The sequence below is a fragment of the Malania oleifera genome, chromosome 5, assembly GCF_029873635.1.
Source record: "Malania oleifera isolate guangnan ecotype guangnan chromosome 5, ASM2987363v1, whole genome shotgun sequence".
NCBI lineage: Eukaryota > Viridiplantae > Streptophyta > Magnoliopsida > Santalales > Ximeniaceae > Malania > Malania oleifera.
The window spans coordinates 67,516,329-67,588,417 of NC_080421.1; the positions used below are offsets into that span (position 1 = coordinate 67,516,329).

General features: G+C 37.2%; 1 protein-coding gene and 1 pseudogene across 1 annotated transcript; one reads left to right on the plus strand and one right to left on the minus strand.

The window, feature by feature from the left end:
- Positions 1–19,293: 19,293 nt before the first annotated feature.
- On the minus strand, positions 19,294–22,186 carry LOC131155453 (galacturonosyltransferase 8). The gene is made up of 3 exons (XM_058108606.1): positions 21,782–22,186; positions 20,283–21,530; positions 19,294–19,936 (listed from the first exon to the last, which is right to left on the minus strand). The coding sequence occupies exons 1-3, from the start codon at positions 21,953–21,955 to the stop codon at positions 19,661–19,663; spliced, it is 1,698 nt and encodes a 565-aa protein (XP_057964589.1). The 5' UTR covers positions 21,956–22,186; the 3' UTR covers positions 19,294–19,660.
- Positions 22,066–54,795, plus strand: LOC131155998 (uncharacterized; annotated as a pseudogene).
- Positions 54,796–72,089: the final 17,294 nt, after the last annotated feature.

Sequence of the window (72,089 nt, forward strand, 5' to 3'; positions counted from 1 at the left end):
CATTTTTTCAATCTTTTGCATCCAGTTTTCAGGGCTGGCACGATTAGTTCCTCCTAAGAAAGTCGGCAGATTCATCTTAATAAACTTCTCAATTGAACTATCATGGCCTACATACGACCCACCCTGCTCTCTAGAGTTCCTAACAATTTCAGCCATAACTTGCTGAGCCATGCTACGTAGTACTGCGTATGAATCGTCACCCGCAACGCCCGAGGGCCCAGCACCCTCATTACCACTAGCATGGGCGCTACTACCTCCAGGGTCCATCATGAAAAGACAATAAACTTAGCTTAGGACCCTATTACTATATCATATCATCTAACTAGTATATTATATCCTTAACTGATTCATCATCCCTGATCTTAATTCAAGGTTCAATCCTACAACCTAGATACCCTATAGACACCCCATTTTTACCCAGGCCCAATATTATTATTTTCACTATTATAATCATTATTAATTATTTTCCTATATTGACATAAGTAATTTATTATTATTACTATTATTTTATTATTATTATTATTATTTTTGTTATCATTATTATTTTTAGTATTTTTTATTATTATTTACATTATTATTTTTATTATGATCATTATCATTATTTTAGATATTATTTTATTATTATGGTATTATTTTTATTATTATTACTTTACTATTATTTTGCTTATTTTTATTTTTCTTGATTATTATTATTATTATTATTTATTTATTATTATTATTATTAGTATTTTTATCTTTATTATTATTATTATTAGTATTATTACTATTTTGTTATTATTATTATTATTATTATTATTATTATTTTGCTATTATTATTATTATTATTATTGTTATTACCATTATTATTATTATTGTCATTAATATTTATTTTTGTTATTATTATTATTATTATTATTATTATTATTATTATTATTATTATTATTATTATTATTATTGTTATTTTCATATATTATCATTATTTCTTTTATTATTATTATTAAGTGGGCTTAGGGTTTTGGGGAGCCTATTTATAGGCTTTCTCACAGCAGGCCAAGGGGGGGCGCTGCGCACAGGAGCAGCAGCGGAGACACACCAAACACACCAAAAAAAAAACCATCTTCTTCTTCTCTAGCCGTGCTCTCCTCCTTCCGGCCACCTTCCAGACCCTTTTTCCATCTTGCTCAGCCCCTCTGCCTCTCCATCACTGCACCATCCTCGAGCTCCTCTGCTGTAGCTACGCCACCTGAGGGTCCTACAACCCTCACAGCCCTTCCACGAACCCGTAGCACCAGCCACAACACAGCTCCGCCTTGGCCAGCCTCAGCACTTCTCTGCTCCAGCTGAGGAGGCCAACGACTCCACAACATAGCAAGCCAGCAGCCGAACCAAGAAGCACCGGCGGTTCTTCCAGCCGAGAGCCACCAAGATCCTCCGGCACCACTACAGCAAAAAAAAAAAAAAAAAAAAATTTTTTTTTTTTATTCTTCATCTTCTTCTTCTTCGCCGACACCACAGTCGTCAGAGCACTCTGCAAGCCTGCTGCCAGCCCGCTGTTCTCTCAACTGCTCTCCTCTGCTCTACCACTCTGCAACACCCACGAGCAGCCTCCCTCAACGCCACATCCCCATTGTCTCCGGCCAACATCAGACAGCGGCTACACCTTCCTGTTGCAGAAAAGCCCACGCCCCCCGCTGTAAGTCCCTCTGCCAGTATATCTGCAGGCAGACCACAAACACACACATACACTCTGTATACATATAATCATTTATTAGGTTACATTTTGTATATATGCGGGATTGTATATTTATTTTTGCAGGTATTAAATCACTGGTGTATATTCATGTTATTTTTGTATTATTATTATTATTATTTTGTATGTTATTGTTATTGCAGTGTATGTTCATGTTATGGTATATTCAGAATGTTTTTATTATAGTGTTCTATATTTATATTGCATGTTTATTTTATTCACTAGGTTGAGATCATGATGGTGTTCTACATTTATGTTATTTTATTTCGTATATTTATGTTATTATGAAAGTATGGTGTATTTATGCTATTGGTACATTTGTATATATTTAAACATATTTGTGTTATTATTAATGTGCGATGTATTTATGTTATTGGTATTTTATTGTATATTTAATTTGCATATGTATTATTTTCATTGCCTTAATTGTTTAGTGGAATATTTATATTATCATTTAATTGCACGAGTAGTTTGCTTATTTATTATAGTAATTGCCTCATATAATTATTTGCATATTTATATTATTTTTGACCGCACATTTAATTGTGTTTCTATTTTAGATGTTTGCTATGTTTCCTAAATATCACATTGTTTCCATATTGTATATGTATACACTTGCATAATAGATTTGTAGTTTGAATTATTTCCATAATTTTGTTTGCATGTTCATATATTGTATACTATTTATGGGATTTAATTTGTATTGTCATATTTATATATAATATTCGATATTATTATTAGTATCATAATAATAATAATAATAATAATAATAATAATTATTATTATTATTATTATTATTATTATTAGTATGCTAGGAAGCATTATTATAGTATTTTTAGTATATATGGTATATATTATGGTATTATTACTATGTTTGTGGTTAGTATTACTTATTAGTGTATATTCTTTTCGTATTCTAATATGTGTGGTATTATTTTTTTTTTATATAGTATTTTAACATATATTATATTATGGTATTTTGTAACTTACTTTAATATTCGTAATATTTCAGTAGATATGTGTTATTAGTATTATCATATATATTATGGTAGTTTAATTTCTTAGCTTATTTTCCTATTAATATATATTAAAACCTCCCAACTAGTATTTTAATACTTAGAAATACTCTAGAAGATTTCCAAAATTTTGGGAGTGTATTTTGTAAATTATTTTCGATTTTAATCCCTATGATTTTAATGCGGGGGGTATGAGCCTTCGGGCTTCACGTACCTTAAAGCTCTGAGGGAATATATGTATATATTTATTCATTTATTTATTTATTTTTCATAGGTATTTATAAATTCATTAAAAGGAGTATTTTAAAGACTTATTAGATTAACTTAGGGATAATTTCAAATTAATTAGGTACCGTTCGTAAGAACGGGCGCGTAGGGGGTGCTCGTACCTTCCCCTCGCGTAACCGAACTCCTGACCCCAACTCTGGTAATGTAGACCGATTCTTCCCCTAACGGGGTAGTAATCATGTGTTCTAACCGCACTAAAGGTTAGTGGCGACTCTGACACTTTCATCTTTTTAATTGAAAATTCAAATTGATTTCTAATTTCGCCGCCCGGGGCACACGCGCTCCCGGGACGTCGCGACATACCCAACTCGACAATAGTTTACCATGGCTTTCCTGAAATCGTCACCCCAGGAAAGACACACAAACCATCACAGAAGTCCTGCATCTAGACTACAAAACTAGACTTCAAATTCCCTTATCCTATACTTTGGTATTGTTACCGCTGAATTTTAGAGTCTACAAAACCTAGCATCCTAGGCTCTGATACCAAACTGTAACGACCTACTTAGTTTACTACATAATCAATCACATTAAATGCCCTGATACCAATAACTAATGATACAACAAAGTCGACCCGAACCCGTGGGTAATGGGGACACACTTGTCACATATAGCGGACACCTAAGTAGTAGTAAATATAAATTTAATTCACCTAACCATAGAATACAATACTAGAGTTACTTACATTCCACTATATTTCTGTAGATGTATATATACAACCCTAAAAAACACCAAAATATAAAACTGGGATCTTACATAAAAAATATACTAACAATACTTCAAAAACTCACCCTTCTAGCGGGGTAGTAAAACTGCCTTTAATAGCGTAGAGCTTGGTCCGCCTGTCTGTCTGGGTTTCCTAAAATAATTTTAAGTTGGGGTGAGACACCTCTCAGTAAGGGAAATAAACTAAATACAGTTGAGTGGCAACATTAATATTTGCGTGTTATAATAAATATACAGTACATATTACATGCCTGAAAACACTGATAATATCATAACGGAATAATCATACATTTTCATAGTTATACTGAATCATACTGTAACTCAATGTTCATAAAATCATCATCTATAAATAGTAGTACTGAAATATACCCAGGATGAATAGCTAGCTGGTGTCATGTATTACCTCTCATGACGGGTTGTGCAGCCCGAAGGCGGGACCCGACAATGGCTGGCTAACCACTACCGAGTAAAAAATGTCTGTAAGTACAATGGGCCCACCACACCCTGGTGCGGACTGCTAGGTGGACGTCTACAAATCTACACTGAAAGCCATATCGACTATCCATCTCCCACCCTCTCTACTGGCAGGGGTTGTTAGCACAAGTCTGATCTAAACTGAACTATATAGCTACGGTACCGTGCTCCTGAAAACTAATCTGAACTATCATCCAGATTCTGATAACATATAGTACATGATCATATATTGTTTTAACATAAATAGATTGATAGCATTTTCTAAATTCTTTCATAATGTAATTAATCACGGCCTTGCGCTAGATACATACATAACTATGGCCTTGCGCCGGATAACATACATAATTGCAGCTTTGTGCCGGCTATCAATCACGACCTTGCGCCAAATATATCATAAATATTGAACTGAGCATATGTACTGTTTATCATATATTCTGAAACCATAGTTTCCTGTGTTATCCGTGTTATTTCTAGAAAAAAATGTAAACATGCCTTTTTTATAAATCTGACTTAACATAATACAATATATATGAAATAATATTCATGCCACAAAAACTGAATAAAATCATGAATCTGTTCTAGAATTACATTTTCTGACATTTTACACTAAAAACATATTCTTGGGTAACAGCAATAGTTTCCCAAATATACTCATACATAATACATGCATTCAAAAAATTAATCTGCTATTAAATAATAATAATTTTTATAACAAATTACTGTTTTAGTTTACTTCCTTACCTGATTACTGGAAAGCCACTAAAATAACTAGTCCTGCACCCGCAGGGTTCCTCGTTCAACACCCTGAAAACAACATTACCCTGAACAAAACTTTAGTATTTCTTCAAATGCTAGCTTTTCTACAATTGTAGGAATGCCAAATACTCAATAAAAAGCCTTACCCTGAACTTGGGTTGGAGTCCAAGTTAGCCCCACCAACGGTCTACTCCAGTAGACTTGAAGAGAACTTCCCTAGGAATAGTGTGGTGGATTCAGATCGTCGATTCGGTGAAGAACGAACCCAAAATCTTAGAGAGAAGGCAAAGGGGACGAACAAGAGAGAGAAAATATGATTTGCTTGAAAAATTTGCGCTGAAATCCGAGTTTAGGGCTATTCATACACTTGCTCTCGTCAACAAAGACATGAAGGGAGTTTGTTGACGAATGCTTATTCCTCTTCGAATAAATTCAGAGCTGAAAATAGCCCCTCGATAACTTCTCGTCAACGAGATGCGTGTCCATGTCGACGATCCCATCAAGCATGTTCGTTGATGAATGCGCTGCGTTCGTTGATGAATGCGCTGCGTTCGTCGATGAGACCCTGTTGAATTCCAGTTACAATTTATTTTTTTTTCTCCTCCTATTATTTAATTAATATAATTCATTGGGTCTCTACAGTATCAAAGCGGGGTTATAAAAAATCCTAACAAGTAGTTATATAAAGATCTAGATGGCACACCTAGGAGTAGATCCCTTTGGAGAGGGTCAATCCTCAACTAGGCCTCCTATATTTTGTGGTTTAAATTATACAATTTGGAAATAAAGGATGAGAATTTATATTCAAACAATGGATTGGAAGGCTTGGAAGGTTGTTACACATGGTGACCTAATCCCTACCAAACTTGTGGATGGAAAATAAGTCCCTAAAGATGAAAAAGAGATGAATGATTCAGATCATAAAATGCTGCAAGTTAACTCTAGTGCAATAAACGCCCTATATTGTGCACTTGATATTAATGAATTCAATAGAGTTATGGCATGTAAAAACAACAAAGGAAATTTGGGATAAACTAGAAGTAACCTACAAAGGAACCATAGATGTTAGAGATAGTAGAATAGACATACTCACAAGCGAGTATGAAGCTTTCAAGATGAACTTGGATGAAACTATAACAAAAATGTATACAAGGTTCACACATATTATAAACTCTCTCAATGCTTTAGGAAAAAATTATTCAACCTATGAGATGATCCGGAAAATACTTAGAGGACTTCCTCCAATATGGGAACCTAAAGCTACAACAATTACGAAAGGAAGAAATCTCAAAAATACATCCCTAGATGAACTCATAGGATCCCTTCTTACATATGAAATGTCTACGAATGAAAGAAGTGGAAAATATAAAGCCCAAGAATCAATTGCTTTTAAAGCTTCAAACAAAAACTCTAGTGATGAAGATGAAGATGAACTAGCCTTTATATACAAGAAACTTGCAAGAATACTAAGAAGGAAAAATAAGTTCAAAAGAAAAATCCAAAACTCAAGTTCAAATAAGGAAGAAACTAGGAAGAAAAAAACAAAAAAAAGGACTACCTACATGCTATAATTGCAAGAAAGTTGGACATCTAAAACTGGATTGTCCAAAACTTAAGCAAGATTCTAAAAGGAAAAAGAAAAAGGCAATGAAGGCCACTACATGGGATAATCTAAGTACTAGTAGTTCAGATAATGAATCAAGTGACTAAGAGGTTGCTTATACTTGCTATATGGCATGGGATGATGATGATAAAGAACAAAGCTCTTCATCTAAATCAGTTAATGAATATAGTAGTGATTCATCTAATGAATCCAACGATGAGAGCATGCCATCTTATGAAGAGTTACAAAATGAATTATTGAAAGTTCATAAGATCCTAGTCAAAGTAACTAAACAATATACTTTATTGAAAAATAAGAATGAAGGTACAATAAAGGAGTTGGAATCCCTTAAACTTGCTGAAAGAGAGAAAGATTTGAAAATCAAGAGATTAGAAAGTAAGAATGAAAAGATGATGAAAGAAATAGAAGATCTAAGATTCCAAACTTCTATGGAAATTGAGAAAGACATATATATTTCTTAAATAGAAAGTAAAATCAATAACTTGTCTCAAGAAATAGTGAAATCACAAGTGAATATTGATGGCAAGAAAGATATAGAGATTAATGATCTCAAAAGTCAAATTGAAGATAAAGAAAAGATCATTTACAATTTTATCAGAGGAAAATAAAATTTTGACAAAATGATTGGATCACAAAGAATGTCTTTAAATAAAGAAGGCATAGGATTCAATAGAATTGAAAATAAAAGGAAAAAGAATCTCTACATGGGATATCTTACAAAAGTCTCAAAAGATTATGCTAGCACCTCTTCAAATGCTTATACTCACACCACATGCTTCCTATGTAAGAAGAAGGGACATATAAAGTTTGAATGTCCATTAAAGAGAAAGGGGGTGAAAACTAAACCAGTTTGGAAAGTAAAAGAAACTTCTCTTGTTAAACTGTATGGACCCAAGAAAATATGGATACCAAGATAAAAGTCTAGTTCATAAATCAAGGACTCTATAGATGTTAGGTATTCCTTTTAGAAATTATGAAAGAAACTTAATCACATCTTCTACAAGGATATTGAACTAGTTGAAATGAAAAGATGAGTTTTAAGAAGCTTACTGATGCTTATCATATTAAAACTAATGAAAATTGTTGGCATCAATCAATGAATGAATCATATAAGGCTTAACTTAGAAAATATTAAGATTTGGAAAGCAATATTGATTTTGGGTATTCATATGAAATCAAAAGAAAAGAAAATTTGAAACATATTGAGCTTATTACATGAGTACCTTAATATAAGAAGAGAACTTGGTTTGATACACAGTAGAAAGGTTGTGTAAAGAAACATATTTAAAAAGAAAACAAAGGTTAGTCGATTGACCATAGTCCTAGTCGACTGACTGAACAAAAATTTAAAAAGAAAGCAAAGGTCAGCTAACTGACCATAAGTCCAGTTGACTGACTGAAGGAAACAAGTTTTAACAGACAACAAAGAGTCCAATCGACTGACTGACAAAAATTACATTTAAAATGAGAAATATTTGAGAATAAGAGTTACTTGAGCAACATGAGAACAATTTAAGCAAAAATATAGGTCAATGCACATGATAATGATATGCTCCATACTTATATGTTATGCTGATATGCGACATGCTTACATGATGATAGTGCCAAAGATATGAAAATGATTTGACTTATATTGATGATTTATGGCTCACTATATATTGAAAGTTTGAGCATGAAGTTATTGAGCATGATTTTGAAGCATGAATTTTGATATGATATTGATATATGAATTTAAAATAATTCTTGACCATAAATGCTAATGATGGATCACATGGATAAACTTATTTTTCTTGTGCTGCTCCTTGTACTAGACTACATATGCGTATTGATAATCTTCTTTATGTTACTAATATAAAAAAGGAGAGAAAGTTGAATTGAAAAATTGGCATCTAAATAATTTGGTATCCATGAGCAGTGCATGATGTGACATTAGCATTGGTATCTATATTAGTACCCATGAATATATCAATTGGTATTTGAGCATGACAACATAATTATATCTATGAGCATGTTATGATAATGACATGATATTGGTATTATTCTTGATATTAGTATCCATGAGCACATACATGATATAAATCAATATTTGAAGCATGAGATGATAAATTTAAAAAGCACACTTGGTATTTTCCTGAATACATAGTTCATTTCACGAATGAAAATCTGAATGTATTAAATTCAGGGGGAGTGTTATGACTTATTGCTTGTATTATGTTTTTTTTTTAATATTTTCAATTGGTATCATTAAATAAACAATTGGTATCATGAATTAATGTCAAAGAAGGAGAGATTGTTGTAAGCAAAGATAAATTAATATGCATGATGAATTTTGAGCAAATATGAACCTTCACTAAGATCTATACTTTTGCTTATGGTTGCTCATAGCCTTAGTATTTATACGTTTTTCTTGATATCTTACTCTTTTTGATTGATGTCAAAAGGGGAAGAAGTTTTGGGCAAAAATTGAGCATGAGCATGATATTGAATATGAGAGTATTTGATCTTGAACTTGGATGATGATCTTGAACTTGAATGATGTGATGAGCATGATAGTAAAAGAGTTTTTGAAATTGATCTTAATATGATTAAGTTTGTTAAGATAATGCTCATTTTAAGGGGGAGTCTTTTAAGACTCACTCAAATTTTTGCTCCTTGTTTGTCATCATCAAAAAGAGGGAGATTATTGGCCTTACAAGACTTAAAATCTTGTTTTGATGATAACAAACAAGAGAAACTTAACATATTTGGTTAAGTGATGACATTTCTGGACTCAACTATGAGAAAGCAAGGTCAAGTATTCACAAGGATCCATTGAAGTCTTAAAAATATATATATGATCAAAAGAAGCTTGAAGGCATGGATTGATAATCTATTAAAGCTTGAAGATTATAAGAGCATGGATATTAAATAGAAAGCTCAAAGTATATCAAAACTTGAAGACAATATGGAGCCAAAGCAAGCAGAGACTTAAGTGTTTATAATGTCAAAGTTTTAAGAAGTCTTTACGTAAGTACTTCATATTTGAATATCTCTTGAAATACTTTAAAACTCTTTAGGATGCCATATAGACTTAAAGACCAAATTTTTGAAAACCCTAGAAAATGCTTTTTAAAAGTCACATTTGAGTCTTTTCAAACAACAAGGATCAAAGTCTTAAAAAAGAAAGTTTTCGAAAATTTGAAAGAGTTCAGCCAACTGACCTAATTGAACTGTACTTGCTCAGCCACGGACAATTAAAACTGTTAATTAAACTGTTTAGCCAACTGAACTGAATGAATTATGTTCACTCAGCTGACTGACTGTCCCGCCGACAGACCTGAATGAACTATGTTCACTCAGCCAACTGACTGTCCAACCGACTGACCAATTTGAACTGTGTTCACTCAGCCGACTGACAATTAATTCTTAAAATTCCTAGACAAACAGAATGGTCTCAGTCGATTGTCCAGCTGATTAACCTATACAAAAACGGGTCCAGTCGAGTGACTCGGCCGACTGACCCACGGAGATTTTAAAATTTGAACTTCAATGGGAAAATTATGAAAAATTAGGTTTCAAATTCAAATGTAAGGGAATATTCCAAGTATCTAGAGAAACAAGGAAACTCACTCTAAAAACTCTATAAATACTCCTTTAACCCAATGAATTAGAGTACCAAGCATAATAATCGACATTCAAGCCTTCAAGTTGAAATCCCTTTTAAATGCTCTCTCTTGCTTATCTATTTTGCTGAGAAATTGAAGTGTTGATCATCCATCCTAATCTATTTCTACTACTGATCCTAAGAAGGATATTGGTGAAATCTGTACTTGCGCTTTAATTCTATTTCATCTTGATATTTAAATATTGAAGTATATAATGTTGAATTTGTACTAATCTGCTGTTTGTGAGAGTATTCTTGTACACAACTATTATTTTGTATTCTTGCAGTGTTTTTGATGATTCTAGGTTGTTGGATCGTTGACCAAGCATGGGTATCACTTGGAGAGGTGATTACTCTAGCCTAATGAAGGAGTGCCCAAGCATGGGGGATCGCTTGGAGAGGTATCTCTACCTGAAAAAGAGGGATTTGTAAACGGTTTTGTTCCACCTTGAAAGGAATAGGTATAGTGGAATCCTTTGGTGGTATTGACCAAAGGTGATGACGTAGGCTAGGGATAAGCCGAACCTCGTAAAAATCGTGATCTCACTCTCTCTTTCCCTTACACTTTTTAATTTTCAGCATATATTAACTGCGTGGATGATTTAAGTTTCTTAATCATAAAAACTATGTGGATTGGATTTTAAATAAACTAAAGATTAATTTGGTTTTGGGATTGTAGAAACCGAAAGGGAGTATGTTGGTTGATTAATATCTTTGCAAAAAACTCAAAGGGAGTACGTTGGTTGGTTAACACCCAAAGAAAAATTAACTATAAGTTTATATAAATTCCGAGTTAATTGGGGATTTGACTTGTGGTTTGCATTGAATCAAATTTCATTATTTACAGGGCTTACAAACATACATAGGGCTGTAAAAGCTAAAACTTGTATAAGAATTGAATCTCATATATTGGTTGAATATATTGTGGTTGATTGGTTTGGTTGATTGATTGGATAATTAATTTTTTGTTTAATTGTGTGGCTGTGGATTGAATAAAAAAGACCAAGTTTTTTTTTTTTTGTGATTGCTAAATCTACTAAAAGTTAAGAATTCATTGAAAGAATTAAAAGATTTTAAGAATTCATAAAAAGATTTAAAAGAAAAATTTTAAACCCAATTCACCCCCCCTTTTGGGACTACTCCTTGGTTTTCATTAATATCTAGTATCCATGTTTATATTTCTTTTATTGTGGTATATTATTTTTAGGAATTATTTGTTTCAGTGTTATTGTCATATTCGTTATATATTAATTTTAGGATTTCCCAAATTATCACATGTTGATTTTTAGGGTTCCATTAATTTTTAGGGTTTCCATATTAGTGCATTTTGATTTTTAGGGTTTCCATGTTATTACGTATTGATTTCCATAGTTCAATTTGTTTCCATATTATTATTGCATATTTGTTTCTATTGTTTCCATAATGCTACACAATTATTTCTTTTTAGGGTTTGATTACCTCCATATTATTGTATATTATGGTTTATGATCGGATTGATGTTGTGTAGGGTTTGTATTGTTATTAATATTATGATGTATATGTGTTATTATTCTAGTAGCATTATTATTAGTAATTATGTGCTATGATATGTATATACATATTGTTAATGCTATTACTATAGTGATATTATAAAATATTATTAGTATTATATTATTTTATTTATTTATTTTTTTCATATTATTTTAATTATTTTTGTGGGAAAACTATAAAAAAGAATCATAAAAAAAGAGAAAATTAGGGGAAAATTCAAAAAATATTTTGACTTGATTTTCATTATTTTTTTAAATTTTATTTTCATTATTTAATTGTTCAAATTTCAGGAAATATGGAAAAATGACAAAAAAAGAATTTTAAAAAATAGAAAAAATTAGGAAAAATATTTTTGAGACATGAAAATCATTTTTGTTAACTTTTCATCTCGAATAAGATTCAAAACCTCCTGAAATAGTATTTTCATACTTAGCACACCCTATGAAATTTCAAAATGCCAGGAGTGTATTTTGTAACATATTTACTCGATTTTTCGATCCCGATGATTTCAAAGGGAGGCATGAGCCCTTTGGAGTTCGGTATCCCTCGGTTTTGAGGGAATACTTATATAGTATTTTTATTATGCATTTCTTCACAATTTTTAAAATGGAGTAATTTCAAAAGCTTATTAAATTTAATTGACGAGATAATTTTTGATTGATTAGGTACCGTTCATAAGAACGAGTGTGTAGGGCGTGCTCATACATTCCTCTCGCGTAACTAAACTCCTGATCCCTACTTTGGTAATGTAGACCGATTCTACCCTTGATTGGGTAGTAATCAAGTGTTCTAATCACACTAAAAGGTTAGTGGCAACTCCATCACACCATTTTACCTGAAAATTAAACATACTTTTCATTCACCTCATTCCGTTTGGGACGTCGCGATACTTAAAAATGTCATAAGAAGTCCCATTGACATTTAATAGGTCTTCATAACTTATAGACCCCTTACATGATTTAGTAGTAGGTGAGCAAAAGTTTCCCTCACAATTAGTGAAATTGTATGCATCCTTCTAATAATTTTTTTACTTGATCTTCTTTGACACCATTGTTTATGTATATTATATCCCAGTAATAACGCTATGAGAATTCTCTATATAGATAACACCTTGCCCTTATGTCTTAACGACTCTTTGTGAAAAGTTCAGTAAGCATTGTTTTACAATTTGTTTCATTGTGTAGAACTTCTAAAAATCTCTAGTGCCTATTATAATGAACTTGATACCTATCAGGAAGATAGATTTGAAGTTGCTCTACAAAATAAATATGTTATAAATAAAATTTGATAATTTTCCAAAATGCCTCAGGAGGTCAAACCCACCCTCCATCAAGAAAGTGTTGTATCTTATCATAATTAGTAGTTGCTCGTACTTCGAGACATACTTGATTTGGACCTTTGTAGACATACTTGTATAGATACTTAGCACTTTTTATGCTATTACAAATCTTAACATTTATGTGACAATCATACTTTAATAAAAACCAATGAATATATGGTACTACCAAACCGTCGTTGATAATTATGTTGGAATGCTCATTTAAAGGGACTAGTTCAAAAGTATCTTTTTGTTTGTAAATAGGGTACGAGTCATTATCCTTGATATTTATCAGATGCAAATGGTTTTGGATAACCTCTTTTACACTTTCCATTTCTTATGCATAGTGATCGCGGATTATGATTTCCATATGATCCATGTATCATGTGCTTAAGTGCATCTGTATAATTCATATTCTTCCTCTTTGTTAGGAATTTCAACTCAAACAATCTAATCATACTCTGATCGACATTGTAACTTATCATTTTCATCCAAAATAAGATGCATATAAACATGAGGAAGACCCTGTTTCTGAAACTCAATCACATAGACATATGCAGTAACCTTTCCAAGCACCCCTTGTTAACTACATCATTTTTTTTTTTTTTCAGTTCTTCAAATTTCGATCGAAAAAGTCTTGATAGCAAATTTGGTCAATCATGTGGTTCTTGCTAGGGAAGAATTTCATTTTTCATTTTTGGCCATTTCGGATTACATGTCTTCACAATGAACAATTCTAGTTTTCCAAACTTTTGAACTACAGTCATTGCATCTTGGAATGATTGGAACATATCAGGTGGATTTCCAAAAAATGAAGCTGACAGAAATTTTTGAATATGTTAAAATAGAATATGTATTAGTAAATAGTAAGTAAATAATTATGTAGGACAACTTAAAAACATCATATGAAAAAAGAATCTTGAAGACCTTGACATATTTCTTCTTTAAGGTTATCTTAATTATTGCGTATCCATCTTAGTCTTTGCATCTCGATTTTGACATAATTGTCAACAATGTATTGCTACAATAAACACCCTCCTCGAAGTAATAATGATTGATCATTGGGTCAGATCTATAATTTTTTTTGAAGATGTTACTATTGATTCTAATGAACAATAAACACTAATAAAGTTATAGATGTGTAGAGAATGAACCTGTAACTTGTAGGCATAAAAACTCGCAAGTTGAAATTTTTCTTCAATTGACATCACAATTGTTGTGATCCCGTCCATATCTATCATATAAGAATAACAATAGATATTGTAAAGGATCATAGTAGCCCACAATATCTTGGATATTTTGAAGTTGTCTAGTTACACTTTCAACCATAATATTTCTTCCACTTAAAATCCCAACTTCTTCGCCTTAAACAATAATCATTGCCATTTGAGATGAAGTTAGAAGAATATATTGACGCTCATTTGAAAGTCACCCTTTAATAATGAGTCTACAACTTCGCACGTCATGACGATTACCAAAGCGAAAAAACATGTGTGTTGACTTTTTAAGTCCGATCCCTGTTTTGATAATGACAAACCACAAGATCTCACTTGTGTACTTACTGCATGAACGGGTTGATGTGTCTGTAAGCACAAGTGACAGATGTAGAATGGAAGCCATTAATACACTTAAAACTCACACCAACCAGTGTATTCCATGGAGTATTGAAGGAGCAGAAGACTTGAATGTCAAGATAGCGCTACCGATTCTTCTAAAACCAATTTGTGGTAGAAGGGGCGCAACAAATTCCTTTAAATGGCAACGCAGAGCCCTGCACTAAGTGTCAGGTGGACATGAGAGGCTGCACCAGTTCCAAGCAGGGGTGCCACGGGCTTGGCCCACCAAGCCAATGCGATCCTTGGGCTTTTGCCCTACTGTGGATAGGGTTGACTGTTAGCCCCTATAAAGCCAACAATCTCCCCCCTAGCAGCTACCTTGGGGCGCTCGAACCCATGACCTCGTTCTGATACCACTTTTTAGGATCGGCGCTATGGATTCTTCTAAAACAATTGGCGGTTGAAGGGGCGCAACCAATTCCTTTAAATGGTAGCGTAGAGCCCCGCACTAAGCGTCAGGTGTACATAAGGGGCTACACCAGTTCCAAGCAGGGTGCCGCGGGCTTGGCTTGCCAAGCCAATGCAATCCTTGGGTCCTTGCCCTATTGCGGACAGGGTTGACTGTTGGCCCCTATAAAGCCAACATTGAAGACTTTATTTATCTTTTGGGTTGTAATATTTATTTAGGTTTAATAGTGCATGCATGTCTCATGATTTGTATTGAAGCTCTCACAAAATGACCAAAACCTTAGATTGACCTTAGGGGGACCAACACTTTCATCAAAAACCTTTCTCATAAAAATTAAAATCATACAAAGGTTTTGAAATATCTTTAGGGTCATAAACAGGGCTAAACTTAAGAATCGCAATGACCTCGATCATCCGGCCCTGCCCTTTCCAATTAAAATTGCCTCAATTGACCGGCCAAATGATTTATAGAGCCACGGCCGACCGACCATCTTTAGGCATGAAAGCTTAGCCGACCGACCTTTATATTTGGCATATTTAGAAAGCCTTGGGCGACCGACCATCTTCTCTCTTGAAACGCTCAGCCAACCGACCATAGTACTTGGCCCAGATTCTTTAAAGACCAGCCGACCAACCTCAATGAACTAAATTGCCCAGGTCGACTGACTTAATGAATCGACAGACCGACTCTAGAGGCCAGCCGGCCGAACCAACAAAAGATTGGAAAATCGCCCGACGCCAGCCGACTAGGATCTTTCTCGATTGATCGAACCTCTCAAGTTGGCCACTTTTTTAGCTCAAAAATGTCATTAATTTGTAATTAAACAAATTAAATAATTCCCAGCGTGTCCCTTAATGGTCAAAATTTTGGAAAGTCTATATATAGCCCATTCATAAGTTTGATTAGCAACTTTGATTATCTTGAAAATCCTTTCAAATTTTTGGGCATTTATTTTTCAAAATCAAAGTTCCTCCACATTCATTTTATTACAAAATCTCTTTGGGGCAAAATTTTATACTCTCTCATACTGTCTTTATTTTTACAAAATCATTTGAGAGAGATCATCTAATTTCTCCTATTCCTTTATTTTTGAAAATCATTTGGAGAAATTAATTTTTGAGTTATTCAAAAAGGCTTAAGCAATATATTCAAGTTCATATATGTTTGCTTGAAAGCCTTTTTTATTTTATTTATTTCATATTTTTCAAAGATCAAATTCTCCCATACTCTTCTTTTGAAAAAAAATTTATTAGAGAATTATTTTTTGAAGTTATTCAAGTTAGGCTTGAGCATATATTTCATATCCATATTTATATTGCTTGAGAGTCAACTTGTATTTGATTTTATTAAAGGTCAATCATTTGAGAAAACCCTAATTTCTTCTATTCTTTGATTTGGAAAATATTTTTGGAGAAAAGTTTTGGCGATTCAAGTAAGTTTTGAGCATATTTTTATTGATAAATATTTGTTTGAAAAGCTTCTTAAGAAAGGCTAAAGGATATATTCAAAGTCATAAATTTTGCTTGGTAACATTTTAATTTTAATTTAAAGGTCATTTGCAACAAGAAAATCATTTTCCGTACTCTCATTGTTTTACATAAAAAAATTTTAGAGAGAAAAATCATACTCTAACGAGCTTCATTTTATAATCATATGAGAGTGCATATAGTTGTTCAATGTGTACAAATCTGCTTATTTTGAGAAGCATTTCTATTGTACAAAAAATTGTTTTATGAACTGGTTTGACTCAGCTTGGTGATTGAGTTAGGGAGACTCTGCCCTATAAGGAGGAACCAGTTTGGCTCAACTTGATAAATTAAGTTGGGGAGACTCCGTCCTGTAAGGATAATCAGTTTGACTTCACCTGTAAGTGAGTTAGGGAGACTCTGCCCTGTAAGGAGAAGTGTAAGTGGTGTCACTTCGCCCGGTTAAGTGAGCACATAGTGGAATCCTTGGGTGGTTGACCCAAGGCGGGGACGTAAATAATATTGGTCAAAACTCGATAACAAATCTTATGTGTGTCACTCTCTATCTCATTTAATTTCCGCACTTTAAATTATGTACGTATATGCTTGTTCATTTATTGTTATAATTATTTTACATACACACATTTAATTTAAATGAGATATGCTCCACACGTGTATGTCCGTATTCATTACTTAAATCATTTTACATGCACGGTGATATTTTGAACAGGATATAATTTGTGGTGAATGGTAAATTTAATTAGGCAAAAAGTTTCAAATACCCAATTCATCCCCCCTCTTGGGATTATACCATTCCTATTAATGTGGAAAATAGATTATGTTCATCCAGCATTTGTTGGATTCATTGAACTAATTCTCTATTTAAAAATTCACATTCATTTATCTGATTTTCAATTTCATGTTCTGTGTCATATATATATATATATACAATGACAACTAACGGGGCCTACTATTTTCACTTGAAAAAAAAATCCTCCAGTCTTCTGATATATTGCTTCTTGTGCTCAAAATGTGTAGTCCTCGATTGGTAGTCAGCAACATATATGCACATTGATGTTATTGCAAACAATTGATTAAAACATTGGACATATTTGAAAAATATTTCCCTTGGGGAGATTAGTCGGAGAATAACTCGAGCATTGGTAGTGGTGTTGGTATAAGAGACAAGACAACTTTTCTATTCCTACAACAGAACTTTGTTGTTAAAATCGTCGTACATTACAAAATCGATATGTTGTTGTTGTAGGTGCGTGTGTATGATTCATCATAACTCCCATTCTTTTATGATAATTTCTAACAAAATTGTGTGAACTTTGATGATTTCTTCCTCTATAGGTAATCAACCAACGTTGTAGTACAAATACCTTATTGTATTCAGAGTGAAAAAGATTAAATTATTCTAAAAAGTTGTTATTGATTTTTAAAAATATTAAATATACTTAACATTTTTTAATTAATAAAAATATTATTATTAGTTTATGTAGTCTTTTGATTCATTGTTTAAGGAAAAAAATAAAAATACAAACCTTTTCGATTTTCAGTGTTTGCATTACTTGGACCTAGTTCAAAATCATTTTCCATAACTTGACCATAATATGAGGAAGAAGAAGAAGAGTATGAAATATCATTGATCTCATTATGCATAGCTAATAAATGATCGATTGTCCCACCAGTTTTATAATGAATAACTGAATTAAAATGAGATCAAATACATTATAGAAGAAATGTTGTCATACATAATGAAAATACAAATGAGTAAACTGAAGAACACATTGAAAAAAAATATATATTAATGCAATTTTAATGAAATTCATGTAAAATAAATGTACCTACAATAATTCCCTCTTGTGTTTCTGTAACACCATATGATCCCTTGCAGTTTAAATGGTAGTCGAATATATTTAATAATAGTTTAATATATTATCATTAGCTTATACAGATTTTAAAACAAAAATCAAACTATATTCATATCAAGAACTGGTATGCAGATTTGTTGGAAAGAAACAAAAGCTGAAGTGAAAGAAGAAGAAGAGGGAGGAGGAGGAGGAAAAAGGAAAAAATTAATCTCTATGGAGAGGGTTGAAGTGGGATCTTGAAGGGTATTTTATGGGTATTTTAGTTGATCAGAGTGACGAATATCTAATACTGAGAAGGCGATTCTCCAAATCTGATCTAGTTTTTTGGATGCCCAAAACACCCCTATAACTGGACCAAAACTGCTACATAGCTACCCCCAGCACCCTTAATTAAATTAACATACCATTCAAGCAAAATTATCAATAACAAAAAATCAACTCAAGAGCATGGCTCATAAAAAAAAAAAAATTTCAAGAAGAACAAAATATAAACAGAAAGTGGCAACTCAAGGGCATGGTTTTAGAGTAAAAAGGGGGAATTTTGGGGTGCTCTACAAGGCTTGCTGTGGCACTAGGGCTCCAAAGTCCAACAACTCCAACCACTCTCGAGTCTCTAAACTTCTCATTATTTTTGGTTGGCTTTTTCTTCATAGAATTAAAAGGGGAAACAAGATGCAGCGTTTGGGGACACTAAAACTTCAGGCCATTTAAAAATTTTTTATCATGAAAAGAAGTAAACAGCAATATTGTATAATCAATCAATACAAGCACAAAATAAGGCTAATGGAATCATAAGAATCAACCGTGCAGCTGCTGCTGTATGCGCCAATAATTGCTTTATATAGGGGTAATAAATATGTAATTTAAGTTACCACATGGTGAAGTGGAAAATAATAAGTTCAACAAACCTGAATCTAGACTGTAAAACCAAACAACCTATTAAACGATTGTACCTGAGTGAGTAACTTGCATTGCAAGGCACATATGAACATTTTGAACCAGAATTCTAAATTTAAATAGCAAAGAGATTTCTACAATTGGATAGACGTGAATTTCTATGACAAGTAAGATTGATCAGTGGCTCACTGGGTTTCAGCATTCAGAACAGCGCTGGATCTTGCAAAATGGATGCTGCAGGATTTGCATCTGCAGATCCTCTAGACAAAGGCTGCAAAAATTATGCTTCTTCTAAAGACCAAAGTTGCAGGCAGCGACAAACTCCATATCATAATCAACATATTTATTCCAGAGTGGCCGAAACTGGTTCATTGCAATATCAAGCCATGGTTTCATATTCCCATTGAAGTGCACCACTGCAGCATTGCGAATTTCGTCCATGCCTATGCTTGGATTGTACCCAAGTCCCAGGACATGCCAAGATTTATGTAGCGGCTTTGTTGTAGAGTAAAATGTGATCAGACCAGGGGGCAAAGTTCCCAGTTTCCACAGGGTTCGATTCTCATTCTGCAACAAAATCAGCATCTCAAGTAAGCAAGAATGTGCACAAAGGCAAGCCTAAGACACAAAGGAAATCTAGACACTGACCCATAAGACAATATAGCTTTGATGACCATGCACTACTACGTCCACAATTAGAACTTAAGAATTTGCCACAAAGTGTAGGGATTCCATGCTATTTCATCAGTCCATACAAAATCTTAAAATCCTATCAGATGACTAAATGGCGATTGGAAAGCAACTAACTCAAGCATGTTTTACGAGGGCGTAAATCAACTAGTAAGCATCAGTGCATGGTGAATACATACTGGGTAACTTAAATATAGAGTTCACAAAACAATCAAATATTTACCAGAGTCTGCCAATAATGATACTGTTCTGTGCACTTCTCTCTCCTCCAAGCATCCAAATCAAAAAAGTTCATCCCATAAGCCCACCCACATGCATTTGGATTGAACTTCTCTTTGATCAAAGGGTGTGAGAAATTCATGTACTGTGCATACCGGTGGAATGACCCAAAACATGTCTCAACAGCCCCATTCACTTTCCCATCCATATCTATCTTCCATAAACCAGTCAAGTCCCTCTGAACCACCACATCATCATCCAAAAACAAAATCCTGTGCAATTTTGGGTACATTTCAGGCAAATAGAACCTCAAATGATTCAACATAGACAGATACTTGGGGTTCCTAAATTTCATGTTTGACGTATCCTTAGTTGCATTTTCAAGCTTATTCTCAAAGTAAAACCTCTGCAAGTTTGCGGACTCAAGCTGTCTTAATACCGGAACATATGAAGAATTTAAGAATTTGTAATCTTCAACTGCCTTCACTTCAATGTGAGCTCCATTATACTCCCTCATCTTGAACATAACTTGCATAGCCCCAAGATTCATTTTGTCTGTCACAACATGGAACACATGTTTCCATGGCTCTTTCGAGTTCTTCACCGCCGAATTAACCACAACTGAAGCAGCAATCACATTATCCGAGAAAATTGCATAGTGATACAGCTTGGGATCTTCAAATTCTGGTGGGGTTGGCTTCCCCTCGTCGGAGTACTTCTCTGGATTCGCAATTCGCTCCTCCATTAGCCGCATGGCAAGACAATGCAAGCTCTTCGGAATTGACTTTGCTGCGATCAAACTAGAGAACGCCCCTTGCTTCTTCGCCTTCGTCAATTGCTCATTAACAGCGAATATCGTATCTTTAAGCTTCTGAATCTTTAGCTGATTATCGAATGATTCCTTTGCTTCAGCAATCACTTGCCTAGTCACCTTGATCCGCTCCTTCACTTCCTTCTCAAATTGTCGCAGCATTGATTCATCGATGGAGGGTGCATCAGACTCAAAAAGAGCACGATAAGATGGTTTCGCAATCAGATCGGTGTAGTTTCGTGAGAGATCAGCAAAAACCCTCAGAAGCTTCGAGTTCTCGAGCTTGAGCTTGCGCGCATACGAAGCGTAAGCGAGAGCAAGGGACCGGTGATCGTCGGCTTGCTTCCGGATCTGATCGAGACGCGGCTTCAGCGGATCCGATTTGAGGGCGAGCACGGATCTTCTCACGGATCCACTAACGTATGGACCGGATATAAAACCCTAATTCAAGTAAAGAAAACCATAAAAATTCAGATACTATGTTAGAGAAACAGATGCAGATAGAAATTAGGGAGAACGAGAGAACAGAAACCTGCATTTAAATTTTTTTTAAAAAAATTATGGAAAATGAAAAAAAAAATGCGCTGACATTTGGATCTAGAGGGCAAGACTCAGATTCCAATTCGAACGATAAAATGCAGGCTCAGATAAATGCATTAAAATTTGGATCAAGAGAAGGGGAGAGTGCTTACGAGAGCAAGATCAGAGGGGTCGGAGTGAGAAGTGAAGAGGAGAGAAAGAGTGAAAAAGCCGAAGACAGCAACAGCAATGGCGGAGGCAAGGAGTCTGAAGGAGAAGCAGGAGACTCGAATGGGTCCAATACCGTTTCTCTCAGGGACCGCCGTGCGAGAGCTTCGATTCACCATTTTCGCCAGCTAATGAGAGAGAGAGAGAGAGAGAGAGAGTCTCCGTCTCTCACAGTGCTTGGATTGCAGAGTGGGGAGTGGAGGAGTGGTCTCTTGATGGAGAAGTCGGAATGCGTGTGACGGTGGCGGTGATCCCCGATGTTAGTTACAGTCAGCGCCTAGGTCCCACAATCATAAATGGATCATCACCAAGAGCCGCGTTCTTTGTGGATGCCAGACTGTGTTTGGTTGGTTAGAAAGAAAGAAAGGCCAAAAAAGAAAAACAACGCAAGAGTAAAATAATAATAATTCCTTAGTCTTGCGTTTTAACATATTTAAAATGCCTTTATAATTATTTATAAATATTTTAAAAATTTTTTTATAATTACTTGTAAATATTTTTAAAAATTTCAACAATTATTCAAAAATATTTTAAAAAATAACTCCTAACTATTTATAATTACCCAAAACAATATTATTCTTCAAATATAGTTACTTATTATTTTAAATTTTATTTATTGATTAATTTATTTTGTTAACATTATCATTCAAAAATAGTGTAGCACACACCATTAATAGTAATAACAATAATAATAATAATAATAATAATAAAATATTATTTTGGTCAACGGCATGTTTGAAAAGAAGTTCAGTAAAATCATGGAAGCTTGTGTAGATAATGTGCAAGTAAAGAGAAAGGAAGTCAATGACCACTCTAAAGACCTCAAAAGCAACCTTCGCAGTGTTACTTTTGATGTAGAATCCGGAAAATTTCTCAACTTTATGGTTACCCAGAGAGAAATTAAGGCGAATCTTGAAAAGATTCAAGCTTTTCATCTTAAGTAGAAGTATATTCATCATCATCAAAACTTTCCTCTTCTTGATCATTTGCCATGAGACAAAAGTGAGTCACTTCCTTTTCTACTTCATCTTCGGTGGAGAGTCCATTGAATTTGTCCCACATTGTAGCATTCATAGCATTGTTTTTCTTGTTCTCTCCTTGTTGATAATTTCCTTTGTTCTTGTTCAAGGGACAATTTGCTATCTTGTGCCCAATCTTTTTGCAATTATAGCATTTCATGCTATCACCTTTGCTTGCTTCTCCTCTTCTGATTTGTTTGCCAAACTTTTGTCTTTTTGTCAAATTTTTTTTGAACTTCCTTGTGAGTCTACATCGTCTTCACTATCTTCATCATCATCCTCAATTATTTCTTTTTGAGTTGATGATTTCAAGGCAATTCTCATTTCCTTCTTTGGCTTTTCCAGTTCTACCTTGGTGAGATCTTTAACTTCTTCAATGGTTGTTGATTTTGCATGCCATGACTCAGGTAGAGATCAAAGAACCTTTTGCACATTATATTTCATCGAATAAACCCTACGAAGTACTTTTAATTCATTTATGATGTGAGTAAAACATATATGTGATTGTCTTACCTTCATCAATTTTAAACATCTCATACTATTTTACTAACATATATATAACGACCTGCCTATTTTTCCATATCTATATATATATATATATCCCATATAATAACATACATAATAATCTTGCTAAGCTGCCATAGTCGTTGTGGCAACCTACTTAATTTTCACATTTTTTTTAAAAAAATATAATAAAATCAATATCACCGATCTCAGCAGATCATAATCAACTTGGACCCATGGGTACCAGGGATACATTAGAAATACATCATGGGAGCCTATGCAGTAGGTAACGTAAATCACAAACACCTCATTATACTATACATCACAATACCAGAGTTACTACAATCACTGTATATATATATATATATATATATATATATATATATATGTACACGATACACAACCAAAAAGATATCTAGGGCCATCCCACAAAATACATCTGACCCTATCAAAACACTTACCCTTCTGAAAGAGCAGATCTACTGTACTAGATCAGCGGGGCTTTACTCGCTCTCCTACTAGGGGCTCTTGAAAAGTTTATAAAATTTTGGGATAAGACACCTCTCAGTAAGGGAAATAAACTAATACTAGTGTGTGACAACATGAGTATTCTGTGTTATACATATACCATATAGAACATATTTAGTAACTGTTTTGTCAAATCTAGGAAAACATATATATCATCAAAACATGACAAAACATACTGCATTTTCATAAACATATTTCATCTCATAAAATATAATACAAAAACATTCCTAATAGGTTAGCTGGTTGTTGTCATGTATTACCCCCACATGACTGGGTTGTATGGCTCAAAGGCGGGACTTGACAATGGTTGGCCGACCACTGCCAAGTCAAAAGTACAGTCTGTAAGTCTGATGGGTCTGCCTGACCTGGTCTGTACACTAGGGGTGCTCACACACTTCTTAAAAATCACATCGACCATCCAATCTCACACCACTCCGTACAGCGGCATTAACACAAATATCATGATCATGATGACCATGGATACATAGCAACAGTATCGTGCAAGTGCTAGCCTAGACCAAGCAAACCAAGTTCTGATACCATATAACATATATTGAAATTGTGATACATGGATATTTCATATCATTAATTTTCAAATCAATTATATCATTTTGCATATATACGTATATCATAAAAATCATTGGCCCGTAAGCTGGTATTACACATTTTACCATAGCTCGGCTTGTACGCCAGCAAATCATAGCACAACCCGTACGCTAGCAAATCACATCCATAGCTCGGCCGTACACCGGCAAATCATATCATAGCACAACCCATACGCAGAAAAATCACATCCATAGTATGGCTTGTATGTCGGCAAAATATATCCATAACTCAGCCTGTACGCCAGCAAATCATACACATAGCATGACCCGTACGCCGAAAAAATATATAAAAATCTCGGCCCGTACGCCAATTTTCCATTATAAAAATCTGTATTATAATCACATTCCCAGAAAACAGTATTTCATAACAATTTTTACTCATGCCACACTAACAAGTTTTTCATATATTCAACATACCATCATTTTCAACAGTGTTTTCTCAAATATAAATCATATATATGAACATATTTACTTCCCTGAAATCAAATGCTATATATATATATATACATTTTCTTAAAAAGAACTAGTTTAGTTTATCCCCTTACCTGATTCTTGAAAAGCGCCTAAGAAAATTTGTCCCGCACCCGTAGGGTTCCCTGTCCAATACCTTGAAAACAACATTCCCCAAAACTAAAGCTCAGCATTTCTACGCGTACTACGCTTTCAACAATTGTCAAAAATCCAAATATTGAGTAGAAAGTCTTACCCTGGATTTGGGATGGTTTCCAACTCAGCCCCACCGACGATCTACTCCGGCAGACTATTCGGCCCGAAATCGAAGAGAGAAGGAAGAGGAACCAAAGGGTAAAGGAGAGAGAAATTCTGCGCAAGAAATTTCGGCCAAAAATGAATTTTAGACCTATTTAAACTATGGCCTTCGTCGACGAGCCATGTCACCTCGTCGACGAGGTCAAGAGAAAATTCGTCGACGAACTCTTCCCTTCGTCGATGAAATTCAGAAACCCTATAGTCATCCCCTCAGTATTTCTTTGTCGACAAGCCACATCACTTCGTCGATGAGTCTTGTAGAAAGTTCATTGATGAACTCCAACCCTCACCGATGAGCTCCTATTATACCCTCGTCGACGAGTCCCCTGTATTTGTCGACGAGGAGCTAAAAAATTCCTCGGGATTTATCCTTTCCAAAATGCAATGTCGTCGACTACCACATTCTATTTCCAGTTTCCATTTCCCTTTCTTTTATTATTTAAATATCATTATTCTTTGGGTCGTTACATTTTCCTCTCCTTATAAAATTTCGTCATCGAAATTTACTATTCACATAACTCGTCATCCTTTACAAGAAAAGAGTCTACTTTTTTTATTACTTACCCTCACTTATGGCGGAGGAATACCGTGGTTACATTCTGAGTCCTGGGAGATTACACATACAAAAGAAAAATTCTCCCAAAACTAAAATGCTACACTAATTAAACCATTACATGTACCTACAAAAGAAATACTACCTAACTACTTACATTTTATCCAATCAAACTTCTTGGAATAAATACGGATACCTCTCCTTCATCTGCTCCTTGGATTCCCAAGAAGCCTCTTCAATTGTATGATTCCTCCACAAAACTTTTACCTGAGGAATCTTCTTATTACGTAACTCTTGTACCTTCCTATCTAGGATCTGTATTGGTACCTCCTCATACACCAATGAATCATTAAGCTCTAATTCATCATAACTGATGATGTGAGAAAGATTTGAGATGTATTTCCTCAACATAGCAATATAGAATACGTCGTGGATCCTGGACAACACAAGTGGTAAAGCTAGCCTGTAAGCTACCGATCTCACTTTATCTAGAATCTCAAATGGACCGATAAACCTAGGACTAAGTTTACCCTTCTTCCCAAATGCATAACCCCTTTCATCGAAGCTATCTTAAAAACACATGATTACCCACATCAAATTCCAGATTCCTATGGCGATTATCAGCATAACTTTTCTGTCGGCTCTAAGCTGCACTGATCCTATCCCTGATAAGCTGAACTTTATCACGTGCTTGCTGTAAAAGCTCTGGCCCCACTACTCGCCGCTCACCCACTTCATCCCAAAATAAAGGAGAACGACATCTCCGACCGTATAAAGCCTCAAACGATGCCATGCGAATGCTGGACTGATAACTCTTATTATACACGAACTTTACTAGTGGCATGAACTGAGTCCAACTACCCCCAAAATCATATACGCATGCACGGAGCATATCCTCTAATGTTTGTAATGTCCTCTCAGTCTGCCCATCTGATTGCGGCTGGAATGCCATGCTAAACGATAACTAAGACCCTAGAGCTTCCTATAGACTCTTCCAAAATCGTGACATAAAACGCAGGTCTTGATTTGACACAATCGATACTGGCACCCCATGAGAACGAACTATCTTCTGAATGTAGATCTCCGCTAAATGGTTGAGGGAGTAACTGATCTTGATAGGTATAAAGTGGGCGGTCTTAGTAAAACGGTCAACAATCACCTAGATGGCATTCTGGCCATGTAATGTCGTTGGCCATGTAATCACCACGTCACTTGCCGTCTCAGCCTCAGTCGGCGTAAGAGTAACACCCTAGCTGGAGTCGTATTCCTCTGTTGGCCCCCACGTGGCACCTGATAACCTCCCCGGTATGGTCTGGGAGCTGTATTTGCATCTGGTGGGGTAGGGTAGTCTCGCACCATATGCCTCGATCTACTACAGCGATAACACACCACACCACCAGCTCGACACTCTCCCTAGTGCCTAATACCACAAGTCTAACAGACTGGAGGACCCTGCCCTGCCTGCACCTCGCATCGTCCCATCTCCTGGCTCCGACCTCTACCATAGTTTCCTATCCTCCACTGACCCAGTTTACGACCTTGCTGGTAGCCGATAGATGCAGATCTCTTCCTCTGTCCCTGTTTCTCTGTATCAAGTCGCTTACCAATCTCTGCCAAGACTGCCTTGTCAACTAACTAAGCAAAGTCCTGGATCCGAAGCACCACCACCTGTTTAAATATGCTCCGCCTTTAGCCTCTCTCAAGCTGCCTTGTCTTCTTTACTTAATCAAGAACAATATACAGGGCGAAACGAGAGAGCTCGATGAAACGTGCTGCATACTGCTGGATGGATAGCTGTCCCCGCTTCAAACTCAGGAACTCTTCTACCTTAGCCTTCCTGACAGTAGCTGGAAAATACCTATCAAAGAACAATTCTTTAAACTGGTCCCATATCATGGCTATTGGAGTGACCCTCTGCTGCTCCAATAGTCTCACCACAATTCACCACCTCTCAGCCTCTCTTGTCAGTCTATAGGTGGCAAAGAGGACCCTCTGTTCCTCAGTACACTGCAACACGGACAAAACCTTCTTAGTCTCCTGCATCCAGTTCTCGGCGGCTGCAGGATCAATCCCACTTGAAAATGTTAGAGGATTCATCTTCCTAAACTTTTCTATAGTGCACCCATGGCCTGCAGATGGACCACTCTACTCCCTCGAGCTTCTAGAGATCTTAGCCATAACCTGCTGAGCCACGCTACATAATACCGCATCAAAATCGGTTCCAGCTGCACTTGATGGTCCTGCTCCCTCACCGCCACTTGCATGGGCACTACTTCCTCTTGGATCCATCCTGGAAACAACAAACACAACTTAGAAATTCTATCCTTATAATTTACCGACCTCTCCTCACCACTTATCTCAACATTTCTAACTCATTTCTAATTCCCAATCCTACATTCTAGGAACATAACTCGACAATAGCTTACTATGATTTTCTTGAAATCGTCACCCTTGGAAAAACACAGAAACTACCACGGAAGTCCTGCCTCTAGACTATAGAACAAAACCTTAAATCATTTCCTAAACTCTGGTATTATTTCTGTTGCATTCTAAAGTTTACATAACCTAGCAACCTAGGCTCTGATACCAAACTTTGGCAACCTGCTTAATTTCTATATTTTTTTTAAATATAATAAAATCAATATCACCAATTTCAGTAAATCATAATCCACTTGCAAGTGCTAGCCTAGACCAAGCCAACCAAGTTCTGATACCATATAACATATATTAAAACTGTGATACATGGATATTTCATATCATTAATTTTCAAATCAATCATATCATTTTGCATATATACGTATATCATGAAAATCATCGGCCTGTACGCTGGTATTACACATTTTACCATAGCTCGGCCTGTATGCCAACAAATCATAGCACAACCCGTACACTGGCAAATCACATCCATAGCTCGGCTGTACACCGGTAAATCATATCATAGCATAACCCATACGCTGGAAAATCACATCCATAGTACGACCTGTACGTTGGCAAAATATATCCATAACTCAGCCTGTACGCCAGCAAATCATACACATAGCACGACCCGTACGCCGAAAAAACATATAAAAATCTCGGCCCGTACGCCGGTTTTCCACTATAAAAATCTGTATTATAATCACATTCCCAGAAAACAGTATTTCATAACAATTTTTACTTATGTCACACTAACAAGTTTTTCATATATTCAACATACCATCATTTTCAACAGTGTTTTCTCAATTATAAATCATATATATGAACATATTTACTTCCCTGAAATCAAATGCTATATATATATACATTTTCTTAAAAAGAACTAGTTTAGTTTATCCCCTTACCTGATTCTTGAAAAGCGCCTAAGAAAATCTGTCCTACACCCGCAGGGTTCCCTGTTCAACACCTTGAAAACAACATTCCCAAAAACTAAAGCTCAGTATTTCTACGCATACTACGCTTTCTACAATTGTCAAAAATCCAAATATTGAGTAGAAAGTCTTACTCTGGATTTGGGATGGTTTCCAACTCAGGTCCATCGATGATCTACTCTGGCAGACTTGCAGAGAACTTTTCCAGGAGCGTCGTGGTGGCTTTAGATCCTCGAATCGGCGAAAATTCGGCCCAAAATCAAAGAGAGAAGGAAGAGGAACCAAAGGGTAAGGGAGAGAGAAATTCTGCGCAGGAAATTTTAGCCAAAAATGAATTTTAGACCTATTTAAACTATGGCTTTCGTCGACGAGCCATGTCACCTCGTCGACGAGGTCAAGAGAAAATTCGTTGACGAACTCTTCCCTTCGTCGATGAAATTCAGAAACCCCAAAGTCATCCCCTCGGTATTTCTTTGTCGACGAGCCACATCACCTCATCGATGAGTCTTGTAGAAAGTTCATTGACGAACTCCAACCCTCGCCGATGAGCTCCTATTATACCCTCGTCGACGAGTCCCCTGTATTTGTTGATGAGGAGCTAAAAACTTCCTCGGGATTTATCCTTTCCAAAATGCAATGTTGTCGACTGCCACCTTCTATTTCTAGTTTCCATTTCCCTTTCTTTTATTATTTAAATATCATTATTCTTTGGGTCGTTACATTTTTCTCTCCTTATAAAATTTCGTACTTGAAATTTACTATTCACATAACTCGTCATCCCTTAACAAGAAAAGGATCTACTTTTTTTATTACTTACCCTCACTTATGGCGGAGGAATACCGTGGTTACATTCTGAGTCTTGGGAGATTACACATACAAAAGAAAAATTCTCCTAAAACTAAAATGCTACACTAATTAAACCATTACATGTACCTGCAAAAGAAATACTGCCTAACTACTTACATTTTACCCAATCAAACTTCTTGGAATAAATACGGTACCTCTCCTTCATCTGCTCCTTGGATTCCCAAGAAGCCTCTTCAATTGCATGATTCCTCCACAAAACTTTTACTTGAGGGATCTTCTTATTACGTAACTCCTGTACCTTCCTATCCAGAATCTGTATTGGTACCTCCTCATACACCAATGAATCATTAAGCTCTAATTCATCATAACTGATGATGTGAGAAAGATTTGGGACGTATTTCCTCAACATAGCAATATGGAATACGTCGTGGATCCTGGACAACACAAGTGGTAAAGCTAGCCTGTAAGCTACCGGTCTCACTTTATCTAGAATCTCAAATGGACCGATAAACCTAGGACTAAGTTTACCTTTCTTCCCAAATGCATAACCCTTTTCATCGAAGCTATCTTCAAAAACACATGATTACCCACATCAAATTCCAGATTCGTATGGCGATTATCAGCATAACTTTTCTGTCGGCTTTGAGCTGCACTGATCCTGTCCTTGATAAGCCGAACTTTATCACGTGCTTGTTGTACAAGCTCTAGCCCCACTACTCGCCGCTCACCCACTTCATCCCAAAATAAAGGAGAATGACATCTCCTACCGTATAAAGCCTCAAACGGTGCCATGCGAATGCTGGACTGATAACTGTTATTATACATGAACTTTACGAGTGGCATGAACTGAGTCTAACTACCCCCAAAATCCAATACGCATGCACGGAGCATATCCTCTAATGTCTGTAATGTCCTCTCAGTCTGCCCATCTGACTGCGGATGGAATGCCGTGCTAAACGATAACTAAGACCCTAGAGCTTCCTGTAAACTCTTCCAAAATCGTGACATAAAACGCAGGTCTCGATTTGACACAATCGATACTGGCACCCCATGAGAACGAACTATCTCCTGAATGTAGATCTCCGCTAAACGGTTGAGGGAGTAACTGATCTTGATAGGTATAAAGTGGGCGGTCTTAGTAAAACGGTCAACAATCACCTAGATGGCATTCTGGCCATGTAATGTCGTTGGCAGTTTTGACATGAAGTCCATAGATATCTGATCCCACTTCCACTCTGGGATATATAACGGCTGCAATTGCCTAGCAGACCTCTAGTGCTCAGCCTTTACCTGCTGGGACATCAAACACTGGGCTGCATACTCGGTGATCTCTCTCTTCATACCACTCCACCAATACAACTCTCGTAGATCTATATACATCTTCGTACTACCGGGATGAACTATATACAAAAATCAGTGAGCCTCCTCTAATATAGTCTTTCTAATCTTTATATCGGCAGGAATGCATAATCTAGAACGGAACTGCAAAGTTCCGTCATCTACAATACTAAATTTCTCCCCCTAACCATTCTACACTCTATCCATCACCTCTACTAATTCTGGATCTTCCTTTTGAGCGGCTTTAATTCTTTCTTACAGAGTAGGTTGTACTACTAGGCTGACAATACACACTGGAGGATCACTCTCTACCAACTCTATATGGAGTCTCTCCAGATCCATCATGATCGGATACTGGATCTCTATAACCGCCAGCACTGGTTCCCTGGATTTCCTACTCAATGCATCAACTACCATGTTTGCTTTCCCTAGGTGATAATTGATGGTAAAATCAAAATCCTTAATCCGCTCCAACCACCTTCTTTGCCTCATATTCAGTTCATTTTGTGTGAAAAAATACTTTAAACTCTTTTGGTTAGAGAAAATCTCACACTGCTCCTCGTACAGGTAATGCCTCCAAATTTTTAGTGCGTGTATCACTGCAGCTAATTCAAGATCATGTGTAGGGTAGTTATTTTTGTATTCTTTCAACTTTCTAGACGCATACGCTACCACCTTGCCATGCTATATCAATACACAGTCAAGTCCCTTTAAGGACGCATCATTATAAATAGTATACCCCTCACCCCCAGATGGGATTATTAATACAGGTGCTGTGACTAACCTCTGCTTCAGCTCCTGAAAACTTTGCTCACAGCTGTCATCTCATTCAAATATGGTATTCTTTCTAGTCAGTCATGTTAGAGGCCCTAATAAAGCTGAGAACCCCTTGACAAAACGACGGTAATAGCTAGCTAGCCCCAAGAAACTCCTGATCTCCTAGACATTTCTCAGTCTAGCCCAATTCACTACCACTTCAATCTTCTTAGGATCCACATAAGTACCATCTCTAGATACAACATGCCCCAAGAACACGACCTTCTCAAGCCATAATTCACATTTACTGAACTTGGCGTACAACTTCTTTTCCCGAAGTGTCTGCAAAACCTGCCTCAAGTGCATCTCATGCTCCTCATAGCTCCTCGAATAGACCAATACATCGTCAATAAAAACAATAACAAACTGGTCTAGGTATTGGTGGAAGACTCTGTTCATCAAGTCCATAAATACCACAGGAGCATTCGTCAAACCAAACAGCATAACAAGAAACTCGTAATGCCCATACCTAGTCCTGAAGGCCATCTTCGAGACGTCTTTTGCTTTCATTTTTACCTGATGGTAGCCGGATTTGAGGTCAATCTTCAAATACACCCGTGTACCCTAGAGCTAGTCAAACAAATCATCGATACGGGGTAGAGAATACTTGTTCTTGATTGTCACTTTATTAATCTCCCTATAGTCTATACACATCTTCATAGTCTCGTCTTTCTTCTTCACAAATAAAACTGGAGCTCCTTACGGAGATACACTAGGTTGTATGAAGCCCTTATCAAGGAGATCTTGCAACTGATTCTTCAATTCTGCCAATTCTATTGGCACCATCTGATAAGGTACTTTAGAAATCAGCGTTGTGCCGAAAGGTAGATCAATAGGGAAATCTACCTCAGGATCGGGTGGCAAGCCTGGTAACTCGTCTAGAAAAACATCTGTAAACTCCTTTACTACAGGTGTGCTAGCAAGTTTCAATTCATTCTCTGACATTTCCTTCACAATAGCCACAAACCCTTGACAACCACTTAGCAGTAGTCTTCTGACCTGAATAGCTAAAACTAGCTAAGGCGGGGATTGCACTCGCAACCCTACGAACTTGAATTCTGCTTCCCCCAGAGATCTGAATATCACTTCTCATGCTCGGTAATCTATGCTGGCAAAATTAGCTGCTAGCCAATCCATGCCAAATATAATATCAAACCTGTGCATTTCTAGCACTATCAGATTAGCAGACAAAGTCTTTCCTTGAATATCAACTGGACAACCTTGGAGCACCCTACTACACCTCACTACTGACCTAGTCGGTGTAGATACCAACAATTCAATATCTAATGATTGTGTTTCAGCTCCACATAATTTAACACACCCCAAAGACCAAACGAGTGTGTAGCTCCTGAATCAAACAATGCAATAACTTTAAAAGAAAGCATAATAATCATACCTGTCACCACGTCATTTGCCGTCTCAGCCTCACTCGGCGTAAGAGTAAACACCCTAGCTGGAGTCGTATTCCTTTGTTGGCCCCCACGTGGCGCCTGATAACCTCCCCGGTATGGTCTGGGAGCTGGATTTGCATCTGGTGGGGTAGGGTAGTCTCACACCATGTGCCCTGATCTACTACAGTGATAACACACCACACCACCAGCTCGACACTCTCCCCAGTGCCTCCTACCACAAGTCTAATACACTGGAGGACCCTGCCCTGCCTGCACCTCACATCGTCCCATCTCCTGGCTCCAACCTCTACCATAGTTTCCTATCCTCCACTGACCCAGTTTATGACCCTGCTGGTAGCCGATAGATGCAGATCTCTTCCTCTGTATTTGCTTCTCTACATCAAGTCGCTTACCAATCTCTGCCAAGGCTGCCCTGTCGACTAACTCAGCAAAATCCTGGATCCGAAGCTGTTTAAATATGCTCCGCCTCTAGCCTCTCTCAAACTGCCTCGTCTTCTTTACTTAATCAAGAACAATATACAGGGCGAAACGAGAGAGCTTGATGAAACGTGCTGCATACTGCTGGATGGATAGCTGTCCCCGCTTCAGGTTCATGAACTCTTCTACCTTAGCCTTCCTGACAGTAGCTAGAAAATACCTATCAAAGAACAATTCTTTAAACTGGTCCCATAGCATGGCTATTGGAGTGACCCTCTGCTGCTCCAATAGTCTCATCACAGTTCACCACCTCTCAGCCTCTCTTGTCAGTCTATAGGTGGCAAAGAGGACCCTCTGTTCCTCAGTACACTGGAACACGGCCAAAACCTTCTTAGTCTCCTGCAACCAGTTCTCGGCGGCTGCAGGATCAATCCCACTTGAAAATGTTAGAGGATTCATCTTCCTAAACTTTTCTATAGTGCACCCATGGCCTGCAGATGGACCACTCTACTCCCTTGAGCTTCTAGAGATCTCAGCCATAACCTGTTGAGCCACGCTACGTAATACCGCATCAGAATCGGTTCCAGCTGCACTTGATGGTCCCGCTCCCTCACCGCCACTCGCATGGGCACTACTTCCTCTTGGATCCATCCTGGAAACAACAAACACAACTTAGAAATTCTATCCTTATAATTTACCGACCTATCCTCACCACTTATCTCAACATTTCTAACTCATTTCTAATTCCCAATCCTACATTCTAGGAACATAACTCGACAATAGCTTACTATGGTTTTCCTGAAATCGTCACCCACGGAAAAACACAGAAACTACCATGGAAGTCCTGCCTCTAGACTATAGAACAAAACCTTAAATCATTTCTTAAACTCTGGTATTGTTTCTGTTGCATTCTAAAGTTTACATAACCTAGCAACCTAGGCTCTGATACCAAATTGTGGCAACCTGCTTAATTTCCATATATTTTTTTTAAATATAATAAAATCAATATCACCAATTTCAATAAATCATAATCCACTTGGACCCATGGGTACCAGGGATACATCAGAAATACATCACGGAAGCCTACACAGTAGGTAACATAAATCACAAACACTTCATTATACCATACATCACAATACCAGAGTTACTACAATCACTCTATATATATATATGTACATGATACACAACACAAAAGATATCTAGGGCTGTCCGACAAAATACATCCGACCCTATCAAAACACTTACCCTTCTAGAAGGGCAGATCTACCATACTAGATCAGCGAGGCTTTACTCGCTGTCCTATCAGGGATTCCTGAAAAGTTTATAAAATTTTGGGGCGAGACACCTCTCAGTAAGGGAAATAAACTAATACCACTGTGTGGCAACATGAGTATTCCGTGTTATACATATACCATATAGAACATATTCAGTAACTGTTTTTTCAAATCTAGGAAAATATATATATCATCAAAACATGGCAAAACATACTGCATTTTCATAAACATATTTCATCTCATAAAATATAATACAAAAACATTCCTGGTAGGTTAGCTGGCTGTTGTTATGTATTACCCCCACATGATTGGGTTGTGTGGCTCGAAGGCGGGACCTGACAATGGTTGGCCGACCACTACCAAGTCAAAAGTATAGTCTGTAAGTCTAATGGGTCCGCCTGACCTAGTCCGTACACCAGGGGCACTCACACACTTCTTAAAAACCACATCGACCATCCAATCTCGCACCACTCCGTACAGCGGCATTAACACAAAAAATGAATTTGACCAAAAATGAATTTTAGGCCTATTTAAACTGTGGCCTTCGTCGATGAGCCACGTCACCTCGTTGACAAGGTCAAGAGAAAATTTGTCAACAAAATTCAGAAGCCCTAAAGTCATCCCCTCGGTATTTCCTCATTGACGAGCCACGTCACCTCATCGACGAGTCTTGTAGAAAGTTCATCGACGAACTCCAACCCTCGTCGACGAGTCCGCTGTATTCATCGACGAGGAGCTAAAAAAGTCCTCGGGATTTATCCTTTCCAAAAGGCAATGTCGTCGACTGCCTCCTTTTGTTTCCAATTTCCATTTCCCTTTCTTTTATTATTTAAATACCATTATTCTTCAGGTCGTTACAGTTGTGATCAACCTAGACCCATGGGTACCAAGGATATATTTGTTATACAACTCTAATACCTAAGCAGCGGAAAACATAAAATTACATACATGTCATAAAACACTAGAAACCATACTAGAGTTCTACTGAATCTGTTATATATATGCAGTCATCCACAAAAAGACCCAAAAAGTAACCTAGGGTCATAATCACAAAAAACCTATCTGACCCTATCTCACCTATTTACCCTTCTGATTAGGTAGTTTGGTCAACTCCTACTGCTGCGGAGCTTTATCTATCCTTCTACCTGGATTTCCTAAAATGTTTGTATGGCTGGGGTGAGACACCTCTTAGTAAGGGTAAAAACTAATATCAATGTGTGGCAACATGAGTATTTTTCATGATATACATATAAAAAGTACATAATTCATATCTGGTATAAACAGTTGTATCATGTTTGAATAAAACATGATTTAACATAACATAGTTTAACGTACTAAATTAATGTACTGAAAAATCATCTTGTATAACCATATCATACTTGAATTATTACCCAGGATAGATAGTTAGCTGTTGTCATGTCTTGCCCCCCCCCCACATGACAGGGTTGTGCAGCCCGAAGGTGGGATATAGCAATAGCTGGCCGACCATGCTAAGTCAAACATAGGTGTGTAAGTACAATGGGCTTGTTCCACCTGTGCCGGACTACCAGGAGAACTACGACACTCCCATAAAGCCACATTAACTGTCATCTCCCACACTCTACATAAGATGTGTGGTAGCACTAACATAAACATAAACATGACTATATAGCTATGATATCGTGCTTCGTGAAACTAAACTAAGCTATACGGGTTCTGATAACATATAATACATTTCATGATATTGAAACATATCAGTTTCATATTTTAGAGTAAAATATGATATGATAATATTTTCTTAAATCTTGACATAACATGCATAATTACGACATTTGCACCGTTATATCATAACATGAAAATCACGACATTTGCGCTGACATATCATAACATGTAAATCACGGCCATTGTGCCGGCATATCATAACATACTTGTACATGAAATTCTTGCACTGTTCAACATAATATTCATAAAACTTTAGTTCCTGTACCGTTTTATGGTTTTCCTGAAAACTGCTATAACATGCTTATCTTGGAAAAATCATAATATTTCAATATAACATAATTTTCATGGAAATATTATACTCATGCCACACAAATGTAAGTAGCCTTCTAAACTCATAATTTGTTCTGAACTCATATTTTCTTATAAAATGTGTTCAATTCATTTCCCTGTTCAACAACAGTAATCCCAAACATAGTTCTATAACATACATATTTTCCTGAAAATAAATGTTGTTTATTTCATAATAATTTCATGAAAAATACTGACTTGACTTATCCACTTTCCTGACTTACTGAGAAGCTTATAAAATTAACCAAGTCTACTCTTGTGGTGTTCCCAGTTTAACACCATAAAATTACATTTTTCCCAACAAAATTTCAGTAATTTTCTATCTAGAGCATTTTCTTCAGTCCAGAAACATCAAATACCTTATAAAACTTATAATAACCAACTTACCCAGATTTTAGGATGGTGCCCAAGTTGGCCTAACCAACAAACTACTCCAGTAGACTTGAACAGAATCTTCCCAAGAGTAGCGTGGCAGCTTCTGATCGTTGAACCAGCGAGTATTGAAGCTGAAACTATAGAGAGAAAGAGAGAGAGAGAGAGAGAAAGAGAGAGAGAGAGAGAGAGAGAGAGTTTCATGCAAAAATTCACGCTGAAATCTCAAGGTTGGTGTATTTATAAAATGCGGATTCATCAACAAGACATGTCACCTCGTCGACGAGTTCATGAACGGAGTTCGTCAACGAATTCATAACCCTTGTCGATGAAATTGAGGCTCTACTAGACCCCTCTCGATAAGTTCTCATCAATGAGACACGAGTCCACGTCAACGAGCCCAAGAAGGCTGCTTGTCGACGAGACCCTGCTAAGTCCCTTTTGAAAAATAATTTTCTCTCTTTTCTTTTATTTACTTAATTTCTATAAATTCTTCGGGTCTCTACAATATATATCTTAGATTTCTTGACTTGGGATGTACCTTTATACGTGACTTCAAGCTTGTCACAAATTTCTTTTTCGGTTTCACGTCCACAAATAAGATTGTACTCATCATCGCTTAAAGCACACTAATGACAATTTTTTGTTTTGAAGTTAAGTTATACCAATCTCTTTTCCATCATTGTCAAATCCATTCATGACTTTGGTATATCTTCATCTTTGTCATTTTTCTTGATGAAGGAGAAATCTCCATTAGTGATAATCTCCCACATATCAAGATCACATGATTGAATGAAGATGGTCATTCTATTCTTCCATGAAGGATAGTTAGTCCCATTGAACTTCGATGGTCGATCCATGGATTATGTTGAATCAGGTGTAATCCCAAGAAGGGGGGTGAATTGGGTATTTAAAAAATTCTTTGACACTTATTTACCGCTTAAACCCTTCTTATATATTTACCAATGAATTCTTGTTACTCAATTACTTATGTGTAAGGCTATCCAACCTATACATGCAATATACACAATTTAAATGCAGTGCTGAAAATAAAGAGTAAAGGGAAGAAAGAAGACAAACATGGTTTTTACGAAGTTCAGGCGACTTGGCCTACGTCCTTGCCTTGAGCAACCACTCAAGGATTTCACTAAATCCTTGCTCCTTAAATTGGGATGGAGCTTCCCTTACAATCCGCTGCTTACAAGAGGCATAGCTCCCTCCTACTCCGCTGCTTACAAGAGATACAACTCTCTCCTCACACACTGGTTCACACACCGAATCGTGTATACTATAGAATCTGAAAAATAACACTCAAAAATGCTTCTAACAAAATCGTGTGAGTACAAATCAAATTCCTAACACATTAACATATGATTAAACTTGAAGCTTATGAATGTATGAAAATGATACAATCATTTTATGTAAAATATGCTTCAACACACAAACCCTTTTTAACCAAAAACTCCTAAGTAAAGATATACTTAAAATGCTTTGGAGTATATTAGGGTTCTAGTTCACTTTGCAAAGAGGCACAAATATGTCTATTGTGAACTTGTTAAAAACCTTATCTTGAATGTTTTATCAATATATATCAAAAAGCTTTCTTTCAAAATATTTAATCACAACTCGATCTTGGTAAATGTAAATAAATATATGATATGTAATTCAAAGATTAAAATACTGAGTATAAGGTTTTCCAAACAAAGTATCCCTCAATAAGATAGATATTTTTGAATACCAAGGATATATTCTCAAGTGTTTTAATATATATAAAATATGAATCCTATAACTGAATGCACACTTGAATCAAACCTTTCAATCAATTGCACAACCTTAATCAAGTAATGATCTTATTTAGAATAACTATGTATATGTATAGACACTTTCAAGATCAACATTTTAATCAAAATAGGTTTTTCAATAATAAGCTCTATGAACAATATATATGTATATTTATATACTCTTGAATCAAAAACCAATCAACCAAGCTAAAAAACTTTTTCAAGTAAAGATCTTTTCAAAAAGAATATTCTTATATATATGAGCACACTCAAGATCAAGCTTTTCTAACGATAATCAAGAACAAGGAATGAGATGAGAAGTTATTGAAAAATAATAACTTGAATGATCAAACCTCAGTACTAGAATGAAAATCAATTGAGTGAATGAATGCCCTTTGATTTCTGAAGTAGATTTGCCCAAAGAAGATGAATGAAGAATGAAGTGTAGGCAATTGTATAACAATCAGCACAAGTTTCTCTATATTCTTGCAATGAGATATGTTCTTCTCTTGTTGTGTGTCTTAGCTTTGTTCTAGGGTTTAGATATTCAATATATAGTGTCTTACCCTTAGGATTGATCTCAACCATTGGATCAAGGAAATAGCTTGTGAGTTTGTTTAATAAAAATCACAATTTTAAGTTTCCCGCAGGTTCAGGTGCCTGAGGTCAAAGGCCCAGGCGACCGAAGTTCCATAACCCTTTGAAAATTTAACTTAGGATGTAGGCCCAAGCACCTAAAGATAGAGCCAGGCTCCTGAAGTGGTGAGTTCAGGAGCCTGAGGTCCCAGGTCCCAAGGTCAGGGCGACCGAAGTGCCTCGGCCAACTTGCTGTGTTTCCTATTAATTCTTTAGGCTATTAAACTTAATCTTCAGGCTTCTGAAGAAATTCTTTAGGCTCATGAAGAAATCCTTCAGGTGACTGAGGTGGAGTTCAGGCTACCAAATCCCCTTTTTCTCAATTTTTCTTTTCTAGTTTAAAATTCAGCTTTGCTCCTTTTCTTGGATCTTTTATAAAACAAATTTTCCATGATTTTAAAAACATTTCTAAGTCCATGGAAGTTTCCTAATGATGTACATGAATTGCATGAATCCTAAAATCATTCTAGGTTACGTTGAGCCTCAAATTAAATCATACAAAAATGTAAGTACATGAGTTCTAAATACCCATTCCCTAGATGTTCTTGAACTTTGCCGCTTGCATCTTGATTCTTGTACTCTTTGAGTTCCATGAATCTTTCCAAGATTTGTTAGCTTTACTTTGTGACTTCCATGACTCATTATCCTTCCGTGCATGCTTAATATAGTTCATGTTCACAAACTCAATGCACAAATCAAATACCAAGTGATTTTTCATTATCAAAACCGGATTGGATTCATAGAGTCAACAGATTACCCTTAAGAAAATGTAGTGTTTACCATATCTGCCATTGATCTTTTATGTTGTAGAAGTTATTCCAATAAATTTAGCGCCTTGCTTTGATACCGAATGTTGTCCCTAGAGTGGAGTCTAGAGGGGCGGGGAATAGACTCTTTTGCAGATTATTACTTTTCTCTACAAAATAAAAATCTTGTTAAGATACAATTGATTATATCCCAATATATATAAAATAAACCATGCAAAAAATGTAAATAAAAGATTATAAGGAAGAAAAACTTACCAAACGATATTAATGTGGTTCGGCCCCTTGCCTATGTCCATGCCTTGAGACACACTCAAGGATTCCAAATCCACTATATGTACTCCTTAAGGGTGGAGAAGCCTTTACACCACCAAGGGAACAAATACCTTCCTGCTCACAAAGAGTTTTCAAGCTAGGTTCACTGAGAACCGTTTACAATTTGAAGAAGATAGATGTAGATGATGCTTCTTGAGTAAGCTAATTACAACACAAAGAAATCCTCACACTTATCTCTCAAGTATTGAATCACACACAAGTTTAGAGAGTAAAAGAGAGAGTGAGCACTAGATTTATGAACTAAGATGCAATGTGCTTAAAATTAATGTTCACTAAATGTGAAGTATGAAAGAATGATCCTAGAACAAGTTGGAAGCCATGTATTTTTAGGCAAAATTGTGTCCTTTTATAGTTGTTAGGTCTTGAATCCTGACACAAACTGTCATAGGTTTCACAATTTTGTGGACGGTTTCCTCAAATCGTGGATAGTTTCCACCAAATCGTTAACGATTTCCTTAAACTGTGGACGGTTTGTTTCAGGCTATTTTCCTAATTAGCTTATGCCTGAAACTGTTGATGCACCCATGGAAATTAAATTGGCGACGAATTTCCTTGTTTCTTCAAATCTTTGATTTTCTTGTATTTTAGGTACATAAAAATGATCTTAACCCAATTTAGACCAAGTATTTTAAAGTGTTCAACGCTTAGATCATTTAACCTTTGTCCCTTACTAAACAAACTTGAGTTTAGGATATGCGACCCTTTCATCATATAAATCATGGTTTTGACTTTGAAAAATTATAAGTGTAAAAACTATGAAGATATATTTTTCATTCAAATGATGATTGATATCTATATACTATATAGACTAGCATGCATGTGCAAATTGCTCAACTCTTGCTTAATAAGTTTGCGTGAAACAATACTAAAAGAGTTACAACAATTCTACCTTAAACACTCCCCATTAGATATGAATTCATACTTGATCCATTGGATGTGCTTGAAATCTTCCATGTGAGTTGTAACGACCCCAAAATTTTGGCTATATAAATTTTTTTCCACATAATAATAAACTTTGATACCATATCATAATAACAAAATCAACTCGGGCCCAGAATGGATATCGGGGATATACCTATCCATATATACACACTATCTACATAGCAGATAACATAATAAACATGTCCTTATACATAATACTAGAGTTTTATGGTCTCCATAAATATATATATACAACCCAAAAAGAAACCATGGAATATCCTAGGGTCACACATAAACCATGTCCCAACTCAAAAACTTACCCTGATTCTAGGGAAGTACTAAAGACTCCTTTATCTCGGAGCACGCACTGCACACCGATCTGGATTTCTTGAAATATTTGAATTTTATGAGATGAGACACCTCTCAATAAGTGAGATAGGTTAACATCAGTATGTGGCACATGAGTTCTAATGTATTATATACATATACTGTACATAATTAACTGTATCTGATATTGTGACGCCCCCAAACCCGACAGGTGGGGCCTGGGTGCCACGTGTTCCATTTACCTGTATCTGATACTATAACGTCAATTACACAGCGGAAACTAAACTAAGTCTTTTATAACACACTAGAGTTCTATATATATATATATATATATATATATATATATATCCCAAAATAATATTCTCTAACATCTAGTATTCACAAATATATACATCTAAAAAAACTTAAACTAAACCCAAAAATATACATCGAGAGTCTATACCCTCTCTCTCTCTCTCACACACACACACACACACACACACACAAATGCTATGCTGCTAGGCCAGTCCTGAGCTTACTAAGCTTGATCACGTGGAGGTCTTGAAAAAGATGAAATTAATATTGGGTGAGACACATCTCAGTAAGACGGAATAGATTAACACCAGTGTGTGGTTATCATGAGGTTTGTGTACAAAATATAATCATCATTATAAATTAATTCATATCTATGAAATCATTTTTTGTTGTATTCACACACATGTAGTGTATTTTATTAACGAGAGTTTCCCAAGGATTGGGGTGATTACCCGCCCATATAAGTAGCACCCCTTTACTCTGATATCTTATGCAACCAAGTATGGCTACAACTAGTACTCATTAGGGCACTTACCTTACTCAGTAAGTCCTCAGGTGGATAGTTTGTGTCATATTCACACAAATTCACACAATTATTTACTAGCAAAGGTTCCCGATAATAGGGAAGATTACCTGCCCATACAAGTAGCTTCCCTCTTCCCTAATACGTTTTGTAGCCTAGTATGGTTACATTTGATACCTATCAGGGCACTTGCCTTTCTTAGCAAGCCCTCGAGCAGAGAGTTTACCTCGCCCTAAATAAATATAATACTACAATATAAAATAAATATAATACTACAATATATAATACATTTAATACTACAATTTACAATTATGAATTTAGAACTCACTGCCAGATGGATAATCACTGTCATGCTTCCCCCCATGATGGGTTGTGTTGCCCGTATGCTGGACTTAACCTTAGTCGGCCCACCAGAGTTAAATTAGTAACAACCACTTTAGTTTGTAAGTTAGCTTGGCTGTTCCCATACTGGTCAAGACTCTAGAGGGACTCTACCCTTCTCAGCTCAATCGACTGATTACGCGCCGAAACTGCGTAATTGAACGTTTAACCCGAGCTTTACGGTTTATATTTTTAATTAAATATCTAAAATTATCCAATATATTAATAAAGTGCCAAAATCATCATTATTGAACTTTATTGCACTATTTATGAAGTTTTGGTAATTTTTTGTGGCAGGAAAAATTCCCGAGAACCAAAACCGACACCTATTCGTATTTCATACATAACTTTTCCATATGAGCTCTGATCAAGACGATTCAAATTTCTAGAAAAATAGGAAAGGATTATCTACAACTTTTGTGTTTTGAGTTTTGTGAGATACAGGCTCTAAAAGAGTCAGATTTGTGATGAACAGAGAACAAATAAAATAAGAAAATAAAAAAATATAGTTGAATGAATATTTGATGTGACCTGGCCATGCATGGCTAGGTCAGGTCAGTGCCATTCGGGTCTAGGGCACCCAATGCCTCCTATTTAAGCTCCCCTGCTTCTTGCCCCCGCGCACCCTCTCCCATTCTCTTCTATTCCATTCTTTTCTTTCTTTTCTTTTGCTTGTTTTGCTCTCTCTTATCTCTTACTTTGTTCCTTTGTTCTCTCATTCAATCTATCTCTGTTTTTCTTATTGTCCCTCTCTGATCACTCTCTTACTCTCCTTGTCTCTTCTCCCCTAAACCCCTATTGTCATAGCAGCCCAAGTACCAGCAGGCCACAGCAGCCTCGGCCAGCAACTCCACATGGCAGCGCCACCACTCCTAGCAACTTGTAGCAGCCGTGACATGCTACAGCTCTGCTGCACCATTCGAGCCCTCCATCACAGCCGAGAGCAGTACTAGCCGCCAACCTGCACAGTTGCATGCAGCAGCTTCTATTCCACCATCCCTTTCCTGCTGCTCAGCCTGCGGCAACACTTGAGAACATCAGAAATTTAAGCTTCACCAGCCTCTGTTCTTCCAACTTCAACAATACCAACAGCCAGAGCATCTCTCTCTCTCTCTCTCTCTCTCTTCTTTATTTCTTTCAATATTAAGTTGGATGCTACTATTTTAATTTATTTGCTGAAGTTATTTGGAAAGACAAGATTTTGAATTTTAAATATTTTATTATCATTGTAGTGGTTAATTATTTATTAATTGTTTTTTTTATTGTTTTCGGTGGTAGATTTAATTATTGTTCGAGTCCTTTAGTTAATTTTGTTAAGGTCCGATTTGGTTATTAAAAAAGAAAAAAAAGAAAAAAAATATTGTTTTGGTTTTGAAGTTTCCCAAGTTTTAGTTTTTTTTTATGCTTGGTTTAATTACGGTCAGATTTATCAAAGTTTGCATTTTTATTGTGTTTCGTTAGTATTTAAATTTAGGTTTTTGTTCGTGTTTTTTTTTATTTTGGTTCGAGTTCTTGCTTTGTGTTAAAGTCTTGGTTTTTATTGTATGCTTTGAATCTGATTGAGTTTCCTTTGGGTGTTTTTAGTTCCATGTTCAAAATTACCATCTTTAATTAGTGTGTGCTCCGATGTTTCCTTGAGTAGGTTAGGGTTTCCATTCTAGCTTTTTAATTTAATGTATGCTAGTTCTAGGGTTTAATTTGCGTGTTATTTAATTTGGTAAAAGTAAAATCAACAATCGTGAAGATACCTGAATCTGAACTGAGTTTAGTACCTTTTTAATTTCGATTGGAAAGACGTAAAATTTGAGATTAAAACGCATTCCCTGAGGAGACGATCTAGCCCTTGGGTTTAATATTACACGACAGAACTTCTATACTTGGGATAGCTTCCGAGCTGCTCATTTTCGAGTGAGTCAAGTTGTTGACCCTATGGGTCATACCCTGTTTTGATTATGACAAATACTCAGGTATTTAATGATTGCCAAGTTGTTGTGCAGGAATCAAGAATGATAAGATCAAGATGTGCACAAAGCAAGAAAAGCTTGAAGACCAAATCATATTCTTTGTAATATATTTATATTGGTCTGTAATAGTAATTAGGGCATTCGGTTTGTAATAAGCTCACGCACATCACATGTATGATTTACTACGTAAGCTCAAACCGAACCATGGATGAGATAGGACCTTAGGGTGCACCTTCGGTCGACCGACACCGGACTTTCTCGGTGTTTCCAAACTGGACCCTAAGTGACCTTAGGACACACACATATGTCACATATGTTTATTAGGCACTTGAAATAGACTTATTTGGGTCAATTCGGGACCGAAATGCACACTTGGTGCATTTTCAGTCGACCGGCCAATTCAGTTCAATTTGGCCCGATTGACCGAAACCGGTCCGGGTCAACTATTTGACCTAGGCCCGGTTGACCGAGCCCTTATAGGTCATTTGACCTTGGTCGACCGAACCACCTAGGAGTCAACAGTTTGACCTCCCGGTCGACCGACCAGATTTGTACTCCAACGACCTAGTCGATCGAGGGGTCTTGGGAGGATTCCCAACGATTTGGTCAACCGAGCCATGCAGTTCAAAAAGGGGCCGGTCGACCGAACCTCAAAAATTTGGCAAATTGCCCTCTCTGGTCGACCGAGCCACTTAGTTCAAAATACCCCTGGTTGACTGAGCCATTTGAGTCCCAGTCGACCGAACCATTTCTAGTTGACCGGACCTCTCGGGTTGCTCCTATTTTTACCGCGGTTAATAATTTTTTAAACAGGGTTAAAATGTCTTAAACGTCATTAAACTTTTCTAATAATACCAATAGGTCCCCAACGGTCATATTTTCTCCCTTGCCTATATATATGAGTTCATTTGGGATAATTAGCTATGGGATTGAAAATATTATTTAAGAGAAATTCTCTAAAAATCCCAAATCCTATAATACTCATATCCAATCACCATTCACTCATGCTTACCTTCTTCGATCTCTTAAATCCTTTGTAAGTCGATTGAGTGTTTATATTTAATAGGTTGGCTCTCCCATTCATATTTGATTGATTTATTTTCATTGAGAGCTAAACCTAAGTATTCTTAGGAGACTTTGTTAATAAGTCTATCCTAAGAAGACTTTGATAGATCTTCTAAGATTTGCACCTTCATTGCAACATCTTAAGAAGATTGTATTTGTTTTTGGTTGCAAAACATTTTCAAAATACATTCAAATATCTAGTGTGCTTTGTCTTGATAAATCTTTAAAGAGATATTTGTTTGTGTGAGAAAAATCTTTGTTGCAATATTCATTGAGTTATATCCATAGATGAATACAAAGATTAAACTCTTTTTGCAAACCAAACTTATACATTGCTAGAGCTTCATATACATATATATATATATATATATATTAAGAAAACTTGTTGATTGAAATATATGAAGTTTGGATAATATCTTTGTTTAAGCACATAGATTGAATAGCCTGTGATACAAAGATCATTTAGGTTTGCACTCTCACGTACTCATTACAACGATAGTAAATCTATTTGAGAGTTGACATCTTAGACCACATTGAGCTTACATATTGAATCATACTGTGGTGTTTGTAATTGCTCGTATTTGGGTACAATATCTGCTTTACTTGAAAGCACAATCACTGTACCATTTGATTGTAATACACTTTGGTTGTATTTCTAGGCATGGGCCTAAAGAGGGAGACTAGCCCTGGAATAGTCCCGGATTGGCTTAGACCCGATTAGGAAAGCTAGGTGCGTCGTCCTGTTAAGGCGTGTAGGTTGAGGTCAGCCCCGCTAATTGACCTGGTTAAGGTTGAGGTCAGCTCTGTGTTAATTTGACCTGGTTGTAAACGGTGCCGCTCCACCCTTAAGTGAGCTATTAGTGGAATCCTCCTGCTTGCGAGCTTGAGGCGGGGACGTAGGCACGGTTGACCAAACCCCGATAACATATCGTGTGTTCATTTATATTTCCGCACTTTATATTTACCGCACATGTATGTTATGGGTGAATGATGTGTATGACTTAAATTTCACATTATATTTATCTACGCATTTGGAAATTGAATAGATAGACCCTAGGTTGTGTATATACTGTTGTAGGATAGATTAACCTAGGAGAAAAAGTTTTAAATTCCAATTCACCTCCCCTCTTGGGAAAACATCAATTCTAACACAAGTTTTTTGGCGCCGTTGTCGGGGATTGCCAGTTTTAATTTTGAATTTTACGTTTTTCCAATTATTTTTTTGATATTTTTTTTTCAAATAAATAGAAAAAATGAAAAAAATTGAAAATTGAAAAATTAAAATTATTATTTTTTTTTGTCTGTTGCCGTGTTAGTGGATTTCTGCTGGCTATTGTGATATTTGATGCACTGAGTTTGAGATAATTCGAATCGATTGTGTAGACTTTTACCTAGCACTAGTAGGGATACACATAGCACCGAGTCTGACTGTTCACTTGTTAGTCCTGCGAGTGATTTTGAATTTGAGCTGAATAATCTGTTTGGCCATTATTTTGAAGAAACTATGACTGTACATGCACCACGTACACTTGAAGATTTTCTACAGTCTGCGCGCACATCTACACCTTCATGCATTGTGTTACCACAAGATGCACCAAATTTCACTCTTAAGCATGGCATGTTATCCGTGATTCCCCAATTTCATGGGATGGACTCTGAGAGTCTGTACCAACACTTGACAGACTTTGAGATGGTTTGCACCACTTTCATTAATAGGGCTGGGACTGATGAATACATTAAATTATGTTTGTTTCCCTTTTCTCTGAAAGACAGGACAAAAATCTGGTTTAATTCTTTGCGCCCTAACTCTATTACTAGCTGGGCTGAAATGCAGCGTGAGTTCTTACATAAGTTCTTTCCTCTTCAGAGAACTCAGTACCTACAGGAGCAGATCAGTCAGTTCATGCAAAAAGATGGCGAGACATTCCAGGCATGTCGGGAGAGATTCAGGGACTTGATGAACATATGCCGGCACCATGGTTTCGAATCATGGAGGTTTGTGAATTATTTTTTTGCTGCTTTAACCCCTGTGTGCAAACAATTTGTCCAGTCTATGTGCAATGGGATGTTCTTCCATAAGGAACCAGACGAGGGCTTATCATTTTTAGACTATCTCGCTGAGAGTGCCCAGCAGTGGATCGCACGACCTGAACGGGTGCCGGTAGCTGGCCAACCTATCCGAGCAATCAGTGGCAGGGGCAGATATGAGGTTAAAGAGGACACTAGCTTACAGGCCCTTGTAGCTGCGTTATCTAAAAAATTGGAAGTCATGGAATCTGAAAAGTTGAAAGCTGAGATTTGCACGATTTGTGAGACTTCAGACCACAGACCTCAGGATTGTCAATTCTTACCTATGTTGCAAGAGAGCAGATCTAATTAGGTGTCATCGGCAAATTGGGTTAACAAGACGCAAAATCAGCTGCTCTCAAACACTTACAACCTGGGGTGGCGGAATCATCCAAACTTCCAATGGAGAAATGATCAGCCTGGTCCATCATCTTCACGATATCAGCAGGCACCTCAATCATATGCATCGCCTCCGCAATCGACATACAATCCAGTTGTAGCTCCTCAACCGCAGTATCAACCGCAACAGTTTTCTCGGAGCTACGCACCACCAAGATTCCAACCAGCATTAGTCTCCATTCCAGTAAAGAAAGCTTCAGATGATAGTATAGCGCAGGTGGCAACCATGCTCCAGAAATTCATGCAAATGCAAGTTACGACCAATGGAGAACTGAAAGATGCCATAAGCAAGATGAGTACACAGCTTAATACTCTGGAAAAAGGAAAATTCCCTGCACAGCCTCAGCCTAATCCCCAGGTATATAGACAGCCACAACAGTCAGTGCACAATGTTTCAGAGGATACGTTTGAGTCAGCAAAAGTAGTTATTACTTTGTGAAGTGGAAAGAAAGTTCCTCGTCCTAAAATGGCCACTTACCAACAAACAACCACGTCAACACCTGAAGTGACAAATGAGACAGATAAAGGAAAAGAAAAATTAGATGAGGCCAGCTCCAGTTTAACAAAGTCAGATAATAAAAAGGATGAGCCAGTTAAGGAATACCAACCTGTGGTACCATACCCTTAGCGTTTGACATTTGGACAAAAGAACAAGTATCATATGGAGATTCAAGTAGGTAAAAATCAATATTCCACTCTTAGATGCCATACAGCAGATCATTGCATATGCAAAATTTCTAAAAGACCTATGCACCGTAAAAAGGAAATTGAACGTGAAGAAAAAGGCTTTCTTAACTGAGCAAGTCAATGCATTGATTCTTAGTCAGACTCCACAGAAACTTAGAGATCCTGGCTCCCCCACGATACCTATTATGATTGGTGAATCTCGTATCGAGAGAGCTCTACTTGACCTAGGGAGTAGTGTGAATCTACTTCCGTCTTCATTATATGACCAATTGGGTTTAGGTGAATTGAAGAGAACTACTATGATGCTACAGTTGGCAGAAAGATCTGTAAAGGCTCCACGAGGTATTGTTGAGGATGTTTTGGTTCAGGTTGACAAATTTTACTATCCCGTGGATTTCATTGTTTTAGATATGCAGCAGCCTGTTTCCACCATTTATCAGGCTCCTGTCATTTTGGGGCGACCATTTCTTGCTACATCGAACGCCCTGATTAACTGTCGGAGCGGAGTCCTCAAGCTCACATTTGGGAACATGACACTGGAAATGAATGTTTTTAATGCTCATAGGATGTCAAGTGGGTGTGACGATGTAGATACTCATGCAGTCGATGTGATAGACGACTTAAACACTTCAGAACTACTGTCGGTACTCGACGTCGATGCCGCACTTGAAAATGACTCTTTTGCACAGTTTGAAGGGATTGATGAATTATTGCTAGAATTCGAGTAGAAGATCCCATATAGTGGTCCTTATATGTTTGATGCGAGTTATACAAGTAGTTGGCGTAAGCCTACATTTGAGGCCATTGACCTACCAGAAATTCTGAAGTCATCCGCAGAAGAAATTCCAACCCTTGAGTTGAAACCATTGCCTGCCGAGCTGAAATATGCTTTTTTGGGTCTAGTAGATGGCACATTCCCTGTGGTAATTTCTTCACACCTTACTCTTGAACAGGAAACTAAATTATTGCAGGTACTTCGAGAGCATCGAGGAGCGATTGGATGGACTATCACTGATATCAAGGGTATTGACCCTTCCATTTGCACTCATAACATCTTCCTCGAAGGAGACACTAAACCAGTTCAAGATGCACAAAGGAGGCTGAATCCAGCCATGAAAGAGGTGGTAAAAAATGAAGTGCTAAAATTGTTAGCTGCTGACATCATCTATCCAATCTCCAACAGCAAATGGGCCTTTGAAACACTAAAGCGACATTTGACTATTGTGCCTATCATGCAACCTCCTCGGTGGGACTTGCCATTTGAGATCATGACCGACGCTAGCAACTACGCTCTTGGTGCTGTTCTAGGTCAACGAATTGATAACAAGCCGTTGGTTATATATTATGCCAGTTGAACTTTGAATGATGCTCAAAGAAATTATACTACCACTGAGAAGGAATTGCTAGCTGTTGTTTTTGCTTTAGAAAAATTTCGCTCTTATGTCATTGGTGCACCTGTCATTATTTTTACTGACCACTCTGCTTTGAAATATTTATTAGCAAAAAAGGACGCCAAGCCCAGATTGATCAGGTGGATTCTACTCCTCCAGGAATTCGATATCACCATACGCGATAAAAAGGGCGTGGAAAACGTTGTAACTGACCATCTTTCTCGGTTGCAGCTACCCGAGGTACTGGTGTCCCCTCCCTTGAATGATGACTTTCCTGATGAACGTCTCTTTGCTGTGTCACGCGCTCCATGGTTCGCCGACATTGTGAATTATCTCGTCACCGACCGAATGCCGGACCATTAGCTCACCCAGGACAAGCGTAAGTTCCTAGTTAAGGTAAGACATTATTATTTTGATAATCCATACCATTTCAAATATTGTTCCGACCAATTGGTGCGTAGATGTGTTCCAGATGATGAATTTAGTTCCGTGATGCATTTTTGCCATGGTGGGACATGTGGAGGCCACTTTGCTGCTAAGAAAACTGTTTCCAAAATATTACAAGGTGGACTCTACTGGCCCACCATGTTTAAAGATGTTGAAAATTTTTGTAAAGCATGAGAGGCCTGTCAAAAATTAGGAAAAATTACGGCCAAGAATGAAATGCCTATGTCCCCCCTATTGACTCTTGAGATTTTTGATTGTTGGGGTATTGATTTTATGGGACCTTTTCCCATTTCTTTTGGGCTTTCTTACATTTTGGTCATTGTGGACTATGTTTCTAAATGGGTGGAGGCAATACCTTGTCGGACCAATGACCACAAGGTTGTCATACGTTTTCTCAAAGAGTTATTTGCACGCTTTGGCATGCCCAAGGCAATCATTAGTGATGGAGGGTCCCATTTCTGTAACAAACCTTTTGAAAAACTCATGCAAAAATATGGTGTGACCCACAAAGTCTCCGCCCCTTACCACCCTCAGACCAATGGTCAAGCTGAATTGGCTAATAGAGAGATCAAAACGATACTTGAGAAAACCGTGTGTCCTAATCGTAAGGACTGGTCAGAAAAACTTGTTGATACACTTTGGGCCTACCGAACAGCTTTCAAGACAAACTTAGGGATGTCTCCCTACAGGTTAGTATACGGTAAGGCCTGTCATTTACCTATTGAAATTCAGCATCGTGCTTTATGGGCTATCAAATAGATTAACCTTTCACTTGATGCTGCCACAGGTTTAAGAAAATTGCAGGTATGCGAGCTTGACGAATCTCGACGGGACGCTTATGATAATGCTCGTTTGGCTAAGGAGCGGATGAAGTTGCTACATGATAGGAACATCAAAGAAAAACAACTTTTCCCTTCTTAACAAGTGCTACTCTATGACTCCCGACTGCATGTGTTTCCTGGGAAATTGAAATCCCGGTGGGGTGGTCCGTATATTGTTGAAAAAGTTCATTCTCATGGTGTGGTAGAGATTGTAGATCCGAAGAATGGCAATCACTTCATAGTTAATGGACAGCGCCTAAAGCCTTTCATGACCCCATTCGATGTCGACAAAGAGGTCTGGCTTTTGCAAGACCCTAGGGGAGTCCTCTGACCTTTCTATGCTACTGTTTTATTTTTATTTTATTTTTATTTTTATCGTTTATTTGTTTTAGTTGTGTTTTTCCCTTTTCTTTCTTGTTACATTAGTCAGTAGTACTTTTCCATTAGTTGTTTACCGTGCACAATTTTTTTTCTCCCCTGCGCTTTCATATTGAGGACAATGTTCCACTTTAGTTGGGGGTGGGGGGGGGGGTGAGCATTCGCATGTAACACTGTGCACGTACACGTACCGCGTTTTTAATTTAAAAAAAAAAACAAACAAAAAACCAAAAAAAAAAAAATCAAAAAGAGAGAGAAAGAAAGGAGGAGCACTGAGGAAATACACTGCACTATGCCATGCTTAACACTGACTCATACCTTTCGCATACTTGCATATAACTTAAGAATGACACACTTGAGTTAATCATGCGTAGTTTTCTCTTTATATGATCTTATGACTCCATGAAGAATCGATTGGTAGTACATTCATGTTAATTTGGTTATATAATTTCATGTATTTACACGGCATCTCATGAGGTTGAAAACACATTCACGTGATTCATTGCACTTAGGGTTTCCTTGTGAGCACTGAGAGAGCACCCATGGCGACTATGACACCTTGTGAGATATCCTTGAGTTATTTATCGTTCTTTTGAGCATTAATATCAAATCAGAATTCATAAAACTCAATTCTCTTTTTCTGGATGATTCCTTGTACACTAGTCTTTATTTTTTATTTGCTAGCCTAGAGGTGATACCTAGTGGGGAGAAAGAAACCTAGGTCTTGTAGCCTACTCAAAATGTGAAGGCTGAGCCACCCCTAGAGATAGACTTAATTCATGAACTCTTATTCGAGCTCAATTCCCATTGATGGTATGAAGATTACAAAAGAAGTGTTAAGATTGCCCTAATTGATCAAAAAAAGACAGAAAATGAAGAATGAGTAGAAGAAAGAACAAAAAATACACATGCGCATGAGATGAAACGCTAATGCTTGGTCCACGTACATATCCCAAAAAGTCAAGGACACGACACATATTTTCCACGTACGAAGATTCTTCAACTGGTTAATTCCTCAGATGTATTCACGACAAGTTTGTGAATGAGTTGATCTAGGTTGGTCTCAGTTGGATATGGCGAGTAGGTGAGAAGATGCTAGGGTGAAGGACCCGACATCTCATAGATAGGCTAGATCCTTTCCAGACTAGTCCACTCCATATACTTAGTGTTGTTCCTTTTAATATGTGGGATGTTTGATCGCGACACTCCTCCTCACATATGATGAGTGAACCCATTTTCTTTGAGTGTTCTTGAGGGTATACCAGTTAGGCCGAGTCAAAGCGACCGTTCTGTAGGTGTCCACTAGCGTCCTAGGTATACTGAGTCACACACATCACACACACCTCGAGAGTTTACCTGTTTATACTCGAACTTATATGATTGCATTAACTATGAATGTGCCACTGATTTACTTCATGTGAGTATACTGCTCTCAAATCACATATAAACGATGAAACTTGCATGAGTTACGTGCTTTGGCCGGGTCGGGTCAGTGCCATCCGGGTCTAGGGCACCCAATGCCTCCTATTTAAGCTCCCCTACTTCTTGCCCCCGCGCACCCTCTCCCATTCTCTTCTCTTCCATTCTTTTCTTTCTTTTCTTTTGCTTGTTTTGCTCTCTCTTATCTCTTACTTTGTTCCTTTGTTCTCTCATTCAATCTATCTCTCTATTTTTCTTATTGTCCCTCTCTAATCACTCTCTTATTCTCCTTGTCTCTTCTCCCCTGAACCCCTCCTGCCATAGCAGCCCGAGTACCAGCAGGCCACAGCAGCCTCGGCCAGCAACTCCACATGGCAGCGCCACCACTCCCAGCAACCTGTAGCAGCCGTGACATGCTACAGCTATGCTGCACCATTCGAGCCCTCCATCACAGCCGAGAGCAGTACCAGCCGCCAACCTGCACAGCTGCATGCAGTAGCTTCTATTCCACCATCCCCTTCTTGCTGCTCAGCCTGCGGCAACACCTGAGAACATCAAAAATTTGAAGCTTCACCAGCCTCTGTTCTTCTAACTTCAACAATACCAGCAGCCAGAGCATCTCTCTCTCTCTCTCTCTCTCTCTCTCTCTCTTCTTTATTTCTTTCAATATTAAGTTGGATGCTACTATTTTAATTTATTTGCTGAAGTTATTTGAAAAGACAAGATTTTGAATTTTAAATATTTTATCATCATTGTAGTGGTTAATTATTTATTAATTGTTTTTTTTATTGTTTTCGGTGGTAGATTTAATTATTGTTCGAGTCCTTTAGTTAATTTTGTTAAGGTTTGGTTTGGTTATTAAAAAAGAAAAAAAAGAAAAAAAATATTGTTTTTGTTTTGAAGTTTCCCAAGTTTTAGTTTTTTTTGAAGCTCGGTTTAATTACGGTCAGATTTATCAAAGTTTGCATTTTTATTGTGTTTCGTTAGTATTTAAATTTAGGTTTTTGTTCGTGTTTTTATTTTATTTTGGTTCGAGTTCTTGCTTTGTGTTAAAGTCTTGGTTTTTATTGTATGCTTTGAATCTGATTGAGTTTCCTTTGGGTGTTTTTAATTCCATGTCCAATATTACCATCTTTAATTAGTGTGTGCTCCGATGTTTCCTTAAGTAGGTTAGGGTTTCCATTCTAGCTTTTTAAATTAATGTATGCTAGTTCTAGGGTTTAATTTGCGTGTTATTTAATTTGGTAAAAGTAAAATTAACAATTGTGAAGATACCCAAAATCTGAACCGAGTTCAGTACCTTTTTAATTTCGATTGGAAAGACGTAAAATCTGAGATTAAAACGCATTCCCTAAGGAGACGATCTAACCCTTGGGCTTAATATTACACGACAGAATTCCTATACTTGGGATAGCTTCCGAGCTGCTCATTTTCGAGTAAGTCATCGACCATCCCGTCTTTATACCTTTTCTAAGATGTGTGGGTGCACTAACTCTGCAGAAATCACGCGCAACAGTACTATGCATACTATGGTCCACTAGAGTTCTCAAATCATATGTTGCAATTTCACATTCACATCTTGCTCTGATTAAACAATTCACATGCAGTATAAGCCCCATACATTTCATATTTCCAACATGTCATACATGTATCACAACCCAACTCAATATATTCATTTTACTCATGCCACACATTTTAAATAATACACATATTTATATCATAAAAAATAATAAGCCAACCTAGGTTCATCATCCGTTTTACTAAAAATACACATCATTACTTTAATCATTCCATTTTCGCAAATAATAACTAATAACACAGCTCTACGCTCAAAATCTCAGTTCAAACCGTTGACTTTCAATACTCGTATGATAATCATATAAATACCCAAATAATTTCCATTTTAACTGGTGAAATTACAAATCTACTAGCTTAATCTATTCCTCTTACCTAGTTTCCTAAACTACGCCAGTAGGGACCCCAAAATGATGCTTGCGGTGCTCACCCGAACCCTAATTCAATAACCCTAGTTTATCAACTCAAGCCCCAGATCAAAAATTATTATACATCCCCAAGCCCTTTCACCCCTTTTAAATAATCAAATACTAGATAAACGACTTATTTCTACACTTACCTCAACTTTGGGCTAATGCTTGGAAAGACCCCGTTCAAAAATCCACTCCACTAGACTTGTAGAGAATTTCCCTTAGATTCTCGTAGCTGCTTTCGATTGTCGAATCAGGCAATGAACGACGAGAAATCATAGAGAAAAGGTAAGGAGCGTCATTTTTTTTTTAAAGAAAGAAAGTGAGGAATTAGGTTATCTTAATGAGTAAGAAATGATAAATCCTTTTTACAAGTCAATGACTCGGCACACCTCGTTAACGAAGTGCAGTCTTTGTCGACGAGTTGTAGAAGAACATTCATCGATGAAAAAAAGGACATTGTCGGCGAACCCTAAAACCTGAAATTTTTTCTTGTTCGGGATCTCTTCATCGACGATGCCTGAACTTTATCGATGAACCACAAAAGGACCTTTGTCGACAAAAACAGGGGATTTGTCGACGAAGCCTACTGTCTTTTTTTAAAATTTTCCCTTTCTTCATTCCTTTATTATTTTCCATAATTAAATTTTCCGAGTGTCTACATGATAAGTTAGGAAATCTATACTCATACTTATAAATCTGGTAATTCATATTTAATTACTCAACATAAGCATATAGTATAATAATAAATTTCTGTATACATGAAAATTATCTACACTTTACATAATCCATTCACAGTTCTCATTCGCTGAGATTGAGGCGTCATGTATCTTCGTCCCTCAATCCAACCACACACGTTGAGCACTTCCTCTGAGGCATTACGTATCGTCGTCCCTCATATCAGAAAGGCCTAGGGCTAAGTCTCGAGGATCAGGGCGTTACGTAATGCCGTCCCCTTTTTCCTTTCTCAATAATCGTCATCGGGGCATTACGTATTGCCATCCCCTGAGACTTTTTCTATAATCGTCATCGGGGCGTTACGTATCATCATTCCTTGAGACCCTTTTTGTAATCATCATCACCGAGGTGTTAGGAAATGCCCTTCCTCGGGACTTTTTCCTGTAATTCATCACCAGGGCGTTACGTATCGCCGTCCCCCAGAACCTTTTCCCACACATACTATAACAATGCCAGTATTTTTATAATTTCTAATCATTCATGCAAAGTCTATCATATCAGGGAATGAAATTAAATTGTCATATTATGTCTATCATAATAATATTTCTGAATCAACTGTTATAAATATCTCTAGTCAAGACATCTAGGCCGATTGAAATATCACAATATATTGAAAATATAATAATTTCTATATTGTTTATAGTTTTCCTAAAAATTGTTATTGAATCATGGCTGTTCTGTGTATTCATAAAATATTCTGACAAGCCAATATTTGCAGTAAAATATTTATACTCATGCCACAAAAATGAATGCTACTCTGTATTATACTATCTGTCATGTAAAAGCATATTTTGCTATAAAATAATATTAAATATGTTTCTAGGGTTTCCTCACTTCAAACATCAGAATTTCCCAAAACATGCCTTAAATCACAAATAAAGTTCTCATAAACCTGAATATTCTGAAAAATTATATATATCATTTATGTAAATAAATACTATGAATTAAACAATGAATTCCCTGAAAATACCCGACTTAATCCATCCCCTTACTTGATTCTTGAAGAAAAGCCCGTAGGGATCCTAATCCATGCCTTCGACGTACACACAAAATCCTTGTATTCATAAACCCTAATCTAGTCAACTTAACCCCAAAATAACAACCATTCAACTTTCCTAAGCCCACATATTTCCAATAATTTACTAAATTTAAAAAATAACTTACCTTGATTTTGGAGTGGTACCTAAAATGCCTAGTTTACGAAATTATTCTAGTTAAACTACAGAAAATTGCCGCCGGGATCCTGAAATCACATTTATTAGTTGATTTGGTCCAAAATCGAGCAAGCAATTGAGGAGTGAGAGACAGCTGGCAGTAGCCTTTATGAGAGAGAGAGAGAGAGAGAGAGAGAGAGAGAGAGAGAGAGAGAGAGAGAGAGAGAGAGAGAGAGAGAGAGATTTGATTTCCTTAATAAAAATGAGCTTGAGGATGCTTTATATTCAAGCTACTGCTAGACAAAATTGTCGATAGTTTCCCAAACCGTTGACGGTTTGGGTTTTTAACCCTCCCATTTTTCTCCGTTTTACTGTTACTCTGCCGTGGTTACTCAAAATTGTTGACGACTTTTATGAACTTGCTAAAACCGTCGATGGTTTGGCCTCACAGAACCCTACGCACTCAAAATCGTTGAAGATTTTCCAGAGACTCTCCCAATCCGTCAATGGTTTGGTCCTGTTCCAAACCAACTTTTACCTTTTCTTTATTATTTTTATTACTATTATTTTTTGGGTATTCACTTGATCTTTACATTTTAACCTGTACCTTCATGATTTCGCCACTTGGACCTATCATAACTTGATATGCAAATGTTAGTGACTTAGAAGCATTGATGGGTTGTAATCATCAAAATATGACAATTAGGATCATATAGCCACTAAGGCTAATAGCTGCCAATAACTACTAATCAATTAACTGCTAATGGCTGGTACTTGAAATGTGGCACAAATAGACATGTGGGTGACCTAAAATTTCTAGTTGATCATGTGAAGACAAGTCAAAAATTCATATTGTAGGTGATTGATCGATCGCCTTGAGGGGTTAGTCAATCACTTGCAAAATGGTACCAAAATATGGATGAGGGAGGGCCGGTCGACTGCCCTAAGAGGTCAGTCAACTGCTTAGTGAAAATTTGTTTTTCTCCTTCTATTCCTTTATTTTTTGCATCTTTATTGGGTCAAAGTCGCTTGGTTAAAAATTGAATATTGACAACTGCTCATTTTTTACTAACTTTAATGAATTAAGATATTAGAAAAGGATAAAATGTCATTTTTGACCAAACTCCAATAAGAGGGCTATAAATTCCCCCCATGAGTTAATCATTATTTTTTTCAAGCACCTTCTTGGAATTCTCATAATGGTCAAAACTTTTTCTTGTTTTATATAAGTTCATCTACGTTTTCAAAACATCATTTGTATTTTCCTTCTTATCGTCACTAATGTTGCTAAACACCTTGTAAGTAATTTGAATTTGGAATTTCATATGATGAGATTAGGGAAATGAAGGATTATTGGAAATTAGGGTTAAGGCAAAATTTGGTATGATAAATCATTGTTGATAGCTCTGACAATACCTTTTCTATTCTTCATGAGTAAATAAGATATTGGAGTGTAGAAGAACGACTTCTTGAAAATGACTATCCATCTCTTTCAAAACTGCCCCAGTTAATATCCTTGAAACTTTGAAGAATATCTTCAATTGCCCTAGTTTCAATTGAGTCTCTTAACACCACATTTTAACTAGCTATCAATTTATTAAAACACAAGACACAACCAAATCCACCTTTTTTTCAAAAATGAAAAAAAAAATTCTAAATTGTAAATTCAAAATTGCATGGTGTGAAAGTCCAAAAAATTTAAAATTTAAAATTTAAAAAATTTGAAAAAATATAGAATTTTGAAATTGTCATCTAATTGTTGGTTTTGGATCCCGACACTCATTCTTGCTGGACCCACAAATTGGGCTTCAATCAAACTCTCAATTTTCTAATTAGGGGGCAATTGGACCTTAATTTGTACGATTCAACCTTAACTCAGTTTGTGAGTCTCATCACTTCTTCAACCCGAAACCGATTTGGACTTGAACCAATTTTGACACAAAGCCAGTTTTGACCAAATTCAAATTGTGCTTGAAGGAGAGTCCCACTTTGCTTTTAAAATGGAGCCCTCCCAAGGTATTTATGGGAGGGATTGGAAGCAAGCAAGGACTATTCCCCATGAGCACGCTCCTAAGGCTCCACTAAAGCCTTTGATCACCCCTTGGAATGCTTGTCCTTGTGCTTTTAAATGTCCCTTAAGAGAAGAAAGAAGGGAGAACTAGAAGAAGAAAAAGGAGGGCACATACAAGGAGGGGAGAAGCCTTTGAGTATTAGAGAAGATTTATGTAATCGTTGTGTTAAATTTTCAAGGACTAGTTCATCACAGGAATTTTATTTTGGTGCTTTTATCTCTAGTTATTTTATTCAAGATACCCCATTGTAAGTGCAACAAAGGGTACGTATCTCTCTATTGTCTTATTTAGTTTTTTCATTTAAGTTTACTATTGATGATATTAGGGTGTTAAATGATTTTATATTGTTATATGTTCTAAAATTTATGCGTTGGAACACCTCATTTGCTGTGTTTCAGCGAATTCAAAATCATATCTATATTAGGATCTACTTGAAAAATTTACATGCCTTGGAGGCAATAAAAATAAAAGAGAGAGAGAGATAAGATGTAGAGTGAGGAAGCCTATGGGTAATAAATTAAAATCAATAAATAAATGTGGCTGAGGACTCTACTGTGATGGCAGTGATAGCCAGGAACCATGCAGAAATTGGGTCGGGCTAAGGTCCGAGATAGGCGCAAGCCATCGACAATTAAAATTAAGAAAAATGCATGAAAAGGAGGTTGAGACATAAGACATTAGTGGCTGAGATTATTGTTTGCTGGCCAGTGATTTGTGAACATAGAGTTGATAATAGCCAATTTTGCATGCATGTAAGATATTGGCTATGTGGGTGGGAAATGCGTAGAGACCAAATGTCAGTGTAGGAATTATAAGTGTGTTCATGTGAGATTGTAAACGTATGTGTTTAAATTGCATGGAATGAGAGAATTTTTGCGTGACACAATATGGAAAGCTACAAACAATACAAGGATTAAATGCTATGTGATAAGTGATATGTGCCATGGGGTCGGGTTGGGAAGATTATCCTGGGTTCAATTTCTACCACTTGTCTTTCATAATCGCGATTTACCTCCTACGCTGGTGGAGGGCACTGTTGGTGTAGGCATGGGATCAGTATGACGCGTAAGCCCAATACACCCGATGTTATAAAAAGAAATTAAAAGCTATGTGGTGTATATATTATTATAGTTGTTAGTTGTAGCACTTATATATATATATATATATATATACACATACATACATTGTTTTTGCCTTTCTCTTTTGCTTCTTTTGTCAATAATTATGGAAAATATTACCATGTTGAAACCCCCCCCCCCCCCCCCCCCCCCAAAAAAAAGGACATTTTTAGAAATGCTTGAATTTTTTAAGATAACCAAAATGCCCTTGGAAGAGAAAATTATTTTTTAAAAAAATCCTAAAATATTCCATATAAATTAAGAAAATGTTTGTGGCTTATTTTGACTTCTTGAGCGGGTGCTCAAGGATGGGAAAATTGTGTTGCCTCGAGTTTTCTCGAGGTGAGATGAACTCCAGATTCCTGAATGGACTTCGAGATGGATATGGAGGAATTGAATGTTTAAAAGGCTAATAAAATCACATATTAAAATTTGTTTAAAATCTTTTGATTCGATGTAAGATAATCCTTGGTTAATTAGGTATTATTCATAAAATAGGTGTGTAGGGGGTGCTAGTACCTTCCCTTCGCATAACCAAACTCCTAAACTCAACTTTGGAAAAAACAGATTGAGACTACTGATTTCTTGGCCTTAGGTTAGCTTATAGACTAATTGATAGGTAGTAATTAGGTGAACTAATGACATCTAGGAAAATAATAGGTTAGCGATGACTTCAATAAACCTATTCTAGATAAATAATATTTAATATCTCTCCCTCGCCAATTCCCAAGTTGGGGCGTTGGATCTCACAAATCCACATATTGCAACAGCTTGGCGACGACTCCACTAGGGACACTTAGAGAGTTGAGCCTTTAGTTAAATGACTTTTGGATTTCTTAATTAGTGTGTGAATAGTAGATATATTTGAATAATTTCCTTTTATTGAGGATTAATTTCATAATTTCTTTTGATTGTACATAATAATTTTGAGTTAGCTTCATAATATTTTTATTATAAGAATGGATAAATTGTATGCAATCATAAACGTGCTGATTCGTTGAGTGAGGATTCAAACCTCTTTTGAGCACACTCTCTCACAAGCCTAGTGCCTTGAATTTACACTTATAAGACTAGATAGGAGTGTAGTAGTGTTAGTTCTTATGATGCAAAAGTCTTCGAATGGGCCTACGAGTCAGTTGCTCAATTTATAACCTTTATGAACTGATATAGGTGAGGATTGGAAGCTTTTTGGGAACCTTTGGTCAATAAGATATAAAGCTCCAACCTCATGTGCACACCACTACTTTGGTTCCCTAGGATAGAGCCTTAGATATTGTGATTATAAAACCTGCATGGTTTGGGATAGGAGTTTCATCCTTCATTTAATGCTTAATCTATTCAATGTTTCTTTGCATTCACACATTTGTTGTCATTGTTGCATTTAGGATTAAAGAGAAGTATCAATACAAAGAATAGAATGAGTAACATACTTTGAAACTATATCAGTATTAATAAAAACCTTTGATCCTACTCTCATGTTGAATAATTAGCATATATGGTTCAAATACCTCAACTTGTTACATGTGGTTTCATTTATTCTAGCCACCTACATAAATTTTTCCCTGGTTCTAGTAGTATCATAAGTAGGTATATGGGAAATCTTACGACAGTGTTTATAGAAGAAAAGTTTAAGGTCTGATAGTGTTTAGAGAGCCAACAAGGCTCTGGTAGTTATGACTAAAGTAGATAGAGAGTAAAAATTAGCTTAGTAAGTTTAACCATGTGAATGCTAAGATCATGCATTGCATCCACAAGAATTCTTGCATCATTCACGTAAATAATAAGTATCTTAGTTAGGATTGCACTCCCATCTTGCCACTTAAGTGAAAGAATCACATGGTGTAGTTCGGTACAGCTCAATAGTTATGTAGAAAAGCTATATAAATAGTTAGAATTGAGCATCCCAAACTGATTTTTCATTATTACTACAAGACTTGGTATAGATCCAAAATCATGGGGAAACAATTAGAGAGTTGAATGATAAGGTAAGCATAAAGTCAAGAGGAACTCAGATAGGATAACCCTTAAGGAACATATGGGTTGTAACGACCCAAAAATTCATACCATTTTTTTTCTATATAAACTGTAAAATTATATTACTATGATACCTTTTATAAAATCTACTATAATGTCTTAGCCCCAAAGAGGACATTGAGAATTCCTATTCATAGAAACAAAATACCTATGCAGCGGAAAACATAAATTACATCACCATAATTACAATACTAGAGTTTCAGTAATTTCCAAACATACATACACATCTCTCCCAAATCATCCACTAGATCCCCTAGGAACTACTCAAAAATACATCTCCCAAAATCACTTACCCTACAAATATGACAGTACAAGGGTCTCCTCTATCTTCGAGCCTGATCTGCTCATCTAACTAGATCACCTGAAATGTTTATAAATACTGGGATGAGACAAATCTTAATAAGACGAAATATGTTATTACCAATGTGTGGCAAATGAGTCTACGTGAGCAACATATTTATTAATCAGGCTGTAACTGAGATAACATATAAAGATAAGATAGATCATAACTCACACTTATCTCACTTAAAGTACAAGTGTTTATTAACTTTCTACTTAATCATACTTTTAGCTACTATATATATATATATATAAACTTTCTATTTTCGAAAAATCTATATACATATATATAACTGTGAAAGCTTCCTTGGATGGATAACTGTATGTCATGATTTAACTCCTCATGATAGGATTCTGCGGCCCGTTGGCTGGACTTAACACTGGTTGGCCTACTAGGATAAGTCAACTGAAAAACTCTGTCATCAGATTGGCCGCCTCAACCTAGACTACTAGGGAGTCCTCGTCTCTCCCAAGGCACAATCGACTACTCATAAATTCCACACTCTATTTGAGATGTGTGGTTGCACTCTGAACTCTAATACCTATGGTACCGTGCTCTGTTATCTGATTTGGTCCATCAGGGTCTGATACTATATAATACTGTAATATGCATATATTTTACTATTTTCTATGATTCTGTAATAAACCGTGTTAACGATAACGCTGTAATAAATTGATCTAAATAAATTGTAATATCTGTATGTTATGGTTTTGAAATTTGAATATCATGGTACTGTGAAAATTGTATATCATAGTTTTGTATAGCCGTGTAAACTATAATTTTGTAAAACACTATATAGCCATAGCTCTATAAATAAAACTGTATAATCTGTATATCATGATTCTGTAAAAGCTATATAATCGTAGTTCTGTAAAAGTTGTGCTGTACTATACCAATATTCTCATGCCACACAATAATTAAAACTCATTAAATATAATCTGTAAAACTGTATAATTTCTTACTCTAAATTATTCAAAACCTTACTCTGGAAACCCATAATCATATACTATATTTTACTGGTAAACATCCCTAGATTGACTGACCTAACATATTTCTCGTACCTGGCTAACTGCGATTCATTTATTATTTACTAATTCACGCCTATGGCGTTCGTGATTCCAAAATCTTGAAATTATATATATATATTCCCAGTCAATCAACAGAATTTCCTAGAATAATTATCCAATTCACATATTTTCCGAACTGCATATTCATAATTTCCTAGACTATAAACTATAATCATCTTTTCCTGAGTTCCTGAGAAAACACCCGCAGGGATCCTTAACCCATTCCTACAGTGTTCAGAACTCCAAACCTTGAAACCACATCAACCCCAGTTTGATCAATTCAAACTCTAGTATATTAACATCTACTACATTTTCTAGGCCTAGAAATACCTAATAACCATGTAAGTTCTAAAATAACCCACTTACCCTGATTTTGGGATGGTGCCCAAGAACTCCAAACCAACAATCTACTCCGGTAATCTTGCAGAGAATCTCCCGATGAACCTCGTGGCAGTTCCCGATTGTCAAACTGGGATTTAATGAAGTGAGGATCATAGGGAGAAGGTGTCTAGGCCAAATTTTAGAGAGAAAATGAGAGAGGGACTGTTTTTCTCTCGCCAAAAACTGATTTTAACGTATATACAGATGGCTAGCCACGTAGCTTCATTGACGAGACATGTGGCCTTGTCGACAAACCCAAGAAGGGATTTCTTCAACGAAGGTAGCGAGATCGTCGACGAACCATTAAGGTCTGAAATTCCCCTCTTGGTAACTCTTCATCGACGAAACCTAGGTACTCGTCCATGAACCATACAAGTAAGTTCGTTGACAAAACTTAGGGGTTCGTCGATGAACCCTGATTTTACCCTTCTTTTGAATTTCTTTTCTCCCATTTAACTCTCTTTTCCTTATTATTATTTAATTGCTATTATTTTTCCAGGTCTCTACATTCTTCGTTTCTTATAAAAATTTCGTCCTCGAAATTTGCTATCTATGTTATACACCATCCTCTAAGGAAAAATTTGCTACTTATTTTGTTACTTATCCTCACTTATGGCAGAGGAATACTGTGGTTACATTTATGGTTATAGGAGATTACAATAACTAACCAAAAATTTCCCCAAACCATCTATATCCTATAAACCCAAAACACAACTTAATACATCAATTACCCTGCACTGCATAATATGAAATCGAAACAAAACTTACCTTATGTCGTGACGTCTCGGACCCGGCCCAGAGAGAACCAACTCTCTTGGTGCATAAATGTGTGGGTTTGGCTATGAACGGGGAAAAATGGAATGTGTGATTTTGAAAAATATTTTTTCATGAAAAACGAAGTGTGATGGAGTCACTACTAACCTTTTGAAGTGTGGTTAGATCACTTGATTGTTACCCCATTAAGGGTAGAATCGGCCTGCATCACCAGAGTTGGGTTCGGGAGTACAATTACACGAGGGGAAGGTATTAGCACCCCCTATGTGCTCGTTCTTACGAACGGTACCAGATTAGTCAAAAATTATCCCCAAAATAAATCTAATAAACTTGTGAAAACTGTTCCCTTTCAAAAATCAAAAGAATGAAAATATTGTATAGGTATTCCCTTAGAACCGGAGCAATCCGATACTCCGAAGAGTCTATGCCTTTGGTTGCAATCACCAGGAAGGAAAATCAAAAATATGATACAAAATACGCTCCCGGGGGTTTTGAAATCTGTAAGTTTTTCTAAGTAGGAAAATACTATTCCGGAGAGGTTTTTGAAGTTTGTTCGGGATAAAAATGATTTTCTGAGTCTAAAAAATATTTTTGTGATTTTTCCTAAGTGTGAAAACATTTTTTGTGATTTTTATGATTTTTCCCGAACTTCAAAATAATGCAAATAAAATCAATGGAAATCAAAGTGTGAAAATATTTTTGGAATTTTTCTAAGAATTCTGTGATTTTTGTGAATTTTTGAATATCTATATAATAATATACAAGTGAAATAGAGAAAACCGGCGTGAATCGGTTTGAGGGTTGACGAATCGGTCAAACGTTGACCGGTCCAGGGGAAAACCAGTTTAAGATCTTGGTTAAGACCATGAATCAACACGCGTTGCCTGACGAGCAGGCTGTGTGTGTTCAGGTGTATGCTAGCGTGCATGAGTGATGCATAATGCATGTGTGATCACGAATGCATGACCATGTGTATACATGGATGAGCACGTGCACGAATGTGTATGCATGCATGACATGCACGTGTATGAATATGTATGTGCATGAATGTGCACGTGTGTGAATGTGTATGTTTATGTGAACACCTGCATACATGCGCGGGAACATGAGTGGTGCACCTATATGAAATTGCATGCATGTGTATACACGCACATGGGTGGTGTGAGTGCAAATCCATGAATGAACGTAGCATGCATGTGCATAAGTGTGTGAATATGTACGTTGCGTGCATGTACATGCATGATCGGGTGAACGTGTGTGTAGGACCACAATTTACATACATGAGTGTATGGATGTATGAGTATGTGTGTGTGAGAGCGTGTTCGAATTTATAAAAGTGTTGCATGTTCGTGAGTGTTAGAATGTATGAACGGGTACAAATGTACCTGTGTGAGTGTGTGAATGCATGCGCATGCATGTGTGTATGTGTGATTATGAATGTGTGACTGTGTGAATGTGTGAACCCAGGAGAGTATTGTGTGCATGTGTACGTGTGAAGGTGGGAATGCATGCGTGCATGTATGATGCATTATGCATGTGTACGTGAGAAATTGCGTGCATGTATATGCACATACATGGGAGGGTACATGAACGCATGCACGAATGAGTATGTGAGGGGTGGCATGCATGCATACGTGAGTGGGTGCGCATGTAAGTGCATGGGTGTTGTACAGTGGGTGTGTGCGTAAGTGCATGGGTGCTGTACAGTGGGTGTGTGTGTAAGCGCGTGAAAGAGAGAGAGTGCATGGGTGATGTATATGTGGGTGTGTGTAGCAATGAATGTGTGTGTATAGTGTATTTGAGTGTGTGAAACTATGGGTGTTAAGGTGTCTGTATGTGTGTACACTAGTGGGTATTAAGGGTGTCTGTATGTGTGTTGCATGTGCAGCAGTGTGTGTGTGTGTGCAGGAGTATATTGTAGGTGTAGTAGTGTGTGTTTGGTGTTGCAGAGAGTATGTGAATTAGTATAATTGTGTGTGTAAATAGTGAGTGTAGCGGGTGTGTGCAGGCAATATGTGAGTGTGTGTTAACAGTGTGTGTGCAGGTTTGTGAGAGACGATGTGTGAGTTGGTGTGTGTATAACAGTTGGTGTGAGACCCACTCCCTATTACAATATCTAGTTCGGGCATTTAATCAGACGACTTTCAAGATATCACAAGACTTACCGCTATGAGAACCCAATATGCTATTGGAATGAATGTCAAAAGGAAGAGAGGGGATAAGTTGAGGCAGCAAAACAATCTCAAAGTCAAATCCCTGAATGGCAATGGCAACTGCCTGGATTAGCCTTCACCGAGCTAGCTTCACAGCTTTCATTCCAATGGAGAACCGTGGCATCAGAGACTTCATCGAGTCCACTCAAGCCCAAACACTCCAATTGAGGGTATAACTTCCCCAACCTTGCCAAGCTAGTATTCCCAAATCCAGGACAGCACAGCTAACAAGGGTACCCAGAAAGCCATGTTGGATGATCTGGTGGCATTCCTCAAACCGGAGTATCTCAAGTGATCTTGCAGTTTTGGCAAAAGACACCAGACCTTTGTCAGATAAGAATGCACACTTATGGAGGGAGATTAAAGGGGAGTCATCTCTGTGTATGGATGGGAGGCAAAGAGAGATGGGAGCGAGAGGCAGGCCGAGAGACAGAGATGATAGAAATAGAGAGGTGGTCGAGGTGAAGCTCTTGGGTGGTTGAAAGTGTGGTGCGATGGGAGTTTTGGGAGGCTGGGATCAGATCTGGTGGTGGCTCGATCTGAGAGATGGTATTCGGGAAGAGTCTGGGATAGGTGGTTGGTTACAGGGCTACTGGGAGGTGAAGGAGAGAAGATGGAGAGGTGGCGTGGGTCGTATGGTGGCTGTTGTGGATGGGCTCGTGTGTTCCGGCGTTGGGACTCTCGGGTGGAGCTGTGGTGGAGGCAGGTGGTTATGGAGATGGGGGAGGTTAGCTGGAGGTCTCGGTGTTGCAGCGGGGGCGAAGAGACGGGATGGTGGCTCGCGATGGAATGGGGTGACGGTGATGCTGAAGGTGATGAGGGTGGTTGAAATGGTGAGGATCGAAGAGAGGGAGACGTCCGGAGCTGCAGATGAGGATGGACGGGCGATGATGCTTACAGGTGGTCACTGGGTTGCTGGAAGATGCTGGCGGTGAGTGGTGGTCACGGGCGGTTGTGGTGTGCTTGCTGCAGAGGATTGCAGGGAGGTATGGCAGGTTGCAGAGAAGGGGTAGAGTAGTAGAGGTGAAGGAGGCTGGAGCTGGAGAATGGGTAATGGCGAGCGAGGAGGATGGTGGTGCTTGGTGGATGCGGTGAGAGGAGCTGTGGGTTACTTGCAGGTCTGGTGGAGACAGAGGGGGAGCTGGTGTGGTGGTCACGAGGTGTTGCGGCTGGGTTCGGAGTAGGAGGTTGTGGGCGAGGATGAGAGGCAGAGATGAATAATGAAAAAAAATGAATGGTCCCTCGGCCAATGAACAGTAAAATGAATGATTAAGCCCACCCTTGTGCCTGTGCGAGAATAGCCTTTTATAGGCTCTGCAGGTGGAGTAAAATGGCGCGGGAATGATTCTTTTGTTAGAACGGAAATCAGTTTTCCCCATTATCTTGTTCCTTTTTTTCCCAGGCACAAACGCGCCAAAACCGGCGCACATGCATAATTTTACTTCTTTGTGCTTTTATTTATTCGTTTGGTATTTTCCTCTCTCTCTCTCTCTCTCTCTCTCTCTCTCTCTCTCTCTCTATATCTTTCGTATTTCTCTTTTGCAATTGTCCCGTGAAGACTCGATTTCCAGACACCAAGGAAACCGAACCCGACATAATTACAATACCGGGACTCACTTAAGATTTAACGAGATTCGATCGAAATTCTGGTGCTCGATTAAAATATGCCGAGATTCAATTAAAATGCCGAGGCTTGATTGGAACTCAATGGGACTTTATTAAAAATCCAAGGCTCGATTGAAACTCACCGGGGCACGATTAAAATGTCGGAACTCAATTAAAGACACCATGACTCAATTAAAAACGCCGGTACTCGATTAAAACACCAGGGTTCGGTCAAAATTCCCCAGGACTTCCAAAATTCACCGAGTCTCGGTGAAAATTCTAGCGCTTGATTAAAATCCAATGGGACTCCAAAATTCACCGAAATTCAAAAGTTCGACAGGATTCATTCAGATGCTCCCATTCGAGATTCAGGTTAAGTTTTCATACGCCGGGTCTCCTCAAGGTAGCCTGGTTAAATTTGGGTTGTCGACACCTTATTTGAAATATTATTTTTACTTTCTAACTAATACTGATCCCCACTGAACAGATGTGGGTACTTCTGTAGTATCTCCTTCTCAAACTCCCATGAAACTTCCTCCGCTGTGTGATTCTTTCACAAGACTTTTACTAGTGGTATTTTCTTAGTGCGCAACTCTTGTTCTTTACTATTTAGATTCTGCACTGGCATTTCTTCATATAATAAAGTATTTCTAAGTTCTAACTCCTTATAGATGATCACGTGGGAGGAATTTGGGACGTATTTTTTCAACATAGAAGCATGGAATACGTCATGAATCATGGATAATGCTAGAGGTAAAGCTAATTATTAGGCAACTGGACCCACTCCCTTAAGTATTTCGAATGGGCCAATGTACCTAAGGCTCAGCTTACCCTTCCTCCCAAACCTAATAACTCCTTTCATTGGTGCTACTCTTAAAAAAACATGGCCTCCTACTTCAAACTCCAACTTTCAGTGGTGAGTATTTGCGTAACACTTCTGCTGACTCTAGGCTGCACTAATTTTGTCTCTAATAAGTCGGACTTTATCGTATGCCAGTTGCACCAACTCTGGCCCTAGAACTCGCTTTTCACCAATTTTATCCCAATATAGCAGAGAGCGGCACCTTCTACCATATAATTCCTCGTAAGGTGCCATTCCAATGCTGGCCTAGTAGTTATTATTGTACGCGAATTCAACCATCGACATAAACTGGGTCCAAATACCCCTGAAGTCTAACACACATGCTCATAGCATATCCTCTAGTATCTGGATCATCCTCTCTGTCTGCCCATCAGTCTGAGGATGAAAGGCTGTACTAAATGATAACTAAGACCCCAAAGCTTCCTGCAAACTCCTTTATAATCATGACGTGAAACATGGGTCTCGATCTAAAACTATAGATACTAGCACTCCATGGAGTCGAACTACCTCCTAAATGTATTACTCTGTCAGCCTGTTCATAGAGTAGTTGACTTTAATAGGGAGAAAGTGGGTAGTCTTCATCAGTTGGTCTACAACTACCCAAATGGCGTTCTGTCCATGCAACACCAGTGGTAACCCCGTAACTAAATCCATAGATATATGATCCCATTTCCATTCAGGGATGTGGAGTGGCTGCAACTGTCCTACTGGTCTCTGGTGCTCAGCCTTTACCTGTTGGCACGTCAAACACTGCCTCACAAACTCGGCTATCTCCCACTTCGTGTCGATCCACTAGAATGACTCTCGGAGGTCCCGATACATCTTAGTGCTGCCAGGATGCACTGTGAAAAGGGATCTATGCACCTCCTCTAAAATAGCCTTCTTAATCTCAGCTTCTTCAGGTACGCACAATATGGTATGGAACCTCAGAGATCCATCATCTGAAATACTAAACTTCTCTCCTTATCCGTCCCGCACTTTATCCATCAGCTTTACTAATTCTGCATCATTCCTCCGAGTAGCTTTAGTCTTTTCTTGTAGGGTAGGCTATAGTACCAAGTTGGCAATGAATGCTTGGTGATCACCCTATACCAATTCCATACCAAACCTCTCCAAATCCATCTGGATTGAATGTTGGATCGTCACTATTGACAATGCTGCTCCCACTGATTTTTGGCTTAGAGCATCAGCCACTATGTTTGGTTTGCGTGGGTGGTAGTTGATAGTGCAATCATAGTCTTTAATGAGTTCTATACATCTCCTTTGCCTCATATTCAATTCTTTCTAGGTGAAGAAAATATTCAAACTTTAATGGTGAGTGAATATCTCACACTTCCCACCATACAGATAATGCCTCCAGATCTTTAGGGCTTACACCTAACTCCAAATCATGTACCGGGTAGTTCTTTTCATATTCCTTAAGTTACCGAGAAGTGTATGCAATAACCCTCTCATGCTGCATCAACACACACCCAAGTCCCTTCTAGGACGTGTCACTTT

Coding starts and splice junctions, on each gene's coding strand:
- LOC131155453 (XM_058108606.1), bottom strand. CDS start 21,955: ATGGTGAATCGAAGCTCTCGCACGGCGGTCCCTGAGAGAAACGGTATT. Junction 21,531..21,781: donor ACCCCTCTGATCTTGCTCTC/GTAAGCACTCTC, acceptor TACTTGAATTAG/GGTTTTATATCCGGTCCATA. Junction 19,937..20,282: donor ATCATTATTGGCAGACTCTG/GTAAATATTTGA, acceptor ATTTTGTTGCAG/AATGAGAATCGAACCCTGTG.